General features: G+C 50.6%; 2 protein-coding genes across 2 annotated transcripts; one reads left to right on the top strand and one right to left on the bottom strand.

The window, feature by feature from the left end:
- The first annotated feature begins 10967 nt into the window (after positions 1–10967).
- On the top strand, positions 10968–47023 carry LAMB3 (laminin subunit beta 3). Its single transcript, XM_063114410.1, has 22 exons — positions 10968–11049; positions 11871–12025; positions 22496–22610; positions 23151–23224; positions 26184–26375; positions 27716–27779; positions 28116–28309; positions 30158–30278; positions 31031–31219; positions 32430–32585; positions 33024–33220; positions 33619–33730; positions 34524–34902; positions 36425–36585; positions 36716–36936; positions 37225–37422; positions 37756–37900; positions 41679–41886; positions 42234–42375; positions 42746–42922; positions 43688–43841; positions 46557–47023. The coding sequence occupies exons 1-22, from the start codon at positions 11022–11024 to the stop codon at positions 46691–46693; spliced, it is 3519 nt and encodes a 1172-aa protein (XP_062970480.1). The 5' UTR covers positions 10968–11021; the 3' UTR covers positions 46694–47023.
- A 1980-nt stretch (positions 47024–49003) lies between these two features.
- On the bottom strand, positions 49004–66031 carry CAMK1G (calcium/calmodulin dependent protein kinase IG). Its single transcript, XM_063114766.1, has 11 exons — positions 65940–66031; positions 61048–61176; positions 58218–58292; positions 56176–56314; positions 55402–55525; positions 53983–54058; positions 52798–52910; positions 51970–52048; positions 50334–50421; positions 49682–50106; positions 49004–49094 (listed from the first exon to the last, which is right to left on the bottom strand). The coding sequence occupies exons 1-11, from the start codon at positions 66029–66031 to the stop codon at positions 49004–49006; spliced, it is 1431 nt and encodes a 476-aa protein (XP_062970836.1).
- Between the last annotated feature and the right edge of the window lie 3967 nt (positions 66032–69998).

The raw sequence follows: 69998 nt of genomic DNA, 5'->3' as shown, positions 1-69998 counted from the left end.
TGGCTGAAGACTCTGGACTTTAACCTGGAGGTAATGAAGTGTGTGCAGGACAAAGTCCATACTAAATCCAACTTGTAGCAAATGGAGCACAAGCCAAAACAAAATGAAATACAAAACAAGGTGAAATACAGCAGGAAAAAGTGCAAAGGTATGTGTGTGCACGTGTGTGTGCCCGTGTGTGTGTGTGTGTGCCCGTGTGTGTGTGTGTGTGTGTGTGTGTGTGTGTATACGCTTGCATATATCCTAAGGATGGCACAGATTCAAGGCAGGGCAACCTGTTTTTAGCAGTATTTGACTTGGGAAAGAGAGTCATTAAGGTATCTAACAGCTCAGCGTGGGTCTGTGGTGTGATCTGGCTGGGAAGAGCCTGCTGTACTTCAGGCTGTGACAGTGGAGTAACGTCTCCAGAACAAATGCTATATTAGCATCCTATTTTCTTCCCCCAAGTCCATGAAGAGGACTGCTTTGCTAAGGTGAACTGATATTTATCTAGGAGCTTCTCCAGCTCTTTCCTGCAGAGAGTTTTCTTCCCATGTGCTGCTTCCATCCAGGTTTTTCGTGGACTCAGAGCCAATGTTACTTACCCAGATCCTGTGCGTCTTCACAGAGTTTACTGAGTCACCTGAGGTGACACTTCCAAAAGTTGTGTGGGAGTTAATTATTGATGTACAACTAGAGTGACCAACTGTTCCAATTTGCCTGGATCTGAAGGGTTTCCTGGAATGTGAAGCTTTCAGAGCTAAAATGGGGAGAGTCCTGGACAAACCAGAATGCTTGATCACCCTGCAACGTAACAGAATCTTCTTGAAGATTTTTTCCCACCCCAGTGGTTTTTCTCTTGAAGACTGAAGTGGCATGTGTGTCTCATAGGTATTTACCCTGTACAGAGGTCTCATCCGTGTTTTTAAGGTTTTCCAGGGGGCAATCTTGTCATGTTCTAGGTTTGGCAAAGCTAGAATATTTATCACAGCTACTTTTCCTACCAGTTTCCTTGGGGTTTTGATTTCTACAAATTATCCCATACGACATCCCCCTTTTGTGAAAAGATCGGTTCCCTCCACCTCGGGAGGCCAAACAGTGTAGTGGAAAGAGCTTACTTAGACTTTGGAAACTTAAAGATCTGCTGTTGATTTCTGGTTTCACTATTTGCTAGTTTGGGTACACAGTGCTATGTGTCCACCAATTCCTACTTTGTTTTGCTCTTCTGGCCACAGAGGAAGATTACCTAGGAGCCCTGCAAGTAGTTCTGGCCAATGGTAGTTGGCCAGTAGTTCTGAAGTGATTGTGTCATGTCAGAGCTGAAGTATGGAGTAAGTGGGGACAGGTGCTCCATGCTCTCTCCAACTTTGCTGCTGTGACCTTTAAGGTCACTTGTCCTGGTTGGTGCAGCTACAAGATGGCAGAAGTCCCTGAGTGATGGTGTGGAACTGAGGATCTTCCTCCACCATTGTCTTACATGTTACTATGTGCGAGCAACAAGTATAATTATGTGTGTTAAGCTGCTGAGATTTTACGGTTAATTTATTACTGTAGCATAGCATGTCCTAGGACACTAGCTCTGTGACTTTGTGCAAGCTATTTAATGATGCTGAAGCTATAACGAGGAGATAATGATATCTCTCTCAAAGGACCATCTTAAAAGGCCGCAGTGATACTTACACGAGATACTGTATGAGAGATATGTGTTGCTTAGAATGGAGCCTGTGCATAGCAAGAGGTGGAAAAATATTTTGTTCACTTCTATATATCTATTTTTTTCTGGAGTGGTACTAAAGTAGTACTTGTACTTACTTATGGAGTAAATGCAAACCTATAATGCCCAAGAAACACAAATGGAGTCTTTAGATGATGGAGGGATAGGTTCATCTCTGCACTGTTGATTCAGTGCTCTGTCCTTGGCCTGGAGTGGCCTTTGACAAAGGGACCCATGCCCAGAGGAAGCCACCATGATGTCAAGGCACCAGAACCCAGGGTGCCTGTGTTCACTTCTAAGCATCATATTTTAAGAAGATTAATGACAGAGGGGGACCTTTTAGACAAGGATGACCAGGTTAGGAGAAATCTGGAAGTCACAGGACTGGTGAATAACCCGGTACAAGTGAGGTTGCCAGATTTAGCAAATAAAAAGACAGGAAGCCCAGTAAAATTTGAACTTCATATAAACAATGAATAATATTTTAGTATAAGTATGTCCCATGCAATATTTGGGGTCTACTTATACTGAAAAAATATTCCCTTGTTTATCTGAGATTCAAGTTTAACTGGGATTTCTGTGTTTTATCTGGCAATCCAGGGAGCTTATGGTCTCCTGTTGAGGCAGTGCACATATATGACACAGAGATGTAACATCACAGTAATGAACATACATGAGCATTTATACTTGAGCCATGTGAGCTGCTGGGTATACAAATTTCTGAATGAGCAATAGGAAAAATAAGAACCAGGTGACATTATCCTGGGAGAACTGCATGGGAGAGGTAAGTTTGGATGAGGGTAGTAATTTTAGTTATCCTCACTTCTTCTTTCTCGTAAAATATACATAAATGAGAACTGATGTACTTCTTGCTTTTGGATTGCCCTAATACATACAAGCGGTTGAGGTACTGGTAGTTACTTACCACGTTTTTTGCCACCCCCTGCCGCTTCCTTCTGACCTCACACATGTATCAGTGCATACCTTCACAGAAGCATAGTGCTAATTGCTCTCCTGATGTAACAAATCTAACAGTCCCTAGATGCCATACTTCTTAGAAATGGGAAACCACATCTTACAAAATCTACAGCAACTTAGAAAACTTACGGAACAAACTCTCAGGCAGTGTGTGGGTTTAGTGCAAAAGCATACAGAGTAGAGGAGGGAGCAGAGAGAGGAAGGACTGATGGAAGATAACCCGCAGTGGACAAAGTCACTCTCCTCACCCTGAATCTTTTTACTTTACTGTTACTGATTATTATGGTAAAATATGCTCATTGTGGAAGATGGGAGCACACAAGAAATATCAAGAGATGGGAAATGTTAATATTTTGGATATTTTTTCTCTGAGTACTTTTTTATTTAGAGTTAAGTAGATTTTATACAAATTTCTTTTTTCCAGTTAACAGTCCCTCATGAACATTTCCTAAAGTTCTAAAAACCTCTTTATTGATACTTTAGATCAAAAGAAGGTTGGTTTTTGTATTAATCCATTTCTGTTGCTCATAACAAAATACTTGGAACTGAAAATGAAATTTATTGCTTACAGTATTGGAGGCGGTAAAAAAGTCCAGGGAACACATTTGGTGAAGGCCTTGGTGCTGGCAACAGTGACCCAGGGGTCTCACATGGCAGAAAATTGTGGAGCAGAGAGAGACTAACCTCTCATGCTCTTCTTTTAAAGCCCTCAGAACCACGCCCCTGAACACCATTATTAATCCATTCACTACACATGGTCCTACAGTCTAATCACCTCTTCAAGGCCCCACCTTTGAATTACCATAATAGGATTTCCTACCCTCAACAGTTACAGTGGGAATTAAGCCTCAATGAGGTTGGGGGAGGCATCCAATATTCAACAGCTTTGAATTCTGTTTTAAGGGGAAAGAATTAGATTATCTAAGGACTTACTGCCCTTGTCTGATGGGAAATGACCAGACTTTCATCTGAAAAAAGAGAGGCCCCAGGAAGAGGAAGAGTTCTTTCTTTACTCTCTGTAGACTTGCTGGGCAATTTGTCCTGAGTTCAGGTGCAAACCTGCTGTCCAGTCTAGCTTTGACTCCTGTCTTTACTACTAGGTACTTCACTAACTCTGGTTTTACCGACTCTGGAAGGCTGTGGAAAACGGTAAGTCTGTCACGCTTACACTTGCTCTCTGCCCTCTGTCCTCTGTGTTTGTAAACATTCCCTCTCCCAGCAGCATTCTCTGTCCTTCCCTGTCCAGGAAGGCTGGAAGCATTCCCCTGCTCCCAGGGAGCTTAGCTCAGCTGGCCCGAGTGCCTTCTCTTTCCTTCTGGTCCAGGTCATGGCTCCTGGGGAATTTGCAGCCCTAAGGAATAGGGTGAAATGCACAAAGCACAGATTCTCAGCTTGGGGTCTAGGGCTTCCCCAGGGGAGGAAGAGGGCAGCAGCCCAAGCCAGCTCACTGCCTGGGTGAGTTTTAAAACATCTGAATAAGAGCCATATTTGCTTTTTGTGAACAACTGCAAAGACTGCCAATCATAGCCCCCAACCCGCACGTGTGACCCACACATGGGGACAGTCATCCTTTGTAGAGCACGCATGTAGCCAGGCACTTTGCTGAGAATTACACATGCATTGTTCCTTTCATCCTCATAGGATCCATGAGGTAGATTTATTATTATTCCCACTGCAGGAATGGGGCTTTGGGAAACTCACTGAGCTGTCCAAAGTCACACAGCTGGTGAGTGCAGACTAGGACTTGAGTCTTCATCGCTCTCATTCCAGTGTCTGGGGTTTAACTACAGGCGATCCTCAACTTATGATGGGGTGAGGTGCTGATAAAAGCCTTTAGATGGTGTTGATTCCAGACAGGGACACACCCACTCCCCCCCTCCCCAAACCACAAGGAGCTTATTTCTTCATACTCAGCCCTCAAATGCCAATTTGAACATTAGGACATTTGGTTTGTCTTTCTGGTTGGATTCTTTCAGGGATCATATTTAGAATTTTGAAGTCCCATAGAACAGCCCGCGATAGCATGGGGAGCTGATCTCGGGAGCGAATGCCACACCTCGCTCTCAGCTGTTCTTTTGTCTCCTCCTTCCCCACATGCTCCCGACCTGCCATGTGGCTACGTGTTGCTGCTTCAGACACGTGAGGCTGGGCCATGGCCAATGGCCAGCTCCACATGGCAAATCTGTGACCAAAGATCACAGAGCCTGGACTTAGGTCCTGAGAACCTAATTTCCAGAGATCCATGGCAGAATAAGAGAGTAGAGGTAGAGGTTGTTGGGGGGAGGAGAGGGGACGTGGTGATGGGGGAACCCATCTGCTGGAGGAAGGTGGGGACTCTGGGAGGGTGTGGAGGTGGCAGGTGTATCGCTTCCTCTTCTCTGGGAAGCATATGGCCCCACCAAGCTGCAGGCTGCACTGGGCTGTGCAATGGCCTCGGGAGGGGCAGCCATTTGGGGGTGCACGTTGGGAGACAGAGCAGAAGGAGCCAAGGCCCCTGAGGTGACCCAGGAAGCCTGACCTCAGGGCAGGGGATCACCTTCCTTTGACGAGGAGGAAGTTGTGTCATCCTCTCATCATGCCCTTTGCTTCATCTTGTCAGATCCCCGTGCTGTTTGCGCAGTCACCTCCTCTGTCTTCCCACCCCTCCTAGCCTGCCCACGTCCTCACTCAGAGCAGCCCCCTGTTGGTATGTGCACCAGAGCCTTTGAAAGGGAGGGACCAGAGGCCAGCACCTTCTCCGTCTGAGCCCACATAAGAGAGTTGTCAATATGGAAAACGAACCAGGAGGCACTTAATGGTGTCTGTTCTGGATGTTTCTACAGCTTCAGTGCTCCAAGGGTTGCACAAAGAGGAGTTTTTAGATATTAGGTCGTGATTAGGTTTGGGAGACTCGGAGTGCAGAGTCTGGTGGACTCTGGCCAAAGATTAGCGAGGGCGGAGACAGGGAGCAGAGGCGACGTGGCACGTCTTCGGCCCCACGTAACGGTTAAGAATATGAGTGCTAGAGCAAGCTGGTCTGGGCTCAAATCACCAGTTACTAGCCTGGATTACGTTATTGAAAACGTGCCTCATTTTCATCTGCAAAGGAAGGATAATTAAGTGTCTACCGCCACAGGGATGTGGTGGGTATTAAATGAGTCAATACACGTAAAGGGCTTAGAGCAGTGCCTGGCACACTGCAAGCCCTCGGTAAATGCTAGCTCTAGTTATTTAGGCTGACTGATTTCTCCCAGACCTCAGGCCCAAGCTGATATGCACGGCTGTCTGCTGGATGAATGCTCAGGTTGGGTAGGTGAGAGTGAGGGGAGAGGGAAGGGTATGGAGTAAAGTCACCCTATGACGGGCAGCTCCTGTCCTGCTTGCTACCTGCCCCTTCCTGAGTCTGGACCCCTGTCTGTACCTCAGTAACATGCCAGGCCCACCTTTTCTCTCTGGTTCCTGGGAGGCACAGAGAAGAGTGACCCCCGTCCAGACAGCTGAGCAGTTGCACTGGAGTGCAGGGCCACGCCAGCTTTAATCACGTAGCAAATCCCCAGGGCCATTCCTGGAGTCCACCCTGTTCCACAGACAAAGACTCAGCCATGACTCACTGTATTCAGGTGGTGCCTGAGCCTTAGTCACCTGGTGCCCTTTCCTACACCTGTGGTTCTCAGCCTGCACCAGGCTCTCTTAGCCTCTCTTAACCTCCTCTCTCCTCTTCTTTCTCCTTTCCTCCTTCCCTTGCTCCACTGATCTCTCCTTGATCAGATTTGGCTGATCTCCTGGACAATTTGGATGGTTTGAGTCTGACAAATGGATAATGGAGACAGAAGCTTCTAATGCTACCCCCACCCCTTGTCAGAGAAAACTCCAAGAATACTGAGAAGCAGGCAAAGAAGGATACTGCCTTTACTGATATGGTGACATTTCTGTGATCTAGGGGCAGATGCCTCAAGGAAGACCTCCCCACATAGTTGTTGGTGCATGACTTTTTACTTAGTCACCCATTCCGATGACCTAGAGCCTGGGCTGGCCCCTCCAGGAATGCAACTGTACCTAAAAGGCAGGGGGGTTCATTAAATTATATCAATTATTTACCACTTCTGTGAATCCACTTATTCCACAAATATTGGGCACCTACTATGTGCCAAGCACTTGGAAGACAGTGAACAAAATAGATAAAAATCTCTTAGACATTATATTCTGGGGAGGAGGGGAGACAGAAAATGCACATGATAAATAAATAAATTATATATTTGATTAGAAGGTAGTATGTGTTGCTGAAATAAATAAATAAATAACCCCCACGAATAATGTAGGATTGGTGGGGCTGGGAGTGCTAGGAGTGGGGACAGGGATGGGGCAGGGAAGCTGGTTGTAATTTTAAATAGGGTGGTCAGAGTAGGCCTTGTTGAAAAGTCAGACTTAAAAAAGGTAAGAGAGTGAGCTTTGGCCCTGAGTGAAAGAGAGAGCTGGGGCCGGGCCTGAGCAGGAGAGGGACGTGACCTGTTGTGTTGGGTCTAGACCTTAGATGGGTGAGGAGACTGTTGCAGAAGTCTGGGAAGAGAAGCTCAGGCCAGGAGGGTGGGGTGGAATCTGGTTACTTTTGGAGGGGGCTCATAGAATTTGCTGACAGGTTGATGTGGCTGGGAAGAAGCAGGAGCCGGCGGGTGACGTTACCAGCCACTTTTCCCGAAGTTCTCATGGGCTGAGGCTCCAGGTGGGTGGAGGGAGAGAGGAAAGGGGTGCATAGAAGGGATGCTGAGGTGCTCAAGCCCCCCTCCTTTGTAGCCCTGGCCACACCTGACCCCAGCCTTGGACTCTCTGAATACATTGGGTTCTGACGTTTCAGAGCCTGTGCTTGGGACCCTGGAATTCTGGGGGTACTGGATCCCCACTTGGGAATGATAAGCGTTCCTGAAGAGTGAGACCCAATAGGCCACCTTGGGGGTCTGCATCAACAGCTTCCTGGACTTTGCTGAGGAGTGCATAGGGAGGCCCAAGAAGAGCAACTGACATTTCCCTGCCTTGAAGCCACACCACTCCAGGACCTGCCCCAGCCTGTGAAGTCTGAGACATCGAAGGCTTATTGACCTGGGCTCCTGGCCTTAGGAAGGGGGAGGAAGAGGATTATAAAGGGCCCAGCCACACCTGGTGAGGCCCACCGCGCACCGCGCTGCCCCGGCGTCTGAGGATCTGGGATTGCGACACCTGCTCTCTTCTGCTGAGTTAATTATTATTGAGCTCTTTGTCACATCCTCTTGTGATGGGCAGAAGGTGAAAACTTCCCAGACACTTTTAATTCAGGGAGATGGGGAAGTGGAGAGAAAGAGACCACTAGGTGGTAGAGCTCAAAACGCAGGGGTATCCACGGTGATCCTTGTCTCTGGGGGACTTGCTAGGGGTCTCTGTGATCTGCAGGAGCCCGTGAAGAAAAGCTGCTTGTGCTGACCCTGACTTGCTGAGTCAAGCCAGATTTCGCCAGAATGCTTCTGGGGGCAAGACGCTAGCACTTACTGCAGCATCAGTTGTGCATCTGATGAACTTGTTGCCCACGTGCTGATTACACTATTTTTCCTGCCCACCTGAACTTGTGCTAAATTAGAACCTGAGGGTTAGAAATGCACTGTTTAATCTACAAAATCCTACATGTTTCCCTTAAGGGTTCACAATCTCTTAAATATAACCCTCCAATGGAAGAGAAAGTTTGGCTGAGGAGACCAGCTGGAATGGGTAGCAAAGAGTCTCCTTTAAATAGCAACTTTGTGGCAATAGCACTCTAAAACCATGTCAGCACACGCTATCCAGGGCCAAGATATGGACTGGATGACCTTCTAGATCTCCCTAAAAGCCCTCTGACACTAACCTGGAGAGAAGAGTGTCCTAGGAAACCAGCCTCTCAATCTGGACCTGTTAGTGCCATTTACAATGGCTCTGAACCCAGGAGCCCTGAGCCAGGAGCCCGCCCAGGGTCCCACAAAGGAGGCTGTGTTCTCAGGCTGGCAGGGCGCCAGGGGCAGTCTGTCTGACTTTGCTAGTCCAGCTATGCTTCAGCCTTTCCTTCCATCCCTTGTGGTCAGGTCTGTTTCCTGGCCCTCCAGGCGGGCATTCCTGCCCAGGGAGGGAGGGAGGGGCGAGGAGACCAACCCTCCCTGCAGCTGGGGGCAGTGACTCACAGGTTGCTACCTGTCTTGGGGCACCCTGCCAGCCCTGCAGAGGGAGCCGGAGGGGAGGCAGTTAGAGTTACTCTGTTCATTCTTCTTAAACTTTCCTTGAATTGAGCTTTGACCCCTTCCTGATGAATCTTAGCCTCTTAAGGATCTTCCAAATCCCCTAAGAAGCAGGGATTTTCCACTTTTCTTTCTCCTTGAGTGGGGTCTGGTGCTTTCCAGGATCCTGTGTGTTTGGGTCTTTTCACCTTCCAGGCCGACAGCATGTCTGGGGCTTTAACACTCTATACACAAGCCCAGATCTTTGTGTCCTCTGCCTGGTCTTCTGTTCAGGGGGGTCTGGGACACAAGAGGAAGCTGACCCCTACTGACCTTGGGAAAGCACCAAGTGTGGTGGCTGGCACAGACACCAGGGTCCTTCCCCACCCCAGGAAACCTGGTCTCTAATGAGCACTCATGTTTGCCTGGTGCTTCCTGTTGGTGGTGCCCCCTGTGGCCCCCAAGGCACCCACAGGCAGGCAGGCACCGGGACTGACCCACTTGCCCAGTCCTGTCCTGGGGGGTGGGGGTGCGGTGACGACAGATGGGCGTGACGGCTGCCAGATTCCTGAGACCCGCCCCGCAGTGGGTGACGCCCAGCAGGGAGTCTCCAGAGGTGAGGCTGTTGTTTAAAAACTTGGAGCCAGGAGCAGAGACCCCCACATTCAAGGGGAGCTCTCAGAGTGGCCATCTGGAGAAAGAACGGCTGCAGCAGGCAGCGAGGTAAGTTACCTGTGGCCTTTACCTGTTGGGGGTGGGGGGGACCTGATGGCAGAGAAGGGACGTATCTCTGGGTGCCTGGCGCCTGGTTGTAGGGCCTGATTCATTCCTCTTCCTGGGAGCTCACCTGAGTGAGCTCTCCTCTAAACACAAGGCCAAAATGTCTGCTACTGTTTGGATTGCTTTTTCACATCTGATAAGCGTCTCAGTGACTTATAAGAAAGCAGGTCAGATGTGAGCTGAGCACAAAAGAGAAGAGGAGGGTGGGCTGGCCTGGCTCAGAATGCCTATTCCAGGGGATTTCTAGCAGAGGGAATGCTGGCTGAAAGTCAGAAGATGGGTCTCCCTCTTAGGCCATCATTAGCCGTGGGACCTCAGGCCACATGTCCCCTGCCTGGGCCCCCAATTCTTTTGGGAGGGATGATTTTGAAGCATTAAGATCTATGATTTAAGGATTCCAAGAATGCCACAGCTCCCCCTCTGCCTCTGCCTTGCTAAGCCCCCATCCCTCCACTACAGCCAGAGGAGTCTGTGGCTGTCACTAGAGCAGAGAGAGTGTACAGTTTGTGGCAGAGGGGGCGCTACATGAGCAAGGATGGGGCATGCCTCGACAAGGCAGGCCTGGCAGCAGCTGGCTTTTGAGAATCCATCCCCAGTCTCCTGCAGAAGCCCTGCTTTGTGGTTTCCCAGCTCCACCCCTGTCATCAAGCTCCAGCCCATAATTGGAGACGTTTTGGGTTGCTTCCAGCTCAGATAAAATTCTCACTCACTTTTTAAAGACCGCCAGTCCACCTCACTCCCCACAGCATCCCAGCTAATTGCTTAGCCCAGAATTGAGGGCCACCACAGCTTCAATATCAGAGTGGCCCTGGGTGGTATTGGAGACCATGCCAATGGCAGGAGAGGGCTTGCCTTCAGGCCCGCAGCCACTTTGACCTTTCATAGCTGGACCCATAAGCTGGGCTGTTGAGGCTGCTGGTCCAGGCCCTAAAAGTTCAGTCCTCTCTTGGGGCAGATACAAGGCCTTGGACCTCCCTATAGCTCTTCTACAAAGTGCTCGGCCCTTTCCTGCTCCCAACGTCGTCCTTATGGCTGTATGGGATAGGGCAGGATCAATCCTCCTTTGCACCCATTTCAGAGGAGGAAGCTGAAGTCTGGGAGGGGATGGTTTTTTTTCCCAGGGCATCCTGTGAGTCATATGCCAGCTGCGACAGGGGTCTAGGGCTCTGGCATTTTCCAAGGTTTTTGGCTATATATAAATGCACCTGCTGCTCAGAAGTGTCCTAGGTCAGTACCCTAGGGAGAGACTTCTGAAAAAACTTGATTCCAGAAACAGAAAAGTAAAGGGGCTCATGTGCCCTGGGGGGTTGAATTGTTTTACTCAGGCTGCTTTGCTGTGTCCCAGGTGAGGTCCTCTCTGGGGATCACCTCATTGGCTAAAGATGAGACCTCTCCTTCTCCTGTGTTTTGGTGAGTATCTCTTCCCCTTCTTCCACGCCCTTTTTATATAGCAGGCGGGTGACAGTCACGGGTTGGAGGAGAGTTTACCAAAGTGTGAGCATCACCCGTCACCTGTAGTCTCCTGGGTTTGGAACACTTGTCTCCTGGGGACACCTGTGAGATTTCCCCAGTCCTCTGGGCCTTTGGGGAGGAGGATTCTCTGCCTCTCTTGAAAGACTCTCAAGCGTCTTCTGTGTCTTCTGTGAGTGTGGTTCATGGTTTCCCGACTGCTCTACACAGCTCATTTCCACCCTTTCACTCTCAAGCTGGATCCAGAGCCATTGTTGCTTGGGTTCTTGATTTTTTCAGTGAATAGTAGATGGGCACTCACGAAGTGTGTCTGGATGAGCTTTGCAGATAAGGAGCAGAGAGAATGCAGGGCTCTCCCAGTGTTCCACAAACGGCTCAGAAATCAGCCCTGCCCTGGGCTGCTGAGAGAGGCCATGCTGCCCGCTGAAAGAGTTGTAGGCCATGTCCTGGTGGCCAAGTGCGTGTCTCTAGCTTGATTCTAAATGCCACATATAGATGCCACATTTCAGGGTCATCTGTGGTTTTTGGTTGCCACTGTTTCTCTTCCTCTCCTATTCAAGTTTGGGGTCATAGAATATGAAATCAGCTTTTAAAAGTCTAACAGTATCAGGACTGCAATCATTACCACCAGCACGAGTGAGAGAGCATGAGTGAGGGCGGGGGTCTGGTCTTGCCGATGTCAGTTTCTCTGAGGGACACTGGGGAGGCCGGCTAGGCCCTCTTTTCTCTGGGCCACACCCCACCACCCTCTATGATTTCAGCCTTGCCCAGCCTCCTGCGTGCCCAGCATGTCTGTTCCCGTGGGGCCTGCTATCCACCTGTTGGGGACCTGCTCATTGGGAGGACCCACTTTCTCCGAGCTTCTTCCACCTGCGGACTGACCAAGCCTGAAACCTACTGCACCCAGTATGGTGAGGTAAGCCCTGCTTTCATGGTCTCCAGGGCTGGAGGAAGGTGGGACGGGATGGGATGGGTGAGCCTGCCAATTGTCCACGGAACATTTAGCGTGTACTTGGTGTGGGCCAAGGCCTATGCACTGTGGGGGTGGGAGCAAGGGAGTGCAAGGAAAGCGTCAGGCTGATCCCTGCCTCTGAGGAATTTTCACATTGGTTGGGCAAGAAAAAATGTACTCGGTATGAACTGAGTAGTTCTCTTCTCTCATCTGCTTGAAAAAGACGGAGTCTTTTCTCAGCCCTTGGGCATGGGCAGGGTAGTTTTGGAATAGGCAAATAGATAACCATTGACACTTTAGGTATGTAGGGTCTGCTGCACCATCTTTGTGAGATAAAAACAGGGCTGGGGGGGCACGGGTGCTGGCTCTGTGACTGAGCTGTGCTCCTGCCATGGCGTGCACTGATCTGTGCTGTGGTCCCTCCATCGCCAGCATCTCTCTGGCCAGTGGTGGAGTACGTGTGGGAGCAGAGCTAGCAGGAGAACATGAAACTGTAAGCTTGAGCTCATCTTCTTAAGTTTGCCACTGTTGTGTGTAAAGAGCTAACTTCCTTATCTCTCAGCCTTGTTGGTCCACCCATGTCACCAACCCAAGCAAGGTGGAAAACATTTGAACCTGTTAAAGGACACAGGCCAGTGAGATAAATGAGAAAGTGACTTGAGGTTGTCAAGGAGAGTCAGAGACTCAACTGAGAAGTTGGAAAACTGAACAAATCCAGGAGTTTGATGCTTTGAGCTATGTCCATTAATGTTACCTGGTAGGCAAGTGGCTTTTCAGAGAGCTGTTTGTACTTTTTCTTCCACGTTGCCTCTTTGCATTTTTTGTAGGAACTTTGGTTTTCTTTTCTGTTCCCGTTAACAAGATGGGATCTTTCCTTGCTCCTCGTGTTTACCAAAGTTGAAATCACTGTGTTTTCTTGTCTCCCAGCTGCCTCCTTGGGCCATAGGCTGCCCTCAAAACATAGGCTTGCACAAGGGAATGGGTGAGGGAGTGGCTTGCCCTGAGTCTCTGCAGCCTTTGGGAAAACAGAGAGAGAGAGAGAGAGAGTGTCGCGATTGAGACTTGGGCTATCTGTGGTTTCCCCTTCCCAGGCTGCTGTGCCCTTGGGGCCATGGAGGGTGGTATCTGACATGGCCTCTGAGCCTCACTTCCCTTCCGGTCCCAGTGTTCTCTTGGCTATTTTTAATCACAGATGGTACTGGGTAGTGAGTGTGGAGGTGCTGAGCAGAGGCAGCTGTGGGTTCTGCATCTCACCCACTTGGACGTGGGGAAGCCCACTTGACAGGGTTGGGTAAGATGGCTGGCGTCAGGCCAGTACTCCCTGTGGACCCAGATTACTCCACAAGCATCAGAGGACCTGGTGGTGTTGCACGTTCTAGGCAACAGTGATTTTGGCTGCCCCCTTCCCACATACCCCCAACATTATATGCCATTGAGCCCATGTCTGAAAATTTCAGCAAGAAATTTTCAGCTGCTGATACCCTTGCTCAGGCTGACTCACTTCTGGGAGGGGCAGCAAGTGAGACCAGAGGCCCTGTCTGGGATGTACCTTTGCTCCCAGCCCTGTCTGGACAGCCTCTCCCCGCTGGTCTGCCCTCTGCCTCTCTCAGATGCCCCAGGCAGCCAACTGCGTTTCCTGCTTGTAAGCAGGCCCCTGAGAGCAAAACAGGATGCTTGCAAAAGAGAAGTTAGACTCTTGCAACCCCAGGAATGGATAAACCTCAGCTCTTTTCTGCTGTGAAAGCTGAGAAGCATTAGCTCTTTTATTCTTGTTCTATAAAGGGGAGTAAATCCATGGAGCCTCTTGGAAAGAGTAGAGGATGGGGACATCTTCCAGGTCTGCCACTAACTTGTGGTGTGACCTTGGGTAAGAGATCTCCCCTGTCTAAGTCCCACTCTCTTCTTCTGTAAATGAGGGGTAAGTGAGATAGTTTTTAGGATTCTTCCTTTGCTCCAGCATCCTTTGGGAATGAGTGCACTCCTGACAACTTGCGTGTCTCTCCCTGCCTTCTACCTGTCTTTTTTTATTTCTCTTTCCCTCTTCCTTACATGCTACCCTTCTTGGGGGCCATGGTTCCAGCAATGAGGACATAAACTACAGACACAGCAGCTTCCTTCTGTCCTTGGTATGGATGTACCTGGACTCTCGCTGGGTATGGTGGAGGCTGCGTGATCGAAGTTAAGAATTCAGAATTTAATTCTGTTGAGTTCCAATTCCAGTTTTTAAGTTTATTTTTGTTATTAAGGGATTCTAATAGCAACTATCATTTATTAAGCACATATTATGTGTCCTAGTCATCATACTAAGAGTTTTATATAAATTATCTCAATTAATTTCTATAATACCCCATGTGGTGGCTCTTGTTATCCCCACGGGCTATTGGGAAGGTTTAGGTGTGTGCTGGGACCTCAGACTTCTGATGGACACACATAAGTGTTGAGTTTTCTGAGGAGTTAGAGACAGGGGGTTGTCCTGGACAGCCACAGCTGGAAATGACATGGCACGATGCAGAGATGCGTTCCCAGTCCCCTCCTTTCCCTTCCCCTTCACCCCCCTCTACCAGCTCCCGCTACCACACACACCTCTGAGTCAAGACCTCTCATCAGCACCATTGCTGCATTTCCATGCAGGGTGAGCCCTGAGCCCAGTACAAAATTACCCGGCAACTTCTACCTGCCTGCTGATGTGGCATGTGTGCAAGTGTGGTGGGGACTTGTGACACTTGGACATGTCTGCCTACTCACTCCAGCCCCCACCCCCAACTATAGCCGACTAATGGAGGGGGGCTCAGCAGAGTGGGAGTTGCAGGAGCAGTGGGGACTCCTTTCAGTTCCAGAATTGCGTCTCCCAGCTCCGAGTGTGGCTTCTTTTTTGTGGGCCAATTTTAGCCTATTTCATGTTACCTCCTCTGCCCAATTCTGTCTCATTGCTAAATCTTATTGGCCTCAAGGGCTTGCTTCTGTGGATTATGGGTCCGTGTTGCAACCCTTACAGTGGACATAGGACTTGGCCAGCTTTGCCTTATGGGACCCCCACCTCACGTCCCCGACTTTGCCCTCCCGGGACCACCTGTCTTGATGGCCCATTAACTGTCTGGGCTTGGACCTAGGCTGTTCTTTACCGAAATGGCCTGAGCCTGCAGTCCCACTCTCTCCCTCTGTTTTCTTTCTTTCAGCTCCTAGAGAGCTTCTGGGCAAACTCATTGCCCCATTATTCCCTCAGTACAAGACATGGATGAAATGATCTGGGATCCCTCCCTACCCTCCTTCATTTCTGTGCTGTCCCTGAGCCTCAGCTGAAAAACGGGAGTAATGATAGCACCACTTCAGTGGGCTGTTGTGAGGACTGTGTAAAAGCAGGTGCAAAGTGATCACCCCCATAGTGCCTGGCAGGTGCTAACGGTTCTGCCTGCTCCCTTTCCTCCTGCCTCCTGGTGGCTGTGTCTGCATGCTCCATCTTCAAATTACACAACTGAGCATGTCTTCCCTGATTGGGACACACTCTCGCACACCTCACTGAGATCAACCTGTTTTTGGGCTGCCCTGCTGTCTGCCTCCCCAGGTGACCACTGCCAGTCTGGTTGTGGTGGGCTGTCAGAGAATTTCCAGGTACCTTGGTTAGCAAAATTGCCCCGGGCTGGGTGTAAAGACTGTCTAGTTCTGGTCCTGTTTCTGACACTTAGAATAGGGATGTAACCTTGTGAAGGTCATTGCTCCTCTGTAGACCACCATGTCCCCATTTACAAAATGAAGTTGGGTTAGTGAAACTTTACAAGCAGGCAGTGACTCTGCTTGCTTCTCAGAGACAGTTGGGCCATGTGTATAATTCTAATGGTCCACCACTGTCTCTCGCAGGGCAAGTGTGGGCAGAGGCCGAGCCATGACCTTTGGTCATCTCTGGGCTGGTGCACACTCCTTAGGAACCAGCGAATTTTGTCTGGAAGCCTTCCAGACCTGACTTCTGCTCCAATGTTGTATCTGCTCCCCTAAATGCTTTATTTATCTCCCATCCCCTCCCTTTCTGGGGGAAAACTTAATTATCCAGTTGCCTTAATAACAGTCTTACACAGTGCATTCCTCAGGTTAATTAACTGTGTAAACTAAACAGCTGTCATTTTTATCCTTGGAAATAAGCTAAGGAGCAGTAGCCAGTTGGAGGTCCCTTCTCCCAACATACACACACACCTCAGTGCTGCCACACTCACATGCACATGCCCCAGCAGCCACTGCCTTTCTTTGCTTGACAAATGTATGTCTTCTTGACTTTTGGGAAGGCTAAAGTGTAGGCAGAGGATGTGTCCATGCGTGTACTGTGATCCCCATCCTCTGTCTACGGAGGACTTTGGGCCTGTCTCTGACCAAAATATCTGCTTTTCGGTTTCCCAGAAGCTCTCAGTGGGTCTAAAACTTCCAAAGCTCCTACCATTGAGGGTTACTCTTTTGGATGAAGCATTGTTCAAAATGAAACATAAAATGATACAGAAAGGCTCCATATCAATCTATGATCAACCATTCATACCTCAGCAAGGGTTTGTCTATCAGAAACTTAGCTGTGACTTTTGCAAAGGGTCCCGAGAGAGTAAGACCCGGGATGAGTCATTTTTGAGGAGACAGAAGAAAATGGAAAGGGGCATGGTGGGGTGGGGGAGAGGGAAGAGTTGCTGTCAGAGAGAAGCAAAACTTGGGTTGATGCAATGTGAGATTCTTGGGTCCTAGTTGTTATGAGCTAGGGAGTGGAGCTTACGGAGCTAAAAGGAGAGAAGAGAGGGCAAAGGTATAATGGGAAGGCCTGGGGACAAAACTGGATGGCCTCACAACTTTGCTGGCCTGGCTTCTCACCCCATTGCTCCTGGGGTTTAAACCCCTAGAAGCCTCTGGACAATGTCTTGTATATCTACCTTGCTTCTTTGCCCAGCCTTCTGTCCTCTGCCTGTAGTCATGTCGGGGGCTGTAGGAAGCTGTTGTTACTGATAGAACCTGAAGAGGTTCCAGGAACAACAGACCAACCCTCTGCACTCAGATCTAGGGAGACAGCTCTGTTTCTGGAGAGGTCTATGCTGGCATTGAGGTAGCCCTTCCTTGGGGTGAAAGGGAGGGAGTGTTTTATTTATTTATTTATTTATTTAATGATCATACTTTATTTTATTTTTATTTTTTTATTTATTATTATTTTTTGATTAGAATTTTATTTTTTTATTTTTTTTATTTTATTTATTTTTAACTTTTATTTTGTCAATATACATTGTGGTTGATTATTGTTGGCCCTGGGAGGGAGTGTTTTAAAAACTAATTCTAGTCCCTGCAATTTCCAATGGTTGCCTTGTGTCCACTCTGTCCCTCGAATCAGAATGACACAGGTAGTGTTAGAGTCAGATAGCCTGGGACAGGAATTGGTGCTTCATCACTTTCTAACTTTATGGACTTGGACACATTTCTTACCTTCCCTAAGACTCACTTTCTTAATCTGTAAAATGGGGATACTCACCACTTGTAAAATGTGATATACCTACCTCAGAGATTTTGGAAGGATAAAATGAGATATTATATGTACAGTGCTCAGGAGAGAGGCTGGAACATTATAATTTTGGGTTGTGTGGTATACATCATCTCTATAATCAGCTTCAGAAAGTCGCCTTTTTGAACATAGTTTGGATGGAGATAAGGGGTGTGCTGAATTAAGACTTTGGTCAAAACTTTACTTCACAATAAGGAAGAAGGTGAAACTGAAATTGCATTAAAATACTGGGGCCCTTCTCCCCTCCAGCACCTGTGGCAGGCCCTGACTTTTGTCCATCAGCAATGTCCATTGACACAGAAATGCTGAGGCTTGTGGATCCCAGTGGGATCTAAAGGGGGCCTTGCTGACCAAAGGCCTTGAGGGTCTCCTCACCCCTACCCTCACTTCTGGGAAGAGTGCTTCCCTAGTACAGCATCTTGCCAATGTCTTATTTTTCTCTTGCTTCCTCTGTATACTTGCTGCGAATGCCTTTAACTTCTGGGCTGATAAGCTGGAGTAGGGGAGAATTCTAACAGCCTGTTGGAGCAAGATGGAGCTTCATTATCTCATCCAATCCCTGCAGTTTACCAATGAGGAAGCCAAAGTGGAGGAAATGTCTTTTCTTGAAGCCAGCTGGGTTTTTTTCTTTTGGTCCTGACTTTCCTTCTTTTGGCCCTGGCTGGTGGCCATGACCCTGACTGTAGCTTCTTAGATGCATACAGTCAGTCCCCTGGCTCACTCATGGGAGGGAGCTGCACCATGTACAACAAGAGCCCATTTTCCTATTTTTCTGCAGAATTAGCTCTGTGTTCTGCAAAGGCACAGAGCTTTTATTGGCATGTGCCTTCCTTTACTGCTCCTCTCCACTGGGATTTAGGTCCCTGCTGGCTCTTTCTAACTCCTTCACCCTCCCCCAGCTCTCTGGGAGGGTTTGTCTTCCGGCCAGACTGTTGAGCTTCTAGAAACATCCAGGATAAGGGAGAGGTCAGCCTTTCCAGCTGGAGAGCAAGTAGGAGCCAAACTGGCTGGAGGCCTGACAGACTGAGTAGATAATGATGCTGTGTCTCTGAGGTAGCGCAGCCAGGAGAATGCTGGCCAAATGACCCCAGAGCAGGAGGCAGCTGCAGCTGACAGCTTCCATCTCTGGGAGAGACGGAGGCACGTAGCACATGTGAGAGGAAGAGCCTACCGTGGAGAATCATGCACATACATATGCACGCTCACACACACTTGCATGTATACACATGCTACATGGATGCATACAAGAATAGAACAGAAAGGGAAACTGAGGCCCAGAGGGAAAGAAAAAATTAGCCGTATGTCTGTCCTCATGTGGGCTCTGACATAAGCCGCTCTATTTCAGGCCTCCATTCTGCTTGCTAGTTGACAAGCAGAGCTGCTTAAAATACCTGTCTCAAGCCTGTTGGCTTAGCCTGTCTCCAAGGATTGCGATACACCCCTCCTTTAGCTATGTTACTATGATGAGCAGCACCTTTTAAGTCCACGAGGCCATCTGATCCCTCTGGCAGTGCCTACACACGTGGAAAGAGAGTGGAGAAGCACGGAGTGCCCCAGACCATCCCTATGAAGACCAAAGGTGGGGGCAGGTCACAAGCCCACGGCTGACCACTCTGGACGTTTCTAGTTTGCTTTGTTTTATAGTGCTATTTTCCTGTGTATAAAAATTAATATATATTCAAGGCATAAAATTTTAAACGCATTGGTGCTGGCACTGGTAATTAAAAAATAACAAAGAAGGAAAAAAGCTACCTATAATCTCATTGCCCAGAGATATTAAGTTGAACTGTTGCTATTTTTATGGGTGAATATCAGCCATTTCATGTGGTTTCACCTAATACATTCGTATATTTCCTTCCAAACATTTTCTATTCCTTTAAAAACATAAGATTATAATGTACATACAAGTTTATGCCCAACTTTTTTTTCATAAAACATTATAATGTAATTACTTCCCCATGCAATTAAAAGTTTTCTCTAAACAGTGCTTTAATTAAATTAATTAATTATTTTTTAAAACAGTGTTTTTGATAGTTACATAATATTCTGTCACTTGGGCGTATCAAGGGCATTTCTACAGTCTCTAGCTTCTTGTCCCATGGCCCAGGGAAAGAAAGAGGCTTGTTTCTGGCATTCTCTTGGCCAGGGGAAGGACTGGGATCAGCTCCCAGAGGAGCTGGGGGCGAGCTCTGGTGACAGGCGCCGGAAGGCAGCTGGCCCTTGTCTCTCCTCAGGACACGTGCTGAGCACAGACAGAGGATGGGGAGTGGAAAAGTTTGTCCCCGAGAGGCTGGGCTGAGTGTGGAGAAGGGCATGCTCCCTGCCAGGCACCAAAATAGGAGGTTCTGGAGGGGAGTCAGACTCCATTAAGACTCTTGCCCAGAAAGGATTATTTTAAGTGCTCAGGTGACACATCTCCAGTCTCTGTGGCAACTGTGCCGGGTTAGCTGGAGCAGCCAGGTTTCTTCCCAAAGTGCTCTCTTAGGCATCCCCCACTACAAGCCTCAGGGTCAGACCAAGCCCTTCTTGGGACCCAGGGGGCAAGACAGAGACTATCACCTTTACCATGCTTCCCATATGTCTGCCACTCGGCTCGTTTCCTGGTGGAAATGAGGGGATGCGAGGGAGGGAGAAGGAAACAAGGCGGAGAGGAAGCTGGCCGAGGGCCCCAGCTGGTGCTAGCACTGGTGACCGGTCAATAGGAAAGTCACGTTGCCTCTTTGAGCCTCCGCTTTCTCAACTGTGAGGTGGGACTAATACTGGTTATCACATCGGCTTGTTGTGAGGCTTAAACGGGTTCCTGTACTGAAACTAACTAGCTCCGATCCTGGCACCCAGCAGGCACCCCATCACTTGGCACTGATCTTTTGCTACCTCCCCACTCCCGCGTCTCTCCTTCTGTGCTCCCTGCGTGCGGGAACGGAGTGTCTGGCAACAGTGTGAAATGAAAATAGTTGTCATTTACTGAGCGTTTACTATTCATTTATTCAACAAGTACAGCGCTAGGCATTTTCCTAAGCACTGAGAATGCAGCAGTGAAAGAAAGCAAGTTCCTGCTCCCAGGGAGTATACATTCTAGAAGGGGGAGGCAAACAATAGACAAATCAATAAAGAGACGATAAATGCACAATGCGTCAAGTGGAGGCACGCACTGTGAAGAAAGACGTAGCAGGGCAAGGGCGTGGGTAGTCACAGATGCAGGGCGAGGGACGCGGGCGCTGGGTGCTGTTTTACACAGGCTCACGTGCCAGCCGTTACATGAGCATTAAACACCCAAACAATCGGCATTTAATAAAGCATTTTTGGACAGGATGAGGACACCTCCAAGCACCAGGAAGGGTGACTGTTCCCCTATTTCATAGATTGGAGGGGAGAGCTGGAAAGTTGGGGGGGAAGCAGAGGCCCAGAGAGCCAGTTCTCCCGGCTCTCCTGCTGCGTGCTCTGCTACTCCTCAGCCGTGGGGAGGAAACGGTGCTGGGAAGGAGTTTCTAGAACTCAAGGCACAGGCCCAGAACATAAACTCTTTGGGACTGAGCTGTCTGGTTAATCTGTTCAGCTCAGCAGATACCCCTATTCTGAGACATTTGCCTAGTTGGCGTATCACCTTCCTTGCATGGGGCAGAGTTGCAGGAGCTGGAAGGCTGTGGAGACGGCCACCAGAGCTTCTGGTTCTGGTGAGTGGAAAGCAGAGGCACGGGGTGTGTGGAGGTACAGTTGTCCCTACCCAGGGGGATCAGCTGGTCGGGGAGGTTCTAGTCCAAGCCTTGCTTCTGCTTGTGAGTGAATTTGGAGCCCTCCGGTCAGTGTTCCTTAGGCTGGGCACAGAGTCTGGGATTATGGTTACTCAGAGAAAACAGATTTTTTGTGTGTTGCCTGGGGCAGCTGGGACAAGGTCATATTATATCTGTGTTGTGTGTGTGTATGTGTGTGTACATGCACACATGCACATAAGCACAGACTAGGAGAACAAGGGACATGTGCCCTCTCTGGCCATGTTCCTTTTCTTGGTGATATCTGCCCTGTCATGGAGCCCATGGGGTTTTCAGTTCTGTCTCCTGTCTCACTGTCTCACTCCAAGGGACAGACATAGGCCAGGGAAGGTGTGGTTTATTGGGGACCTCCCTGATGAGGCTGCATTCTCTCCTGTGGGTACAGAATACTGAACCTGGGAAAGACCCTCAGTCTCAGATACCAGTGCTGAAAGGCTTAGGGATCATCTAAATGTTACTAGAACGTTGGTTCTCTAAGGGCACGGTCTTTTTTTTTGTTTACCATTATAACCCCAGAGCCCAGAACAGTGTCTGGCACATAGTACATGCTCCGTAAATATTTGTTGGATGAATGCATGACTCTAGTCCAACCTACACTCAATTTACAGAGGAGAAAACTGAGCCTTGGTGGTGGGGTAACAGAGCTACGACCGGGACCCCAAATTTCCTTGTCCTTTTTTTTTGCTGTCCTCTCTCCCTGATTTTCAAATACCCAGTGTTCCCCAGGCTGCCAGGATTAAATGAGATAAAATATAAAACTTCCTCACTTGTGTCTTACACATAGTAAGTACTAAACTAATGTGAGTTTCTCCTCTTTTTTTCTGTTTGCCCTTAGTACACTCCTCAAGTTTCTCTCCAAGGCAATGTCATGTCTCCAATTCTTTTTCCCCACCACCTTATACTTCTTCCCCAGCTAGAACATTTATTTATATTCACTTGCTATGTGTTAGGAGAGACACAAACAAATTGAATTAAAAGATGACCAATAGCCCTCTTTTAAGAGATGAATCCTCCCAAGTGTGTTAATGTAATCAATGGATCTCTAAGGGTAGGATTTCCACAGAGGGGATGTGCTGGGATCTCAGGATACGAGGCAAGAAATCTATCAGGACCCTTTCTCTGAGCTTCTGCCGTCTTCCTTTCCCACAGTGGCAGATGAAATGCTGCAAGTGTGACTCCAGGCTGCCACACAATTACAACAGTCACCGCGTGGAGAATGTGGCTTCATCCTCAGGCCCCATGCGCTGGTGGCAGTCACAGAATGGTGAGGACCTGCCACCTGCAGGGGTCCAACCTTGTGGATGGAGGGCCCCTGGGAACCCTTTGGACATGGGTGTTTCTTATGGTGGTGGGACATGGGCGGTTGGTGAGCAGAATATTTCTGCCTGTATATTTGGGGCCTGTTGGATGTTGCAGGTAGAAGAGGCTATGGGAGGCAAGGAAAGGGTGTGTGGAGAGAGTAAAGTTTTTATTCCACTCCACTTAGTCTCAATGGGTGAGCTTGTGGAATGCAAGCACGCTTTGGGAATAGGTCTGTGTCAAGCAGACAAGTTGAAATTCTTTAAAGGATGAGAGGCATCAGGTGATGGTGGGAAGGAAATCTGGCCAAGAATAGATAGGATCTTGAATGGATAATACTGGTGTAAGTAGAAACATACTGGTACCCCTCCTCTCCAAGAGGGAAATCGTAGAATCAAGATTAGAGGCTTTCTGACTTCCCTGAGCTAGTCTAGTCCAGAGCCTGCTTCAGGGATGGGAAGATGGAAAGTCTCTGGCCTAAAGTTTCTACTTTTTGTCCTTCCAGATGTGAACCCTGTCTCTCTGCAGCTGGACCTGGACAGGAGATTCCAGCTTCAGGACATCATGATAGATTTTAAGGTGTGCCCCCTGGGGATAGCAGTGGATAGGAGAGGACCCCTGGGCCATGTGGGCTTGGACCATGGAGGAGCACAGTGTTCTTGTCTCTCTCCAGTCTGGGGGTGATGGCACCACATGCTGGGTGGTCTCCCCTTCCCAAGGCTGGGGCGACACTCACCATGAGCCTACATCATGGTGACAGCAGTGAACTTGCTCCTGGGAGAACAGTGGCAACTCCAGGTTCCCTGTCTTGGTCGTGCAGTGGTTGTATATCCTTCTCCTCTCTGTGTCCCCGACCTTCAACCCATCTAATTCATTCAGCTTTGCCAAGTACCAACTCTACTGGGCCTGGATGCTTATTATTCAGCTGTGTACTATTGGTATACTCTATTTTAATAACTGTGCAGATGACATTGAGTTTAGCAAAGAGCCAAGAACTCGCCTATCCACAAGAAAGATGTACCTTTGGAGTGGCTCTCCTGGTGGGCAGTCCACTCATTCGGGCTGTTACTTCTCAGACCACTTTGGATCCTGCTCTTGGACTAGCCTTCCGAGACATTCCTTTTGGAGGGAACATTTTTATTCATTTCTGACAAGCCATTTTTTTCTTTTCAGAGATTTGATTTTATTCTTTCTGCAGAAATAGTCAAATATTCCAGGATCAAGTTTGGTTAGTAAGATTAGATGATCAGCAAGGGTGAAATAATTTTCAGGCGTTAAAATGAGCTTGAATTAAAAGTAACAGCCTGATTTCTTACATGACTGAGGAAGCTGGCTCTAAGAGCCTCACCCCAAGAAAAGGTCAATAGTATTTGGAGAAATGCCAGTATTGTTTAACCAAATGCCCAGTCTCTAAAGGTGACAACTTTGAAGGGCAACATTCATTTGGATGGAAACTGTTAAATAGTCTCATTGCTTTATTATCATTCACCCATTCACTCATCTGTCAGTTCTTGCCACACACATATCGAACACTGATTGTATGTTAGGTTTGGTGCCAGATATTAGGGACAGAAAGATGAATAAAAGGAAATCATGATCCTCAAGCTGCTTTTACCATATACAGGGAAGACAGACAAAGAACCAGTAGTGGGAAGTGTGCTGGATACTCTGATATTGCTCAGAACAGGTTCTGGGGAGCACAGGAGGGGGCGACTCGCTTGGTCTGTCTTTCGGGGGGTGGCTGTCAGAGAATGCACCCAGGGAGGATGAACCTTCAGAGACCAGTAATAGGCAAAGTTCACTGCAGGCAAAGAGAAGAGCAGGTGCAAAGGCAAGGGGGTAAGAGGCAGGAAGATGTACAATCAGGAAAAGGGAAGGGAATGTGCCCGGGCTCTGGAGGGCAAATGTGTTTGTGATGATAGGAGGTGGGATGTGGTGCAAGATGAGTTTACTGATAGAAATAGGGGGAAGGGAGAGCAGACCTAATATTCACCATTCATTCAACAAATGTGTGCTAGACATCTCTAAGTGCTAGATGCCGGGGCACAGCTGGGAGCAAGACAGACGAGGGGCCTACGGTCTAGTGTACCGGTTCTCTGCCTGGACCACTTTGGCTTCCCCTCTCCCCCAGGGGATATTTGGCAATTTCTGGAGACATTTTTGGTTGTCACAGCTGTGAGTATGCTGTTGACATCTGGTGGGTAGAGGTCAGGGATGCTGTTAACCAGCCTACGATGCGTAGAACAGCCCCTCCAACCAAGAATCATCCAACTTAAAATACGAACAGTTCTAAGGCTGAGAAATCCTGGTCTAGAGGGAGAAGATGAAAAGTGAAAACCAACAAATAAATGATTGGAAATTGTGGTGACATTTCTGAAGGAAACTAACAGGAGGCTGGAATAGGAAATCACGGGGTGGGATGGGCAGGGTGTGGTTAGCAGGTATAAAAAGATCTCTGGGAGGAAGTGACATTTAAGCTGAGAACAAAGGTGAGAAGCAACCCCCCAGGGGGAGGAGCATTCCAAGCAGAAGGAGGGACAGGTGCACTCCAAGCAGAAGGAGGGACAGGTGCACAGGCTCCCATGAGGGAATGAGCCTGGTGTGATTTAGGGTTTGAAGAGCAAGTGGCCTGGAAAGAGGAGAAGTGACAGGGGGTGCCCAGGGGGCACAGGGCCTCTTCACCCATAGTTAGGAGTTCAGATTTTATCCAAGCATAGTAGGTTAGAGGATTTTTATCAGAGAGGTGACTGTGGGGAAATCAGGCGGGGGTCAGGGGGTGGAGAGAGCAGTGCTGAAGCTGGAGAGACAGGCCGGATTTGGGATCTGTTTTGGAGGCTGGGTTTATGAAACCTGTGGTTTGAAGAAGTGGCCTAAGCTGGAGGCTGTCAGCATACAGACCCCATTTAAAGCCACCAGAAATGGAAGAAGTCACCGAGGGAGGGAGCAGGGACGCAATAGTCATGCTAAGGAGGTACACTTTATCTTTAGGCCAATGCAGATCGATTGAAGGGCCTCAGTACCAGATAACAGGTCAGGAAGATCTCTCTGTGCAGAGAGGAGAGTGGTTTGGCAGCCAGGAGCCAGAGCTCCAGGCTGCAGCAGTAATGAAGGACTAGCATGACCCTAGTCTGGACTGTGGCCATGGCAGAAAGAAGGAGAGAGGGAGAGAGGACGGACAGAACCCAGAGCTAGCAGGGATAAAAATGGTTAGCTGTAGGAAATGCAAGAATTTTCTGGCCTGCAAGCCCCGGTGGGTGGGAGGCTGAGCTGGGGATCACACCTTCTGGAATGCAGATCTTGCTTCTATTACCTTCCATGGTTCCCCTGGGGAGAACCCACCATGGCCTGTGGTTTGCCAGGAGGGTTGGACCAGGATGCTCCTGAGCCCACTTGCTCCTGCTGGGCAAAGTGGGCTCAGCAGAGTGTTTATCTGTCTGCCTCATCAGAGGATCCTGTTTCTGTGACTGTGTCTCCAATGGGGCACAGCACCAGTAGCCCCCCAAGTCGCTCAGCACCCCCACCCTGCCTGTCTCCGCAGGGGCCCATGCCCGCTGGCATGTTGATTGAGCGCTCCTCGGACTTCGGCAAGACCTGGCGGGTCTACCAGTACCTGGCTGCTGACTGCACCTCCGTCTTCCCCCGGGTCCGCCAGGGCCAGCCCCAGAGCTGGCAGGATGTTCGCTGCCAGTCCCTGCCCCAGAGGCCTAATGGGCGCCCAAATGGGGGGAAGGTAGGTAGAAGGAACCCTGAAAACTGAAAAAGTAGGCACAGAAAAGTCGCCGACGTCCCACTGTTCACAGTCACACACACTTCTGAGAAGACACGAGAACACACTCGGTCAGCCCCCCTGGCTGTCTTTCTTGAGCTCCCCAATAGTGACCACTCTGGCCACCCTCAAGACATTGGCTGCTTATCCTGCTGCTGCCTGCGAGGGCTGTCTCAGAAACACCTGGGGCTGCTGCATCGCCAGCCCTGCCCCCGGCCACAGCCCTCCCCCGTGGCTCATGGGCACGTCCCTGCAGTGGGGAGGAGGAAACTGACTTTACTCCAGAAGGAGGACTTTGGGATGAAGAGGTGGGTGGACGCAAGTGAGCAAATCACACACCTAATTTCACCTCTGATCTCACCATAGCAGAGTTTAACACAAGAACGAGCTTTTTCAGTTTAACTCTCCCATCTAGCCCAGTCCCAGTCCTTGGTGGGGGGTGGGGGGGAAGAATTCAAGTATAACCCACAGCTCCAGGCCGACCTAGAAGTGAGAATCTACCCCAGAAACATCCAAAATGTTTCTCTCCACATCCTCTAAACTTGGGTCAAGTTCCTTCATTTTTTCCATGATTGCTTTCCCCACCCGCTGGCGGAGGAGGCTGGAGCTTCTCTTCTCCCTTTTCTGAGACGAGATGCTCCCACATGCACCAGTGCTCAGAGGGGGCCCCTCTGTGGGCCGTGCACCTCCTTCCTGCAGGCTTATCAGCTCTTTCTGGTTGAACCCCTAGCCAAATCTGTGTGAGGCCCGTTCTCCAGATCCCAGATCAGAACACAGGACATTTTCCTAATTTATAGAGGCTTGACGTGAAAACTCCTCCTTGGATATGCAGATGAAGTCACAATCTAATGAGTGTTTTTTATTATAAATAAAAAGCATAGTTGAAATTGGGGCTTTCCAGAGTGCTGTGGTCACCATGTCCATGTGACCTTGGGTCTTGGTCCTTCTCATTCACCCTGAGTCATTGAAAAATTAGTGTCTCCTAGACCCTCATATGTAGATGGTATATCTCAACATAAGTTTTGACCCAGGGCAATCAGGAAATTCTTGGGCTATCTGTATTTTCAATTGGAGAGGAGAGATGGTACACACACACACTCACTCACTCATTTGGGGCCCAGTGGTCATCTTGCCTGCCCAGGGCAGTTGGCAGGCGTCATATGCACGGTCTATCTCAGGTTCCAGGTGACAAGGACCTACGGGGAGGAGGAGGGTGGGCACTGAATGGACAGAAAGGCGTCTTCTGAGCTCGGGGCACACTGCGGACCTCTTCTTCAGTTTTTCCCTTTCCCCTCTCTCTTTAGATCCAACTTAACCTTATGGATTTAGCATCTGGGATTCCAGCCCCTCAGAGTCAAAAAATTCAAGGTAAGTGTGACTCCTCCTCTTGCCGAACTGCTGGGTAGGGAGTGAAGCAGGGTTGGAGCCCAGATCATGGAAATTTCCTGGTCTTTTGTATTTTTGCCAACATGGTTGGGGATTTAATACTTGCCCTGCTTACCCCACAGGGGCATTGTGTATAGGACCCTGTGGGCAGGCTGACAGCTGGGGAGAATGGCCCTGGCATGACATCAGGGAGGCAGGAAGAGGGGTGGTGAGATGGGAATTCCTTTCCTTAATTCTCCTACCCCAGGAGACTCTATTTGCCTCTCACTAACTTTCTTTTCTTTTCTTTTCCAACCCTTTGCTACTTGCCCCTCTTAGAGCTGGGGGAGATCACAAACTTGAGAATCAACTTTACCAGGCTGGCCCCTGTGCCCCAGAGGGGCTACCGCCCCCCCAGCGCCTACTATGCAGTGTCCCAGCTGCGTCTGCAGGGGAGCTGCTTCTGCCACGGCCACGCTGACCGCTGCACCCCCAACTCTGGAGCCCCTGCAGGCCCCTCCACCGCTGTGCAGGTGACAGCCCGGGGTGGAAGGGCAGAGGGGAGGGGGCAGGACCATGACAGACTAAGGACACTCTTGGGGCTCCCGTAAAGCAGGGAGTGCACTAAGTTTACGACTTGGGTATTTAATACTTCAGCAATAGCAAAAATGAATCTAAGTGATTCTCATTTCAAAAATCAGAATTTTGTATTACTTCTTTAGGCTGGCTTTATAGTTTAGGATGGTTTTAATTTTGGGGTAACATATATGTGTGGGTATTAAAGGTAGCTTAAGGCAAAAGCATCTCAGCCCTGGCTACATATTATAATGTCCCTGAAAGCTGAAAGAAAAGTGCCTAGATATTCTCTATCCTTAGATATTCTGATTTTATTGCTGGTTTTTAAAACTCCAGGTGATTCTAACATATTGCCAGGGTTGAGAGCTACTGGTTTAGGGATTCTAAAGTCTCATCTGGGGTGAGATCTGGGGCAGAGTGAGAGAAGAGTATTTAGTACAGACATGGTCTACCCCAGGCAGCTGAAGCAGATGCATCTGGGATGGGGTGAGAAGCTCCAGTTCACCAAGCTCCCCAGGGGATTTCACTGTGAGACCAACCTTGAGAACCTCCAGTAGAGGAGATAGAACCTTGGGCAAAGAAGCAGAGAGACCCGTCGTTCTGCTTTTCTTGGGCTTCAGTTCTTCCGTCAACACGTGGGAGCATGTCGGTTGTCCTAGTGACAGAGGGGCAAGAGGAGATCACATCGAATGGCCTGGGAGGGGAATACAGGTGAAATGAGCATTGGTCGGCTTTGTTCTTCCCACTTCTGGGCCAGCTCCTGCCCCAGGCTGCACAGGGGTCCACAGGGAGGACAGCGCAGGGAGTGTGTGATCTATTAGGGCTCATAAGACAAATTACTAGAACCCATGGCTGAATGGGATTGCCGACATGTGAGGACTACAGCGTGTGGGATGCAGAGGGAGAGAGCCACCGGCCCTGCTGCCCAGTGGAATCACCGCTTTTGACAGTTATCAATGCCTGGGCCATGTGCCCCGAGATTCTGATTGAACTGGACGTGGGCAGTAGTATTTTAAAAAATGCTCCCTGGGTCATTCTGAAATGCAGCCAAGGTTGAGATTTTTGGAATTAGGGGGACAAGGGAGGCCTTATGAAGGAGGTGCCTTTCTAGCAGGAGCTTAAGGGGCAGGATTTTGCTGGTGAATATGGCAAGAAGAGAATCCTAAGCAGAAGGAAAAACAGTAAAGGCCAAAAGCTGGGGAAAGTAGGGCCTGTTCAGGCAGCAGTAGGAGGTTAGCCTGCTGCGCTGCTAGCAGGGATGGGAGGGAGACAGAATGGAGCAGGCTGAGGGTGTTGGGCTTAATTTGGAAGGCAATTAGCACACAACAGCTATTCTATTTTTATATCTTAATGAGTCTATTCATCATAACAATCCCATTAGCCAAACAACTGTAGTCATAGACTGTTGGAATATAAATCTCCAGAGGGCCCACCAGCTTCTGGAATCACACAGTTTACCAACAATGGTGCCTGAGCACCTTCCAGGTGCTGTCTTGGGCTGGACATCACGGGGGTGTCCAGGGGCAAGGAGCGAGTTTGTGAAAACCTCCCTAGAGGAGCAGTGCAGGCATGTGCGTGTGCACACGTACACCTGTGCTCACATACAGGGAACAATGGCAGGCAGGCCAGCTGCTGCATGTCACAGGAGCTGGGTGAAGTCTGGAGCATTCAGAGGAGGTGTCCTGGAAGGACTGGGGTCAGAGCCATGCCCTGAGGGACAGGAAAGAAGGTCAGAGAGGGAAGGCAGGTCCATGCCTAGGCCCTCCTTTGCTAATTATTCCTATGAATAATGGTCCCCCTCCCAGGTCCATGACGTCTGTGTCTGCCAGCACAACACTGCCGGCCCCAACTGTGAACGCTGTGCGCCCTTCTACAACAACCAGCCCTGGAGACCCGCGGAGGGCCAGGATCCCCATGAATGCCAACGTATGGGCCTGGGATCGCCCCCTCCCCTGAAGGGACCAGCTTGGGTGCTGGCCTCCCTGGGCCTCAGTGACCTCACCTGGGACATGGGGAGAATCTGTTTTTTATTATTTAAATCTAAACCGAGCTGCACCCCTGTAAGTTCAGCTCCCCCTGCTCTGTGGGGGTGGAGAGAGTATTTGGGTGGCGTCCTCCCACCACCCTGACCCTCCTCCTCAGCCAGGCCCGGAAGGACTGAGGCTTGGTCCATGCTTCTGATTCCACATGGCCTTTATAGATCCCCACAGCCTCCTTCTTCTGGACCCTCCAGTTGCCTTACCCTGTTTAGGACATATCTGGTTCCCTGTTGCTGTTTCCTACTTCAAATGGCCCCCTGGAGTCAGGGACTTTGTGTAAATCAAGGAAACAGGTATTCCCAGCCCAGGGAGAGGCAGTGACCCAGCAGGAGATCCCTGGTGGCAGTGAAGGGTTGGGGATAGACCATTCAAAAGGCTCTTTCTTTGGCCCAACGTGCTGCTATTTTGGGCTCCATCATTACGCTTGGAATCAGGAGGCCTGGGTTCTCATTCTACTCTGCTTTCCTACGGGCCATGTAACCTTAAATTATGCAAGCTTCCCTTGGCCTCAGTTTCTCCATTTTCCTGCCCTGAGCATCTTGTAGAGTTGTTGGAGATGGCCAGGGAGCTACTGTGGAATGTGCTTTGTAGCTGGCAATGGTGCTGGACAGATATCAGCCCTGGGCTTTTCTTTTCCAGGGTGTGACTGCAATGGGCACTCAGAGACCTGTCACTTTGACCCGGCTGTGTTTGCTGCCAGCCAGGGTGCACATGGAGGCGTGTGTGACAACTGCCGGGACCACACTGAGGGCAGGAACTGTGAGCGGTGTCAGCTGCACTATTTCCGAAACAGACGCCCAAATGTTCCCATTCAGGAGACTTGTATTCGTGAGTAGGGGCTCTGGGGACCTGGGTGTCATCTGTCCATTACTCTCCATCTGCTCTGGCCACAAAAGAGTACGTGTTCCTTGGGACACAAAGGCCGTCAGGCAGCACAAAGACTCGGTTGTCATCAGGACTCAGGCTGGTTTTAACTTAGCTGTGCACTGCTAAGCCAGTCACTTACCCTCTCTGGACCATCTATCAATCAATCAGTCAATCAACATATAGCCCTTATTTTGAACATGGGAGAGAGAAAAGTAAATATAAGATACAGTTCCTGCCTCAGGGAACACATACAGTTTAGTAATATAAACCATACACACATGAAAAAGAATGAAAACAAATTGTCCTTATATATGCTACAGCCTTTAGCGTGTTGTGATGTGGTTTGTCATTTATTTTTCTATTTCCCTCAACACTGAGGACTCCTCCATGGCAGGGGTTATGTCTTATATCCTCCGGCCCTTTCACCATGACTGGCAAGTCACTGACGCTCAGGGAATGTCTATTGAATGAATATATGGATGGCATGAAATGAAGCACCTAGAGGCAGCTTAACATGCCCGTGAGGGCCAGTGGGTTCATTTAGGAAAGAGCACATGGGAGGGAAGCAATCTGATTCGGCAGATTTGATCAGGAAAGACTTTCTGGATGAAGGAGTCTTATGTTTTGAAAGACGTGAAAGAAGTCAGAGAGTGGGGGTGGGAGAAAGTGGGCCACTTCCTACTGATATTATTTGTTTATGGAATGAGTGAGAGAGACTTGACCTCTGTTTCCAGCACTTACTTACAATGTGACCTTGAGTAAATTCTTTAACATCCTGAGCCTCAGTTTCCTGTACAATGGGGATAATAATCCCCACCTTGCAACTTGCAGGAGTGCCCAGCTCAGTACTTGGCACACAGCGGCTGCTCAGTAAATAATGACAACAAAAATACTTGTATAGTGTTTAACATGTGCCAAGTACTGTTTTACCTGCTTTGTATTTACTCATTTATTTCTTATAAGATGCCTATGAGGGCCGTATTTTATATATTATCCCCATTTTACAGATGAGGAGACTGAGGCATGAGGGATTGAGTAACTTGACTAAGGGTGTAAGGTTGAAAGCCAGTGGTGGAGCAAGGATTTGAACCAGGCAGTTTGCCTCCTGGAATCTGCTCTGAATTCTCTACTTTTCTTCATTCCTATTGTGGTGGTTGCTTCTGTCTCTCAGCTTGTGAGTGTGATCCTGATGGGGCAGTGCCAGGGGCTCCCTGTGACCCAGTGACCGGGCAGTGCATGTGCAAGGAGCACGTGCAGGGAGAGCGCTGTGATCTGTGCAAGCCGGGCTTCACTGGACTCACCTACACCAACCCACAGGGCTGCCACCGTGAGTAGGGGGCCCAGCCCAGCATGGTGTGGAGCAGGCTGCATGGGACCACCAGACCAAGTCTGCCCTGCTCACTGCACTGTCTTGGAGAAAATCTCACTCCAGGGCAGACAGCAGGGATGTGTGGGGCATTTGCGTGGACACCTGACTTCCCGCCTTCTTCCCCAGCACCAGGTGCTGTGCAACTGGTCTCCAGCAGGTGGCAGCACAGGCCTGGGTTGGAAGGTGGGACTGAGTCAGCCAGAGGGAAGGTGGGAGGTGGGTGGCCACGCTGCCCTGTGGCTGCACTGGTGGGAAAGTGCAGTGAGTCAGCCATGTCATCTACAGAGGACGGCCCCGCCCAGTTCTTTTCCCAGGCTGCCCCCCCAGATGTGTGTCCTCTGGGGGTGAGTTTTCTGTGGGGTGTCGGCCTGAGCTCAGCAGCCCTCCTTTCTGCAGGCTGTGACTGCAGCATCCTGGGGTCTCAGCGGGACATGCCATGTGATGAGGAGAGTGGGCGCTGCCTGTGTCTGCCCAATGTGGTGGGCCCCAAGTGTGACCAGTGTGCTCCCTACCACTGGAAGCTGGCCAGTGGCCGGGGCTGTGAGCCCTGTGCCTGTGACCCCCACGGCTCCCTCAGCCCCCAGTGCAACCAGGTATGAGGTGGGGTGGCACCATGGCCCTTGGAAGGGGAGGTTCTGCCTACCAGCTTCTGTCTTGCCTCCACGCTGCCCTTCTGGGCCTTTCCACAGCCATGCTGGGCTGCTTCCATCCCCACTCCCCTTTGGGGAGGCCACCAGATGTCCCTCCCTCTGTGGCGCTCAGCCTTTGGCAAGCTGTCTTTGCCACACCATCTGCAACGTCCACTCTGGGCCTTGACCTCAAAGCTTCTCTATGAGCAGAAGTCCTTGTTTTGGGGGTGCACTAGCTCTGCAGGCAGCTGGGGAGCCCTGGATTCTGTCTGTGGACTGAGGATCTGGGACACTGTCCCCGGTACCAGGGCAAGGTGGCGCTGTGAGGGAGGGTCCCCTGATGTTGTTCTCCCCCCAACCAGTTCACAGGGCAGTGCCCCTGTCGGGAAGGGTTTGGTGGCCTGACATGCAGTGCCGCAGCCCTCCGCCAGTGTCCAGACAAGACGCATGGAGACATGGCCATGGGATGCCGAGGTGCGTGCTCATCGCATGGGGGGATGAGCATGTGGTGGGCATGGGGTGGAGGCACATGGGTCCGTGGTATGGCAGGACATCCTGTACTGATACTGTGGTGTGGGCTGGGGCAGCCCCATGAGGGCACATGCTCCGTGCGACCGCCATGCCCCAGCCAGTCTTCTTGGTCTCCCAGCCCCCAGGGCAGGCTAGCGTTAGGCTGTTCCTGTCCTCAGGACAGGAGGGCTCCTTTGCTCCCCAATCTCTGAGAGTGAGTACCTCCCAGCAGCCATGTCCAGAGCAGCACAGGGAGAGGACGTTTCTTCTCTCTTCCTGGGTGGGGGAAGTGAGTCCTGCGGGGAGAGGGTGAGAGTTCCCAAAGTCAGTTTGATGTAGCGACAGGAGCACAGGACCTGGGGCATGCAGACCTGGGGCATGCAGACCCGGGGCCTGGTCTCCACTCTGCCCATGCCTGACCGAGGGATCTTGAGCGAGTTGCTTTAGATGCGGTTTCCTCGTCTGGGGGAGGAGGCACGTTTTCCTAACCTCCCTGTATCTCAGCGGCCTCGTGCATGAAAGGGGCAGAAGAGCGTCCCTCACAGGGCGGCGGGGACCACACGGTTAATGCGTGACTGCCTTAGACCCTCTCGTGCTCGGGCCGTGCGCTCGCTCTCCTGCTCTCGGTACCATGGCAGTCTAGCATTCTAAGTCACGTAGAAAGACCCTGGGTCAGACCTCCTCTTCAGGACTCTCCCCACCAGATGCCATCGTTTCCCTGACCCCAGCCACTCACTGTCATTTCTCCCGGCTCTAGCCTGTGACTGTGACTTCCGGGGAACGGAAGGCCCAGGCTGTGACAAGGCCTCTGGCCGCTGCCTCTGCCGCCCTGGCTTGACTGGGCCCCGCTGTGACCAGTGCCAGCGAGGCTACTGCAACCGCTACCCGGTGTGCGTGGCCTGCCACCCTTGCTTCCAGACCTATGATGCGGACCTCCAGGAGCAGGCCCTGCGCCTTGGCAGCCTCCGCAATGCCACCACCAGCCTGTGGTCAGGGCCAGGTCTGGAGGACCTGGGTCTGGCCTCCCGAATCCAGGATGCCAAGAACAAGATTGAGCAGATCCAAGCAATTCTTGGTGGTGCCTCTGTCACAGAGCAGGAGATGGCCCAGGCGGCCAATGCCATCTTCTCCATCAGGTAATCCCTTTCCCTGCCAAGCACTTGGAAGAATCGAGCCACATGGGTCACAGCAGGGGCACAGCCGTCCTTGCTTACATTTGTACAGCCTATTACAGTCTACAAGGCATTTTCACGTGTGCTCTCTCGTGATAGTTAACATCACAACAGTCCTGTGAGGTGGGTGGCATTGCTTCCATTTTGCAGATGAGGAAACAGGCACAGATGGGTGATGTGACAGAGCCATGTGGCCACCGAGGGACAGAGCTGGGACTCGGCGCACAGGCCCGGACTCCGAGCCCAGTGTTCTTTCAGGTGCCCGGTGCTGCCTGTGGGAGAGTCAGCTTGAAATTAGTCACCCTGGCAGAGGGCATCTGAGAGGCGAAGGCTCTAAAAATAACTCTGTTTGCCTTTAGAATGGAAGCAGGCCCACCCACACCCCTCTTGCACCAGCAAAGGCACCTTCTTAGAGAGATTTGGTTCTGGAAGTTTCTATAATTAGTTTGCATTCCCTGAGCACTAGGGCTGTGACTGGCAGCAGGGAAAAGGTGGCCTGGGAAGAAGGAAAACCGAGGCTTTGTTACCTAGGGACGTGCTCCAGCTTCTTTTAGGGGGCTCTAGTGGAAGAGCTAGAGCGAATGTTGGGAATCATTCATTCATTCGTTCACTCCCTATATTTTTAAAAGCATCTATGATGAGCCAAGCATCATGCAGGATGTTGGAGATATTAGTTAACGTGACATAGGCTTCGTCTTCAAGAGACTCACATCGGGGAGACCGACGTGTAAACAGCAAACTATAATGCGGCACGTGCTACGAGAGGGAAAACTCCAGCAGCGGGGTGGTCCTGGCGGGCTTCACAGGGGAGGTGCCGTCTGACCTGAGCCTCTCAATCGGATAGTCTGTCCACAGATGTTCTGCAGGCAGGAAATGCAGGCCTGGAGGGGCGTTCCATGGAAGGGCGTTCTATGCCTGAGCAAAGCCGGGAGGTGGAGGACGGGGTGGTGGGAGGGAGGTGGTTGTTGGAGCTGCAAAGGGCATGGGGAGAGAGGAATCTCTGAGAGCTCAGTGGCCGTGGGCCTGGGTGGGTGAATCCTGAGCCCCCTTCAGGTGGGCTGACCGATGGCTGTGGCATGGGGTCTGGAGCTCAGTGTGGGGTGTGGAGTGCAGATGAGAGATTTGGGAGCCATGCTGTGCAGGTGGTGGTGACGACAGCCTGTGGAGAGCTGAGGAGTGGGGGTCAGGGTCCCTTGTGGAGGCCAGGAGCAAGAAGAGAGCGTGGGAGGGGAGGAGGACCAGGAATGTTAGGGTCACAGACAGCAAGGAAGCAGAGTGTTTTATGGCCGTGCCTGCAAGAGGGTGGCGGGAGGTTGTGCCTGCCCTCCTGGCCTCTGGGCAGCAGGCCCCTTCAGCCTGCGGATTCTCCGTGTTGTTGCCCTCGCTGAAGGCCTCTGTTATTCCTAACTCAGTAACCAAGGGGGTGGCTGCCTCTGGGGAGGCCAACCCCTCCTGTATGTTAGTGAAAGCTCCTTTCTCATTTCAGGCGGACTCTCCAGGGCCTGCAGCCAGATCTGATCCTAGAGGAGGAGACGGCATCCCTCCCAGGAGACCTGGAGAGTCTCAACAGAGGCTTCCATCGCCTCCTTGTTATGTATCAGAACAAGAGGGAGCAGTCTGAAAAAATAAGCAGTGCAGATCCTTCAGGTGAGGAGGGGGGCCTCGGCCCGCATTGCCATGGCCACGGGCACGCCACGGCCCCCTCCCCTCCCGCTCCTCCTCCACCTCCAGGCCTCCGGGTCCAGGAGCAGCTCACTCCCCTCTCCTCTGCCCACAGGAGCCTTCCGCGTGCTGACTGCAGCCCGTGAACGGTCGGCCCAGGCTGCTCGGCAGGTCTCCGACAGCTCCCGCTTGCTGCTCCAGCTCAGGGACAGCCGGAGAGAGGCAGAGGGGCTGGAGAGGCAGGCGGGAGGCGCAGAAGGAGCCAGCGGCCCCCAGCTCGCGGCTCTGAGGCTGGAGATGGCTTCCTTGCCTGACCTGACACCCACCATCAACAAGGTGACTCGTGGCATGGGAGCCCCCCTCCGGGAGCCCCTGTCCCAGCTTGTCACAGACCAAGTGCTGCCATCCGGTGCCCATTAGGACAAACCTGCCCCAGTGAGAGTCTGCCCCTCTCCAACACCCATCCCGACCCTGTGCCCCTCACTGTGTGCTCAGCAGTTGCCAAGGAAACAAGTTTCTGGTGCCTGGTTGTCATGGTGATGCCCGGTTGCTTGCTGGGTGTGGGATGGGAGTGGTTGTTGAGGAGCCTGGGGTAGCCTCTCTGACACCCCCATCTCTCCACAGCTCTGTGGTGGCTCCCGGCAAACGGCCTGTACCCCGGGAGCGTGCCCTGGTGAGCTGTGTCCCCAAGACAACAGGACAGCCTGTGGCTCCCACTGCAGGGGCATCCTCCCCAGGGCTGGTGGGGCCTTCCAGACGGCGGGGCAGGTGGCTGAGCAGCTGCGGGGCTTCAGCTCCCAGCTCCAGCAGACCAGGCAGATGGTAGGTGTGGGGGAGGTGGGGTGAGCACAGGGAGGGGGAGGGGGACAGAAAGGAGCCCCCAGGCCACTCAGAGTTCCCATTTCAAGGCCAGTCATGTTAGGTGACTTGCTCAGTGGCCCACAGCAAGTTTGAGATAGAGTTTGCAAACAATGTTTTGGGCTATTTTTTTTTTTTTACTCAACATCCCCATCATTTCTTCTGGGGCCAAACCAGGCTGGTTACAAACCTCTCCTAGATAGGTCTTGGGTAGAGGATAACCCATAGAATCCTTGGAGGCTGCTGAGAGGGTCCCCTGGGCATAAGCCCCTTCTGACCTCTGGTGTGTGTCAACAGATTAGGGCAGCCGAGGAAGCTGCCTTGCAGGTGCAGTCAGATGCCCAGCGCCTGGAGACGCAGGTGAGCACCAGCCGCTCACAGATGGAGGAAGACGTCAGACGCACGCGGCTCCTCATCCAGCAGGTCCGGGACTTCCTCACAGGTGAGGCTCAGCTGACGTTCTGACTCCTGCCCGATCCTCAGTCCCACGTCCAGTTCATCAGCCCGTGCCCCTCCCTCATCCCCAGGTCTGCTGCCACCCTGGTCCAGGCCATTGCCGGGGCTTTCTTGTTGCTCTCCTGCCTCTGCACCTGCTCCCTTGTGGTCCATTCTCCACAGAACAGCCTGAAACATCCTTCTAAAATGTGCAGATCGGATTACATCTCACTCTTGCTTAATATCCTTCAATGGCTTCACCTTGCTCTTGGAATAAACTCCCAACTCCTATCATGGCCTACACAGTCTGTCCTCTATCCTTCCCTCCAGTGTGACCTTGTGCCCTTCTCCCCTGAGCTCACTGGCCATCCTCGAACACGTCAGGCTCTTACCCGGAATGCTCTTTCCAAGGCTGCTGCTTCTTGTCCTCCAGGTCATCTCCCCAGTGAGGCCTTTCCCAGCCACCCTGTCTGTGGTCATCCCCCTCCTCTCCCATTCCCCTTCGGCATCTTCCCTTCACTGCACTGCTCTGACTCTGTGGTTATTGAATTTGTTTGTCTGCAAGTGGATTATTTGCCTCCCCACTAGACAGTAAACTCCAAGAGGGCAGGGAGGGTTGTCTGTCTCATTCACTGCTTTGTCACTAGCACCTAATGTAAGGCCAGACCCCCTCCCTTGCTGCCCTGGGGAGTGAGAAGGGGCCGAGCAATGGGAAGACCCCTGGGCAGAGCTCAGGCAAGTCACGTGGCTTTGGGCAGGTTGCTTTCGTCTTTGCAGCATCTTTCACTTCTGCCAACGAGGATAGTAGTATTTCACAAGTTTATTCTGAGGATCGAATAATTGATACAAAATGTGTTCTGAAAAATTAAAGGTGCCTCAGGAATGAGAGTTGATATTATTAGATTTCTGGTTCCTGCCAGGGAATTGGCTTGGCGGGGAGCCCAGTTCATATGAGCTGAGGGCTTGGTGTAACCACCACGGCTCTTCTTGCTACTATTGCAGTGTTTTTGCCCCAAATAGGCCAAAGCCCCTCCTGAGTACAGATGGCAGGTCAAAGGAGGCAGGAAGATCCCATGACTTGCTTAAGGCCATGAGACTCACACTTGGGGACAATGTTATCTGGGGATGCAGGGAGATGGAGCCTAGCAAATGTGGATGAAGTGGCAGGCTGAGGCTTGGGGCTCAGACTCATCGATAAGGGAGTCTTGCCCCGAGTTAAGCCCAGTGAGGTTGAATGGCCGGTCATCCTGCACTGACTTTGGCCAGGGCCTTGGCCTCAGGGCTGGGAGGTGGGTTGAAATTTTCTCCTTCTGAGTGCAGTCGAGGCTCATGTGAACAGGTGGGGAGCTGCCAGGCACCTTTTGTCCTCAGCTATATGTGTGTCTCAGGTGAAGTCCTATGTTGGGTCCAGGGGTAGAGAGAAGGAGCAGGGCCTGAAAGAGGCCTGGCCCCAGGGAGGGGCCTGGGAAAATTCTCACAGTCTCCACAGCAGTGGGTTCTAGCCTCTAGAGTCCTGGTGCAGGAGGCACTGGGTGCCAGCTGCGACCCTGTTTGGCAGCCAGGCTCACAGCACAGAGGGGAGAGTGGAGGTCTATGGAAAAAGGAAGAAACAGTGCCTTTCCCAGTTCTTCAAATGGAATTGACGAAATTAATAGCGAAGGTTCATTAAGTTCTTACTAAGTGTTAGGCACTACTCTAAATGCTTTGCAGGTACTACATTATTTAATTCTGATTACATGATAAGTACTATTATTACTTTCACTTTGCACATAAGGAATCTAGGCACAGAGAGGTTAAGTAACCTGCTTAAGAGCATTTTGCTTGGATGTGGTGCAGGAAGGATTCAAGCCCAATGATCTGTCTGTCGTTCACACTCTGCACTATTGCACTATGGGATGGACACACACACACACACAGACACATACACACACACAAGCTCTCTTGCCTCCTTGCCTTTACTAATAGTTTTCCTCTCTCTGGATTGCCTCCCGTCCCCCACCTCTCTTGGCCTGGGAAACTCCTCCTCACCCTCTAAGGATCCTCGTGCGCATGACACCTCCAGAAAGCCCCCTCTGGGCTCATCAGATAAGGTCCAATGCCCCCCGATGGCACCATGCTTCTCCTAGTCACTCAGCGTTGTGCTTCCTTATTTATGGGCCTGTCTCTCTCACTAGATTTCGAGCTTTAAAGGTCAGAGACCTAGTCTAATTTGATTTGCGAACTCCTCATGCTATTGTTCAGAACAGTAGATATTTACTGAGCCCACCCCGAGACTCAGAAGGCCATGAAATTGAGGGTAATGCAGATCACGTCCGTGGATGAGGCTGCAGAGCTGCAGAATACAGGAGGGGCCAGAGCTAGGTGGGGATGTGCTCACCTGGGGACTTCTGCAGAAAGTTTGTGTTAAGCCTTGTTTGAGAATAGGGCTCTGGGCTAGGTGAGAGGTTGGCAGTCTCTCTGGCGAGGCTCCTTGTGAAAGTTTCCAGTTGGGATAAGCCCTCTTAAACTCAACCACAGTTATGCCCTGGGTTTCTGTAGTATGCTGCTGCAGGCTGGCCTTGAGGGACACAGGAGTGAACAGGTATGGCTGTCACCTTCCTTCCGGGAATGTCCTTCCCCCTGGAGTGGCAAGAGATCTGCGGATGGGACCTGGGTAGCCAGCTGGTGAGGAAACCCTCTGGTTGTGGAGTAAGGCTGGGCCCAGGGCCCCAGAGGAGTTCAGGACCCAGGGCAAACCATCTGGGTGGGCGGGTGCCCCCTTTCCTAACACGTCAACACCAGTGAAGTCTGTAAAAGTGAACAAGGAGACATGGGGAGGAGATGTCATCTCTGTACTTCTGACCTTACTCTCTGACCCAGAGTTGGCTTGTAAAAACCCTTGCGAATTGATGTTTCATGCCAGAACTTCAGGATGGAGATCATTATTGTCATTTCACAGGTCAGGAAATTGAGCTCAGAGAAGCCACTGACTTGCCCCAGGTTGCTTGACTAATGACAGGGAGATCTGGGTCTGGAATGCTTTCAGTCATTCATTCATTCCACAAATGCTCCCAGTGCCAAGCACTGTGCTAGAGTCTGGGGATGTAGCTGTGAACAACACCCAGTTCCTGTTCTCATGGAGCTTACATTCTAGTGGGTACAGAGACACAAACCCACATAGAATGAGTTCGGTGTTGGGCAGGTGGGCGGTGCTCAGTGCTAGAGAGAATGACAAGGCGGGAATGGGGGTAAGGAGTGCGGCTCTAGGGCGGAGGTTGCAATTCTGGATTGGATGGCTGGGGCTGGCCTGTCTGAGAAGGTGACATTTGAGCAAAGACCTGATAACTGTTTTCTGCCTTTGCAAAAATGAGCACTCTGGCCTGAAGAGGGGTGTGGGCAATAAAGGGTCTTATTGCCAATGAAGCAGCTCCAGTTCCTGGCCGCTCTCCCCAATTTAGGGCTGCTAATGTATGTGCTGCAGGCACTGCTCAGTACCAGCTGTCTGGCACCACCTCCTTCTCCCCAGTCTGCAGCTTCCTGTGGCACCAGACGCTTAGTTGCCACAGCTGTGCCAACACCCCTCCTCCCCACAGCACGGAACGCAGGACAGTCATCCTTCTCGCAGTCGTGGAAATTCCCAGAGAACTGGCACCTGAGTCTGGTTGAGAGGGAGCAGTAGCTCCTTGGACCTCCAGGGCACAGAGGCCACTGTGGGTGTCTTCTGGGGATGCTGCTCAGCCTGGAGAGGCCTCTGATCTTTGGGGAGGGGAGTGGGCTCCCGCGGCTGATGGCTGGATGTCTTCCAGACCCTGAAACCGATGCAGACACCATCCAGGAAGTCAGTGAGGCCGTGCTGGCCCTGTGGCTTCCCACAGACTCAGCCACGGTCCTGCAGAAGATGAATGAAATCCAGGCCATTGCAGCAAGGCTGCCCAACGTGGACCTGGTGCTGACCCAGACCAAGCAAGACATCGCGAGGGCCCGCAGGCTGCAGGCTGAGGCCGAGCAGGCCAGGTGCGGCCTGGGTCCTGGACTTCTCCCTGCCTAGGAGTGGACTGGTGTTTTAGCCCCAACCCTGTTGCTGGGAGAGGGGTTCAGAGGGCTGGGAGGCAGGAGGGGGTGCTCACTGTGGTGGGGGATGGTTAAGTGACACACAGAGACCTGCCTTCCGTATTGGAAACTGTGCCATAACACTCACGTTTGTCACGTCTGCGTGGTGAGGTCCTGGGATGTCAAAGCTACCGAGTCAGTACTCCTGCTCTTTGTCTTGGCTGGGAAGGCTGGTGCATGAGCCAAACCATGCATCTATCCACTCACTGTCCACTTGCTTCCTCTCCTCTCCTTTCTGATCATTCTCCCAGGAGTCGAGCCCACACAGTGGAGGGCCAGGTCGAGGATGTGGTCGGGAACCTGCGGCAGGGCACGGTGGCGCTGCAGGAAGCTCAGGACACCATGCAAGGCACCAGCCGTTCCCTTCGGCTTATCCAGGACAGAGTTGCTGAGGTGAGGCGTTATGGCTTCCACCCCTCATGTTTGGGAATGAACAGTTGGATTTAGGCCCAGGGCATAGAAGATGCTAGACAGGGACCCAGATGACCCAGGTCTACAAAAGGAGGGTTACAAGCCTTGGGTCTGGCTTTCAGCCTTGGATTTTCTGGTCTCATGGCTGGGATGCAGAAGGCAGGGGTGGGGTTGGCTGAGCTGGAGAAGAGGGATGGGTGTCAGTGGACAGATAGGGGTTTGGAAGGGCAATCATGATGTCCTGGATGGAAAGAGTTTTTACTGCCTGATGAGTTGGAGAAAAATTGGGGATGAAGGCCCCTGCCTGTGAGACACATCACAAACCCCAGGTCCCCTCCCTCTTTCCACAAAGGTTCAGCAGGTACTGGGGCCAGCGGAGAGGCTGGTGATGGGCATGACGAAGCAGCTGGGTGACTTCCGGGCACGGATGGAAGAGCTCCGCCGCCAAGCCCGGCAGCAGCGGGCGCAGGCAGCCGAGGCCCGGCAGCTCGCGGAAGGCGCCAGCGAGCACGCACTCAGTGCCCAGGAGGTACAGACAGGGCAGAGTGAGCCCAGTGACATACAGCCAGTGAAGGGTCCTGTGCAGAAGTGGACTTTGCACACTTTATAAGACCATGAACTCAAAAACACTTAGAATAAAGAACCAGGAGGGGCTTCAGGATAAAACCCAGGCGTCTGAGTTCTGCCTCCTGCTGCCTTTGACGTAGCTGTCTCAGGAACATTGGAGATGATCTAGTTCAATCCCTCTCCTTTTACATATGAGGTGGTGACTTTGTCCACAGGTCCAAAGCTCATCTATAAAGCAGGTGTCTTAGCACCCAATCCAGAGCTTGTCTCCTGAAACCCATCTGGATAGACACTCCTGGCTTAGTCTAACCTCTGTCACTGTCAGAATTAGACCAGAGAAGATCAAAGAGCCATTCTCAGTGTGTCAAGTGGGCCACCTGCCTCCCCCAGGGCCAGGAGCATTGGCACTTCCAATCCTGCCATAGTGACCATGTTGCCAAGTACACTATTATGTGACAGCTTGATATTAACATGCTATTATATGCCGGGCATTGTGCTGGAAGTGAGGTGGGAAGTGAAGGAGCTGGAGATGGAGCAGGGGAAACAGAGAAGTTTAAGACATGGTCTGTGGCCCTGGTGGGATTTCCAAGCAAAACCAAACCATTGGGAAATAGTAGGAGGTGCCTTATCACTGTGTGTTGATTTGGGTGCTGTCAAGTGCTTTCACCACAGTCCTTTAGGACTGCAGGTGATGCTGATGTGATACTGAGACTTTTATCTTTTTCAGGGATTTGAGAGAATAAAGCAAAAGTATGCTGAGCTGAAGGACCGGTTGGGTCGGAGTCCCATGCTGGGTGAGCAGGGCAGCCGGGTCATGAGCATCAAGACAGAGGCAGAGGAGCTTTTTGGGGAGACCATGGAGATGATGGACAAGATGAAAGGTGAGGGAATGGGCCAGGGACTTGGACTGCTGGGCATCCCCGAAGGCTGGTCCCATCCTGGGGCATCTGTGTTCTCCTCTTTTCGGAGCTAGCAGCGCTAAGGGAGTGAGATCACTTGGGATTTCATGAACATCTAGAAAGCAGGATGGAACTGTGGGGAATGCAGAGATGTTCTCATGACCTGGCCTGCCCTCGAGAAGCTTGCAATCCAGATGGGGCCATTTTTCTTCCTGCCTGGAAGATGCATGAAATTATATTTAACAGTACAAGGTGGTCTGTGACAGGGGCCCACAAAATAAGAGCTCTAGGGGTTCAGAGGATAAATAATTTCAGAGAGAGATGTTCAGTGAAGGCCGTGTTCATCCTGGAAGGATGTGTAGGCGTGGGGGAGGCTGTGAGCAGGAGCAGCAGCATCAAGGCTTGGGTGGCGAGAAGGAACAAGGCGTGTCCTGAAGATAGGGACAGGACTCACTCGACAGAGAGCAGGGTTGATGAGGACCAGGGGGCAGAGAAGTAGCACGCAGTCAATGTGGCCGGGTCCACGTGGCTGGCCTCCAGTGCTCGGATAGGGAGGGTGGACTTAGCCCTGGAGGCAGTGGGGAACATCCAAGCATTTTGAATATGCCAGAGACATAATGAAAGTAGATTTTGAAAGCATTCTGAGGTTTCCTCAGAAAGGGAAGTGGGAATTTCCAGGAACCAGAGAGTCAATCTCTAAGATGTGATAATAGGGTCACTGGGCTGGTGTGTCCAGGCAATGCCACAGAGCTTCTATGAATTTCAACAAAAGTGGTTGGCAAGGATCTCTTTGGGAAGCATGTTGTCCACTGTAGAGAAGGTTGGGCTGGCTGGTGATGGGATGCAAGCAAGGGGCTGCAGCTGGCCACAGCTGACGGGCGAGGTGAGAGGAGAGGACCTTGAGGAAGGAGCCAGGCGGGGTCAGGGCTTTTGTGCGAAGATAAAGAACTTGTGCGTCAGATCTGTGAATGACAGACAGCCAGTAGGATAGACAACAGAACCAGTATCCTAAGGCAATATAGCAAAAGTCTGAATGGATGGGCTGAAACTAACAGGATGAAATTAAATAGGGAAAAAAATTACAAGGGCACTTCAAAAAGTTTGTGAAAAAATAGAATTAAAAGATAATATGATTTTTCCCATGTACTTTCTGAAATACTTGTGTACCTCCCACTCTGGCCTTGTTTGGCCCTAAACCCACGAGGACAGCTCAGATGAGGCCTGGCTTCCTAGTGACTAGTTTTACCGAAAATGCTTTCTCACACATAAGTGATACTTATGAGTTGTTGTTACTCACCTGAAAAAGAACCAAGAGTTCTGAGTAACCGAAAGATTGTTATAAGCCAGCAATGTCTTGCTACCACCTAGAGAACAAATAAACACAAAGCAGCCAGAGTATGGGGAGGAGAGCTCAGGGGATATTAATGCTATTTAGCAACAGGTGTGGCACGTGCCCACCAACCAGAAAAGGCTCAGCTTGTAGCACTGGAAAAGGCATTGACTTGCTTGCAGGAAGTTACCTTTAATTGCAGCATAATCAGGAGGACCATGCATGGGGCACATCTGGGGGTGGGGGCCGGAATGAACATGGGGAACAGAACAGCAGCTATTTAAAAGCCACTACGAATGGATCTCAATATTTTATCACTTGTAGGTCCGTCCATATGGGTGCCCACTGGCTGAATGTCAGCCCAGTAATACTCTGGTACACTCTGCTGATAGGATCTCACCTGGGGGTAGTGTCCTCATGACGGCTGCTATATGTTCAGAAGGGATATTGACAGCTCTGCAGACATCAGGGGGAGAGCGACCAGGGTGGGAAGAGAGGGAGGGACCCAGCAGTTACAGCAGATGAGGAATGGATGAAAGACCTAGAGATAAGTAATCTGGAGAAAACAAAGCCTCAGAAATGTTCAGGATTGCCATCTGGGAATAGAGCAAATATTCCTATAACCCCAGGAGACAGGCCTGGGACAATTGAGTGGAAGCAAGAAACAGTCAGATTTTGGTTTCATGAAAAGATGACTTTTTAAACAACAAGAGTGGCCTAAAGCCGGGGCCTTGTGAGGCAGTACATGATCTCTCCCTATTTCTGGAAAAGTCCAGGCTGAGGCTGGGTGCCAGCTCTCATGAATGTGGTAGGGGGACTCCTGCCTAGAGGGACAGGGTCACAGGCTAGGCTAGGTCACTTTGGAGTTCTTTGAATCCTCCATGCACAATCTGGTGGTGGAGTGTAGAATGGACCAGAACAGGAGGGCTAGGTTCATCTGGAGTGGCATTCTGGGGAGGGCAGGTGGGGAGGAATTCTGGTCACCCAGCCAGCCCTTTTGCCAAGGTGCCCACCTGAGGGTTGTTGGTGGGATGGCAGCTGTCTGGGTCCAGCAGCACTGGGCTGCTAATCTTTATGCCAGTGGCCCCCCTCATCAGCTTGGGACAGCTGAGACAGCCTAGAGCAGAGGAGGGGGGCAGGGGCAAGGGGATAATTAGGAATGGGAGCCTCCAGGATCTGGCCCTTGCCAGGTTGCTCTAAGAGTGGAATAGGGGAGGGCAAGGCATGAGGCTGGAGAGAGGCCAGACTCCCCCAGAGGTTATTACGCCTGCATGTGCTGCCTCCAGGGAGGGAGAGGGGAAGGAGGGTTGGGAACTTTTGGGCATCTCATCGGCATTTCCTCCTCTGCCTCTGTTCCATCCGCTCAGACATGGAGTCGGAGCTGCTGCGCGGAAGCCAGGCCATCGTGCTGCGCTCGGCGGACCTGACAGGGCTGGAGAAGCGTGTGGAGCAGATCCGCGACCACATCAACGCCCGCGTGCTCTACTACGCCACCTGCAAGTGATGCTCCAGCTCCCAGCCCCTGCCCCACCCATCTTCCTCCTTTGCTTTTGGCGGGCAGACTGGGCTGAAATGCTTGCCAGCTCCAGGAGACTTCGGTGCAGCCTAAAGCACAGGCCGGACCACCCTTGGTGCGCAGCTGTTAAGACACCCTGGGCTGCAGCTGAGCTTGAGCTGATGGGACGCCTACATTAGAGGGAGGGATGGTAGAGGTGGGCATGTCATCGTGACTCTCAAGGGAGCTGGGCTGGCCAGTTTCCCTGCCCTCCATCTCCCTTTGTCCCTTGTTGTGGCTTAAATACAAAAACTTAATAAAAAATAATGTGCAAGTGAAAAGCCCAATAAAAATCTTTGGAAAGAAGCCTGAAGGCTCAAAGAGAGATAATGGTCTATCTCCCCATCGTCAGGCTTTATTACTTGTTTCTGCCTTCTGTTTGGAGTTCCTGGGTGCTCCTTAAGCCTGGTTGTCCTACTCTGCTCAGTCCATCTTGCTCGTCAAGCATGCTTAGGGAGACAGGGTCCTCTGCCCCCCGACCTGCTAGGTTCCATCCTTGAGAGACCAGAGGAGAAGTTTTCACCTTTAAACAGAGATCCAGCTCCTTGTTTACAGATGAAGAAACAGAAATCCAGAGAAGGAAAGTAACGTGTCCAAATTCACACAACTCCCAGAAGCAGGACTAGGACTAGAATCTATGTCTCTTGGGATCTCAAGGAGAGGTTGTAAATGGATGTGTGTGTGTGTGTGTGTGTGTGTGTGTGTGAGCGAGTGTGTGTGCGTGTGTGCATGTGAAATATAAAATGGTGTGAGCATTTGCATGCTGACGATAGCCCGGGCACTGTGCTGGCATTCTTCTACGTTAACTTCTTGGTTGTTATTAGCCACTTTAATTATTTGCTGAGCACTGTGCTGGGCGCACCCTCTGCATTATCTCATGATGTTGGAGGTGCTGTTATTCCCATTGGGTGAGTGGGGAAACCGAGGCACAAAAGGCTAAGTAACTCACCCAAGGTCACAGATGTGGCAGGTCAGGGCAGAGCAGGCCTACAAACTCAGGATCATCTAGTACAGCCGTTAAGAGAGTGGATGCTGGGGCCAGGCTGCCTGGGCTCCAACAGAACCTGTCCCAAGGCTGCTGCTGTGAATGGCGTCCCTCGGGTCCCTAGGGGCCGGTGTGCTCCTAGTGCTTCCCATTCCACACAGGCTCAGAAGTCCCTGAGGTGCTTCCGACTTGGAAAGAACCAAATGAAGCCTCATAGAGAAAAATATGTCCATTTTATTAAGCACAACACCGAGCGTGAAGCCGGAGGGGATGGGGGCAAGAAAACTGGGGGAGGACGATGTGCCTGACTTCCGTGGAGAGAAAGGGAAACAGAGGCAGGATTCAAATTCCCGGCTGAAATTAAAACAGCCGACGTCCAGCGTTTACTGACTCGGGCATGTGTGTGGAGGGCACGTGGCCGGGATGAGAATTCCTTACTAGCTGTGGATTTCTTTCCTTGGAGGGTGTGGCACTGCTTTTAGCTTGGGACAGGGAGGGAGGGTCAGACATTTGCCAGGGTAGGCTGGCTGGATCTCAGCGTGGCTGGGGCTAATTTTGGAGCTCAGGATTGGGACTCTGAGGGCACCCAGGCAGACCCTGGGAGCTGCCGGTCACTCATGCACATGGGCAGGCAGCTCCATGCACGAGCCCATTCTGGCCGTGAGGATGGAGGCCCGAGAACAGCAGTGACAGTGCGCAGAGTGGGAGTCTGGGCAGATGCTCCATATGGCTTTGCTTGGAGAAGGTGGCACAGCCTGGCCAGCCCATGAAGCTTTTCACAACAAACAACACAGACTCAGGCGAGAGCTAGGTACGGACACTGCACAGAGCCACAGCACACAGGGTGTGGGGCATAGAGCAGGCAGGTCAGAGACCTGGAAGCCAGCGGAGGCCGCTCCCCCTGCCCACAGCTTCCACGAGGCCTCCACGCCCTGGAGCTCCCCGCGGGCCTCCTGTGAGGCTTTGCCCCCGTGGCACAAGCTGGTACCTCTGGCCAGAAACTGCTCCTGCCAAGCTCTGATACCCTTGCTCCCCTTCCTCCTCCTGCCGAGCAGACACCAGGTTTGGAAGGCAGAGAAGAGTTGAACTTCTCTCCTGCAAAGAAGGGGGTTGGAGGTGAGGGTGGGGTTGCCACATCTGGCCCCCTCAGATCCCAGCATTTAGACTCTGGGATGGGACTGTCCTCTGGGACAGAAGCTTGCCCCAAGACCTGGCCCTCCCGCCTCTGGTCCCCTCACCTGAAAAGTACAGTGACACAGCTCAGCCTCCAGGGATCACATAATGAGACAGACTCCAGTCTGTCCTGCCCGGCAGTGGGAGCTGCCACCGGCTTTAACTGGTACCATGACCTCTGATTTGAAATTCCTAGAAAGGAAGTGGAGCAACAGCTTTGAAGTATTTGGGGAAGGAAGAAGAGCCAGCAGGGGCTGGGGGGGGGGGCGGGTAAGTTCTCTGTGCCTGTGGCAGCTGCTCGGCTCTCCCTTCATGGGCTTCAGAAAGTACAAGCTCCTGCAGAAGAGGCAAACAAGACAACCAGGCCCCTCACCCCCTGTCCCCCCAACACAGAGGCCCTGGGAACTCAGGGAATCCAATGCTCACCACTCACGTATACCCAGTTTTCTGTGACCTTTTGTCATCTCTGTTGCTTCGCTAAACTTTTAAAGTGCCTCTGTGAGGCAGGCTGAGTGGGTAAATACAAATCAACCCATTTTACAGATGAGCAGACTAGGAACAGAGATAGTCACTGCCTTGTCAATGGCCTCACAGCTAGTGAGTGGTAGGGAAAAGGCTGCAAGCGTTTCCCCTGACCCCTGCTCTGGGGCTCTTCCTACCCTAGAAGGCTGCCCACGAGTGGGAGTGCCATTCTGTCAGTTTCTTTCAGTCCCGGTGCCCGAGTTCTTTCAGACCAGGCTGAGCAGCTCAGAGCTCTGTCTCTGGCTGAAAGTACGTACTGTTTTCTGTTGCTCTTCTTGAGGAGAGTGGGCTCAGAGCAGTAGGACGACTTCCCTTTGTTCCCAATGCTCAGGCAGCTGGAGCAGCAGCCACAGGGCCCGGTGGCCAGGGGCCCTTGGTGCATGGGCACCAGGCTGCTGCTGATGCGCAGGGAGCCATTGACCAGGCAGTTGAGGGACCTGCCAATGGGGGCAGCGGGCCGGACGCTGTGTAGGCAGGGCAGCCGGGGCAGTGCAGGGAGTGCCACAGTCCGGTCCAGGGTGGAGGCCTCGGTGATGGCGATCTCAGGAGAGCGGGGTCTGGAGGCTTCTGAGGCTTGAGTGACAGGCAGCCTGTTCTCCAGCCCCGGGCGCGAGGCTGGGCTGTGCAGGTTCATGTGCAGCTTCCGCATGTGGTGCACTACAGCTGCTGCGTTGAAGGCTTGCTGAGGGGACACGGGAGCAGCTGCTGGCCTTCTGCAGCCTCAGAGCGCCTTGGCCCCAAGCTTTCCCTTTGCTGTGGCCTCTTGAAACCACTTCTGATTTCACAGAGGGTACAGGGAGCTCCAGGGAGCTGGGATGCCCCAGGGAAAGCCCTTATGCCAGCCTGTGCCCCAGCCTAGCCTCCGGGGGCCCAGAATAGCCTTCCTGCCCCCTGGAGAGGACTGCTTACCCTCCACTTGCTCTTAGCAAAGTTCTTCTGGATCTGGAGGCTGACTGATGGGTAGATGTCCCGGTGGAGGGCTGTGTTTCCGTCAATCCTGTGGATGTAGAAGGGGACACCTGGCTACTGGGTGACTAGGGACACTCAGCCAGGAGGTGGGCAGGGGCTGTGCATGCAGGTCCAGGTTAGAGCTGAGTAGAGTGCCCCAGGAGACTGGTGGCCCACAGTAGGAAAAGCTACAACCAGGACTCCTCTGTCTCCCTGCGCAGGTCATAGTGGGCTTATGCTTTGGCAAAAGCAAACCTTGCTGCAGAGCAGTATTGGCAAACTATGGCCTGTGGGCCCAATCTACCCATTTCCTATGTCTGTAAATAAGGTTTTAGTGGAACACAGCTGTACCCATTTATTCAGGCATTAACTGAGGCTGCTTTTGCATGACACCAGCAGAGTAGAGTAGTTGCCAGTTAGATGGTATGTCTAGCAAAGCCTAAAATATTTACTATCTAGCCCTTTACAGAAAAAGTTAGTTGACCCTTGCATCAAAGGGTACTTGGGTCATCACCAGCCTTTAGCTTAAAATCTTGTTCAGATCCCACCTCCTTCTGGAAGCCCTCCTGAACAAGGCCTTCTGATGTAGGCTGCACCATTCCAGTCCCCTTCCCCTGTTCATCACTCATCTCTAGGAGTTCCTCAGGCACTTGCTGTGTGCACAGTACTGTGACAGCTACTAAGGAACCCAGAGAAGTAGGAGACATGGGTCCTGATCCCTAGGAGCTTACAGCTTACAGTGCAAGTGTGAGGCGCTGTTTCACACCGTGGACTAGAATAATTCATGGTAAGTTGTGCAAACAAGAAAGAGCAGTAAGGAAGTCTGAATGGTCTGCAGGAGTCAGGGGCTTCAGGGCAGTGCAGAGACGGATCTGGATCTTGAAGGATGTTATGTGTAGGACAAGTGGCAGAACTTTCTAGGTGGTGAAAGTGGTATGACCCAAAGTGTAGTTAGGAAAGCTTGGTATATGGCGGGGGTAGGAGAGAGGGAGAGAAGTATAGCTCTTAGGCCTGTATGCAACAGAGAAGGTATGTGGGAATCCTGGGAGAGGAGGCTGAGGATTCCAGAGGTCAGGCCAGATTAGGGAAAACCTGGACATATGAAGGAATGTAGGCTTGCTGTGGCAGGCACTGGGGAGCTATTGTGAATTCTTGAGCAGTGGAATGACATGAAAAAAAAGTTTCAAGACTTTCTTTTCCTATTTTACCAATTGGTTGCTTTGTGATTGTTTTTGAATCACTTCACATGGAAGAGGTTTTGGTTCCAGAGTTAAATGAAGCTCTTAAGAACAGGACAGAGTTGCCAATTCCTGGTGCCTCTCAAAGTGACTGCTTCTGAGTATTGCCCCATCCCGGTGTTGAATGACAGCACCTGCCTGCGTCTGCTTCCTGCACTCGACTGGATAACTCAGCTTTCACCCTTAGGTCAGAATCTGCTCAGTGAAGTGTCATTCACATCTCCACCTGGACCTGAGGCATAGTTGCACGCTCCTTGCATGTTGCAACAGCAAAGAGCTCAGGACAAGCAGATTCCTGGGAATGCATGATTTGGGGCCCCACAACACTAGGGCTAGAGCCTACCCCATTTCTCACTCACCAGGGGTGATTCAAGGCCTTCTCGCAGGTGTACCGCTCATTTGGGTCCTTCTCCAGCAAGTGGCAAATAAAGTCCTTGGCTAAGGGGAGGAAAGACACAACTAAAGACCAGATTTCGTGACTGATGGAAATTCACTTCTAGGCTGGTGGGTGGCAGTGAATGCATCTTTAGCTAATCTCCCAAAGAGGCAATTTTAAGAGTCTTAAAAGAGAAAAGAATTCAAACCATTTAACAACCCACCACAAACCATCAAAGAAGAGAGGCTCTGAGCAGCGTCACCCACACAGCACTGCAGAAGCATCGCTAGTCACGAGGCACGCATGTGCCTGCACGTCACGTGCATGTGCATTTGCACCAAAACATGGGCCAGCACAGGCACACAGCCACACATGTGAGAGCTGGCTTGCTCCAGCTCCAATTTCCACTTAATGGGCCAACAAACATGTGACGATTGTCATCTCACACACACAGAAACGGCATGCTCTGTTCCAGGTATCTAACCCTTGGTTTTGCCACTCCTGCCTGGAGCACTACCCCGCTCCCCCCGGCTGGCTCTGCCTTCCTGGCTTCTCATCTAAACTGACCCACCCCGCCCACCACGAGGCATACTGTGGTTCTGCCTCCAGAAAACAAAAGCATTAACCTTAGACACAAATAATTTCTCTGGCCTTTGAACCAGATGAAGATTTCTTTACTTCCCTTGGCAGCATGTTCCGTAATCCTTGGGGGTCCTGAGGAGCCTGGGCCGTCATCCTGTGTTCAGCACTGTTCTCCTGGCAGCCTCTGCCTGGAGCCTGTTATCTTGTCCATCTCACCCACTGGTCTTACCTGATTCAGAAATGTCATCCCAGAACGGAGACTCAAACTCATAGTAACCCTCCTTAATCTTCTCAAAAAGCTTAGACTCAGTTTCTTCGTAGAAAGGGGGATACCCACACAGCCTGCAGTGGGACAGGAAGAAGGGGCGCTGCTCAACAACCCTGTACTCCCCGGGCCTGCCTCTCTCCTCCCCCAGCCTCCTCCTGTACTCACAGGTGGACAACAAGGGTCCCAGACCAGTGGTGTGACCAGGACATGGGATGGGACAGATCCCACAAAGTGTTTATGCAGGAGCCAAGGCTTGGAACAGGCAGCCCTAGAAGGCCCCTTAGTACACTTTTTCCCTAAACCCTGACCACCTCTCCCTGTACTTCCCCTGGGTCTTGGATGCTGCACAAAGTATCTTTGAGAAGGATGGTAGAATGTCCACTTGGTGTAAGTTTCATGAGGGATTTATTTAGGCCGTTTTGTTCACTACTCTGTTCTTCAGCACCTTGGCCAGGGATTGATGCAGAGTAGACAGTCAGTGAATATTTGTTGCGTAAATGAGTGAATGAGAGTAATTGTTTCATATAAACGGAGGAAGTACAGAGCTGAACTCACACTAGGTTAGGGTAAGTATCTGGTAGCTGGTTACTTTCTGAGAGCAGCGTTTGCTGCAGGGGAGGAGGAAGCTGGGGAAGAGGTGACGAGCGTGTTAGGAAAGGAAGAGGCAGGGGATGTCTGCCGAGGAGTGAAAAGCAGCGGCCCAACCAGACTCATCTAGGCCATTGTTTTGCCTTGGGCTGAGTCACCAGGAGAGAAAACTGGGATGCGGGAACATTAGGTCCATCTGGCTTCCCAGCCCGGCTCTGCCTCTCTCTTTTTCTCTGCTTGCACCACAGTGTGGGACCCACCACACTCACATGCAGTAACAGGGGTGTGGCGCAGGAGCAAGAGTGCCAGGTGGCTGAGCAGCGGGTCACGCTGAGCCCTGATTTTATAACTTGGTGGAGGTCAGGACAGAGGAAGCTTTGGAGCTGCGTGCATAAGTGTGTGTGTGTGTGTGTGTGCGTGTGCGTGTGCGTGTGTCTGTGCTTGCACATGTACACATGCACATGCTTTGGAGGAGGAGCTGAGATGGACAGGGGAGAAGAAAGGGTGAGCAGGCTCTGAGATTTCTCAGGAACCGAGCCCATGCCAGCCTCTACTCACAATATGTAGGTGATGACGCCAATAGACCAGCAGTCCACAGCCTTGCTGTAGGGTTTCTGGGCCAGCACTTCCGGAGCTGCCAAACCAAATGCAGAGTCAGGGCTGGGGGCAAGAGGAGAGGGCTCTGCGGTGGGGGCTGAAGGTCAGGAAGAGGCTTAGAGAAGAGGACTGGGCAAGACCATGGGACAGTGGTGTTTCTATGAGAATGAAAACTCCCCAAGGGCAGGGGGTGTGTCTCCCTTGGGAAGACTAAACCATCCTACAAAGTGAGACTCCGACTTCTCCATCAGACTGGGCATTCCCCATGATAGAGTCTATGAATCCCCCATCAGACTGGGGATCTCCAGGGCCACATCTCCCCCACCAGACTGAGCTCTCTCTGAAGGCAGGGCCTGGGTCTCTTTCTCAGATATTGGATCCCCAGGGCAAGGGCTGTGTCTCTCACTTCAGACTGGGAGATCTTCAGAGTAGAAGCTGTGTCCCTTCCACTAGCATGTGAGCTCCCAGTGGTCAGAGGCTGAGCCTCCGCCATTAGGTTAGGAGCTCCCAGAGGACAGGCAGTAACTCTCCCATCAGACTCTGGGCAGCTTCATACTGAGAGTTCCATGAGGGCATGAGCCACGTCTGTCTCTGATTGGGAGCCCTGGGGCAGTTGGGAGCTGTATTTATGCCAGATACTAGAGCTTTGTACCCAGTGGGACTTGACACCCGGCGGTGAGTGACCACCCTTCCTGAGTCAGGCTTTGCTTCCCACTCCCAACCCGACACAGCTGACGACTGGCCAGGAGGAAAGGGGCAGGAGTCAGTGTTTGAGTTCCCGCTTTCTCCCCCACAGGTACCAGGAATATTCTCACCAGGTACCCTACCTGATTTCACCTTTTTGGGGGTCCTACAGGGCTATTCAGGCAGGAGGCCCCACCTCTGCCAGTGCCCTAGAGTGCTTCCTTGGGTGTACATTTAAGGGCCTATATTTGGGTTCCTCAGGCCCAAACTCAATATCCTGTGCTTCTGGGCTCCCAGCAATTGGGGGAGGGGAAGTTGAGGTCTTCTCCAAGGGGGGTGAAAGGAGAGGGGCTAGTTTTCAACCCCTCAGCTCTCTACTGATCTCTAGGTCTCTACTGATCATAGATCTTACTGCCTCTGGTCTAGCTAAAAAGATAAAACCTGGAAGTCTGTCTGCAGGACTGAGAGCCAAAGTACAGGAAGGCTATGGGCAGGGCTCAGAGGTAGCCTGTCTTTAAAGATATAGAATTTGGGAATTGTAGGGGGTATTTCCAGTGGTAGATGGATTGGCTGGCCCTAAACCTCATCAGTGAATGCTCTACCTGGGTAGTCCATGACACTGAACTCCTTTGTGAATAACATCCACATGGTTAAATAGAGCCAACTGGTCAACCTCCCTTCTGCTCCCAGACTCACCCACATAGCCTGGGGTCCCACAGGCAGTGGACATGATGCCACTCTGTTCCATCTTGGACAGACCAAAGTCTGTGATCATGATCTTGGAATTCTCTTCAGGGGTTAGGTACAGCAAGTTTTCAGGCTGTAGGAGAAGAGAAATATCATGCAGTGTAGGATAAAATCACCTGAAAAGCATGTTCCTTTCCTTCTCCTTGATGTATAATTTCTTAGAAAGCTGAGCTGTGGGCTCCTGTCTTTAAGGCACAGCTCATCTTCCACTGTTTTCCCTCTGTCCTCCTACCTGCACCTCATCCCTCCACCCCAGCACTCTTTATCTTGCTTATGGTCCTGACTTTGCCCAGCCTTACAGCAATTAATGTACCAACCTCCCTCCCCTCAACCCCAACTACCCCAGGACTGTTAGTGTTTTTAGGGAACCAACCCTTGGTTCGTAACCTCTGGTCTCTCCAAAGCCTGGTGCAATGCTGTGCAATGGAGACCTTCGATATGTATGTGTTGCATTTGATTTTGATTGTGGCTGGGTTCAAGAAATTGGATTACTTTGGTATTCTACTAGGGTGAGCATAGTGAAAAGTTTAGGAAAAGACTGAGGTGCAAATCTGCAATGACTGTTCAGCCATCCATGGCTTGTTTAAGAAATATGAGGGCAGAAGTGGCTTGGGAGTCAAGTAGTCCAACCCTCTCACTTTACAGAACTTGGGCTCCCCATGGCCATACAGCTTCCCCAAGGGTCATTATCTGTTTCCCCCCAACAGACTCCCGCCTTGGCACCTTTAAGTCTCTGTGGACGATGCCGTTCTCATGGAGGTATTTCACTGCTGACAGGACCTGCTGGATCACCAGACTGGCATCCTTCTCTGTGTAGACACCCCGCTCCAGGATCCGGTCAAAGAGCTCCCCACCAGAAACGCTGTGGGCACAGGGGTAAGGACAAGAATCTAGTTCTTCTTTCAGGTCAAAGGAATGAGAATGTGTTTGCTCTGTAGCCATGGGGGACACAGTTATGGTGGATAAGGCAGATGCCCATGAACTGTGATTTGAGAAGTGCAGAAAGGACTATGCCAGTCTCAGAACACCCCCTGTGTGTGCTGGGAATGATCTCACTAGGGAGTTATTTCTTCAAGCTAAGCATTGACCTCTTTCTGGAAACTTCCTTTAAAATGCAAATGCTCCTACTTGAGGTTGCACCAACAGCCAAAAACCCCTTAGTGTGGATATATTTCTTAGCTGCCTTTCTTCCTGGCCAACGACATAGGAAGCCATGATGAAAGAGAGAGACAGAGCTGGAACCAGGCAAAGCAGGAAAGAGAGACCAAGCGTGCTGCATCAGGGTTTCTTTCCTCATTCTGGAGAACTGGGCTCCCTGAAGCTGGAATTACACTTAGGGTTGTAGGGGTGTCTTGAGACTCAAATGGAATGGTAGCTCAGGACTCAGGGGAGCGTAAAGATCAGTCCCACCGCATCTTTTGAATACCGTCTACACTGGAATTTCTCCAATCAAAATGCACACCATCCTGCTTCTTCTGTTTCTGTCTTTAGGCTCTGGGCTCTGTGAGAGGAGCTGGAGACCCACAGGAAAGATGTTCTTTGTGCGCAACTATGGGTTCCTGACTCTGAATGGCCTGGATTCTGGAGCTGGGGCTCTTAGGAAGCTTGGTCCTCAGGGACATCTAAACTTGCCACCTCCTGCCTCCCTGTAGCCTTCTGAGTGGCTGTTGAGTTGGCCTCATTAAGGTGCCACATCGTCCATGCTCATTTGTTAGGCCCGCTCTGGGTCCTCCCCACTTCACTCCTTGACTTCTCCTGCCTCGCTTTACTGGGCGTAAAGGAGCCTGGGAATTAATCAGCTGCTTGGATCTGAATTAGCCCATTAATGTTTCTGAGCAATTGTCCTGTCAGTCAAAAACCCACTGCATCCAGCCACACTGAGATTGCAGAGTGGTGTGCGTGTGTGTGTGTGTGTGCATGCATGTGTGCGCATGTGTGTGTGTGTGTGTGTGCATGCACGTGTGTGCATGTGTGTGTGTTTGTGCATGCGTGTGTGTGCATGTATGTGTGTGTGTGCGTGTATGTGTGTGCACATGAGTGTGTGTGTGTTCGCTTTATAAATAGAAGTGTTGCTGAGCCCTCAGGAGCACTGACCAACCCCTACAGCAGTTGCTGTCAGGAGAATTCTTATTTGAAAATGACAATGACATAGAGATCTTTCTAACGAGCTCCGACTTTTGTCCAGCAGGTGGACATGCCCAGTCACAACCTATTTTTAATTTTGGGTGGCTCTCTTTTCAGAAAGTCTTTTCTTATGTTGAATTGAAACCTATCTACATGTGGCTTCTTCCATAATAATTTTAGCCTGGAGTGCTGTCAAAACATTTAATATTCAGGATGATAGACATGGACCGGTCAAAATGGACTCAAGTCATGGCTCCAGAGAAAGGTTCTGGCAGCCTCCTGCTATGCCCAGTGTTACCCCTTCAGTTGCGGGGTTGTGGGCAGGTCCAAAAAGCCCCAAGGGAGGGGCGGGATAGCAGAGGAACGTGGATGGGCTGGGGTCGCAACTACTTGCCAACTGGTAGGAAATATTTGACCAACTGGTAGCTGTGTACCAACTCAATAATCAGCCCTTGTTTTACTCCTTGGCCCACACAGAACATTCCCATGACCAGACATATTGCACCTAAAAGGACTCAGCGCTTCAGAGCCTCTTGAACTAATTCTTGATTTTGTCTTTTAATCACCACCAAGCCACCTCATCTAGGGTCCCCCGGCCCCCACCAGACCTCTGGGGAGGAGGTGGGTCACCTGTCACTTACAGCTGCATGACCAGGTAGTAGTGAGTGGTGCTCTCGTAGATGTCCTCCAGGGTCACAATGTTTTCGTGCTTGATTCTGGGGAAAAGTAAGTGTCACGGTGAAAGGTATATGGTTCATGCTGTCCAGACAAGGAACACAGACCCCATCCAAAAGTCTCTGTTGGGGTCTTTTGATGACAGTTTTAGGAACACCGGGTCCTTGTGAGACCTTCATCATCAGTAGGCTGTCACAACATAATCCCAGAGAAAAGATACCTTGGGTGGTGTTCAATCCTTATCTGTTGGACGAATAATTTATCATCCCGCCTTCAGGGAACACATATTTCATTGTTACTCCAGGAATCTCTTTAAACTTTACCAAAAGAGATAGTTAACTGAGAAAGGCTAAGGGAGTACCGGGTTATTCTACCAAATGGGTACCGGATCTCCCCCAGAAATAGTGCATGAGCAAAGTATACAAGTACTACAGCAGGAGCACTTCGGGTCAGCTGAGTCTTCTCCTGGGTAACCGGGGAAGAAGTGCTGAACAATTACAGTTCCGGGGTATCGTGAGAAGTAAGGCAGATGCTTATTTGGGAGCTCCGTTCAGTGGGATGCCTTAGATCAGTGATTCTTAACCAGGAGCTATTTTGCCTCTCTGAGAATATTTGGCAATATCTAGAGACATTTTTAATTGTCATGACTGGGGCAGGGGAGGTGCTACTGGCATCTCCGTAGTGAGTAGAGGCGGAAATGCTGCTAAACATCCAACAATGCACAGGACAGCCCCCAACACGAAAAAGAATCATCTGGTCCCAAATGCCAATAGCGTCATGGTCGAGAAACCCTGACCTAGGTTACCCCGACTGGGGATAACTCAAGAGACTGAGACAGGGTGATATTAGCTGAGGGGGCTTGGCTTCCCAGGCAGCGATCCCGTGCCTGCCTGGTGAGGAGGAAAGTCTCTAGGAGGTTTTGCTCATGGCTGTGCAGCACAGGGGTTAAGAACTTAGACTCCAAATCAGTTGGGCATGGGTTCAGATCTGACTCAGGCACTTACTAATTGGGTAACTTTAGGTGGCTTATTCAAATTATCTAAGCCTTACTTTTCTTGTCTGAAAAGTATCTCTCTCATACTGTTATATCTTTATTAAAAGAGATAATGCATGACACTTAGCACACTGCCTGGGGAGTAGTAAACACATCATCAGGAGGAGCTATCCTCTTGAAGATATTTTTAAAAATACAGACCTGTTGCAGTGGTTGCTTGATAGATTCAACACGACTCATAAACTGACAATGCTAACATTTAATTTATCAATTATTCACTCACTGAACAAATACTTACTGAGCATCTCTCCTGTTGATGTAACATAACAAGAAAGATCACATAGTCCTTGCTCTCAGTGGGTTTACAGTCTCTCTCTGCCCTAATCTCCCTGGCGCTCAGACCTATATCTCCAGTATTTTACCAGACATGGCCACGTAGAGATAAGTGGATACCTACATTCAATATATTCCAACCAATTTCTTTCTATTTCTTCCAAGCCTACACATCCTTTTTGTTCTCTATCCCAAGCAGTGAGATTATTGTACACTTAATTGATTAATCTCAGGGTCATTTTTAACGCTTTTCTACACACTTACCAGTCAACCCCAATTCCAATCACTTCTCTGAAACATCTCTTGCATGCAGTCTTTTGTCCCCTCATGATCCTGCCACTACCTTTGCCTCATCCCATGCCGAGATTATTGTGAAGGTCTCATCACTGGCCTCCCATCCTCTAGGCTGGTATCCTCTGATCCATTCTCCACCATGCATAAGAGGGATGACTAAATTACGAATCTGATCACATGACTCCTTACTTAAAATTCTTTGATGACTTCTCTTCCCACAGAATAAAGCCAACATTCTTTATCATGGCATCTAACATCTTTTATAATCAGGTCCCATTCCACTATTTTAGTTTTGTCTGCTGTCCCTCGATGCTACTTGCTCGAAGTTCAGGGGCTTCCAATACTCACTCTTCTCCAACACCCCTTGCCCTTTCATGAATCTAAACTCAAGTTTATGCTACTCTCGCCCTGAATTCCTTTTCAGCACTGTCCTTCTTGCCCCCACAAAATTCCACTCATCCAACAAGGTCCTTCTCTGAAAATGCGCCTAATAAGCCATACTCATAAAAGGTCATGTGTGGGCAAAATGTATCCCTATCTCCCCCAAACTCTGTCTTCTAATGTGACTCACACCTGACGGGTGCAGAATTTCCTAGGAGTACCCCTATCTTCACCTGGAAAATGTGAGCTCCTGAGGGTAAGGAATTCTGTCCACCTCAACCTGTGGTCCTGATCCTGTGTTAGGGTGCCCAGCACACTTTTGGCACAGCACAGGGGTTCCACAAGGGTTAGTTGTAAGAGTCTGGCTGTGAACATTTGGTGATTTGTTAGTGTACCCTCCATCGTGACAGTTGGGGTGCTGAACCTACATTTGTTTTGGTACAAATTGGAGCTAATTTTCAAATCTTATGCTGCTTCTGTAATTATTGATTCTTCCTTATGTTGACCCTCAATAGATTTTTGTTCCTCTGAGCTAATTACTCTCTGGCCCATGTACACAAACCTGCTCTGCCACCAGTGGGCTCACTAGCCAACTTGCTGCCAAAAAAGAAAAAGAAAAATCAACCGGGACAGCTGTCTGACTAAGCTGATTGACCAAACTGGCTCAGTCAACTCAGTCACAGGGGGAAAGGCTTTGGGTATGAAAACCCAGCCACGGTCCTTCTGGAAAGTAACATGCAGAGGAAATGCTGTAGTCCCACAGGTGCACGCAGCCAGCCCTAAGGCCCACTCACTTTTTCAGCACCGCGATCTCGTTCTCCAGGCTGCTGTCCCGGAAGGCAGGCGACTTCTTGATGCACTTCAGGGCAAAGAGCTTCCCAGTCACGCGCTGCTTCACCAGGAAAACTTCTGAGAAAGCTCCACTGAGGAGAACATACCAAGAGATACAGCTTAGTGCTGCTGACTAGAGGACTCTGCTAGAGGTGGAATGAAAGGGTAGATGAAGGTGTGACTGGTGTCAGTTTCCACTGTCACATGGGCCCTGATGAGCTGTGTTGACTCAGGGCCTATCTGAAACGCCAGTGTTTTCTCTCGTTCATAGATGACGTGGGGAGGAGAAGGTCCCACAGCAGACTTAGGGACCAGGCAATGCTATTTCCTGTTTCTATAATTTGGGTCTGACTCCTAGAAATTCTGTCGCAGCTATGGAGAAATTTCTCCACTTAGCAAACCCATTAAAGAGAGACCACTGCAGAGTGCATTCACTTCACTTCCAATGTGGCACAGTGTGGCACGCTGGAGTGGCAGTTGGAGGTAGCACTGGGGACAGGGCTCAGACACAGTGAGAGAGAAGAGATGCTTGTATGAGCTCTAGATGGTGATAACCACCCCGAACTATTTATTAGAGGACAAGGGGGTTCAGCATCCTCTCACTCATTCAGTAGGACCTATGAGGATGAAAGACAGAACCCAGCAGCTTCTGGGGCAGGCTCTGTGAAGACGGAGCAGGTGGAACCCAGTGGCAACACAGGGTAGGATTCCAAATTACAGGTTTCTTGGTTTGAAAGGGGTCTTCTGGAAATCAGGCCATCAGAACAGCAGTTAAGCCAGCGGTAGATGCTGGGGCCTGACTGTCCATGTTAGAATCTCAGCTTCTTGGACAAGTCACTTAACTTCTATATACCCAGTTTCCTTATCTGAAGAGTAGGAATATTAAGAGTATCTGATTCATAGGGTTGTTTAGAAGATTAAATGAGTTAATACATGCAAAGTGCTTAAAAGTATTTCTAACATCTGTCAAAACTGTATGTGTTAGATACTAGCACTATTATCATTGTTATTTGAATACCATTAGAGAAAACACCTAGTAGTACAAGAGGAGACAGAATCTGAGTGAGGAAACAGCTGAGCCATCCTCTCCCCTGCCATCTGGGTGTTCTAGAATGAAGGCCTGATAGCAGTCAAGCTTTTGTAAGGACTTTAAAAATTTGCATTAGAAGATACATGGTGTTTCCTGTGTCTGAGTTTCCTGTTTCCCCAGCTGCACTTGGAACTGAGCTAATCAGAGCCTTCAGAACTGGCTCTATTCATCCATTCATTTACTTATCCCTTTGACCAAGACTTATTGAGCACCTACTGAGTCTTAGACACTGGAGATGAAAAGGTGAGTGAGTGTTTTCTTTCTTAAGGAGCCTGCAGACCAGTGAGGAACAGAGACAAGTATGTAATCAGCATTTGATTTGAAAACTGCCGTCATGCATTCAGGCTTGTTGAACTGACAGAACTTCTCTGTGTCTGGCACTGGGATTCGTTTTGGTCTAGCTCAGAATCTAGTGTGTGAGGCAGACACATCTGGATAAGAATGGCTTATCATGAAACCATAGATGATGAAAACTTCGTACAGGGCCTCTGCACATGCCTCTCACCTTGGAGACACTGCACAAGCCCATATGATAATTATTATACCATTTTTTTTTTTTCTTCAGCAGACAGCAGGCTGGAGAAAAGGGCACCTTTTTCCTGATTTGTACAAAGCAACCACTTGAGATAGCTGAGGAGCATGTAATACATGGCCCCTGGACTTACGAATACCCTGAGCTCAGTTTGAAGGGATGAATGAGTTAGCCTGGTAAAATAAGAAAGAGTTGCAAGTGATATTTCAGGTGGGGGTGGGGAGGAAGCATGAGAAAAAGCATGGAGGTGTGGATCAGCAGGCAGGGTGGGCAGCCAGAGAAGCAGCCCTGCACCACTTGTGAAAAGTGAGGCAGGGGACAATGGGAGGCGAACATGGATGGGCACCGGGTCCTGTGCCTGGTGACATGGAAAATACTCAATAAATGTTTGTTTAATGGATGAAGAGATGGATGGATGGATGGGTGAGAAGTTTGGAAAGGATTACTTGTGTGTTCTGCTCATTTTTACACCCCACTTTCCATGTCCATAAAATGAGAGAAGTGGACCACATAGACTTAAAGATTTCTTCCAGTGTGTCAAACTAGGATCCGCCTTCAGAGTTTCTCCTTTCACCTGCACCTTTAGAACCACACATGAACAGTGCCCTGATTTCAAAGCTGAAACCCACCCTAGGTTCTTTGGGAGAATGTGATCAAATGAGAGATCAAATCAGTTTGCACTTCGGGTACCACTTACATTGCACCATGTGTGGCGTGATGCTATGGCAATTTGAAATGCTATCATTCTTATGCCTCAGGCTGCTTTGGTCATGTACTGTGTGTGGAGAGGGGATTAGAGGTTTTAACTGCACCATCTGCCAGGATGGGGAGCAGAGAACTGGTTTTGAGCAGCCAGGGTTGCATGATTTAGATGGCAAGACAGGCAGGGTCTTCAGAGCCAGGACTGCTTGTTGCAATAGAACTTGTTTGCATTTCCTGCCCTGTATAGATCTCCATTCTTGCTGGGAGCAGGACTTGGCGGTGCCTGGTGGTGGTGGTGGGGCGGGGGTGGGGGAGCTAAGGAGAGAAACCTCTTTCTGGGCATGTGAAAGAAGGAGGCCTGGGACTTGGGTGGCACATCCCTTGCTACGGACTAGCTTTGCAGTTTCCCTACAGCTGTCCTGGGACCCTGGAAAGGTGGGTGGTGTCTGGGCCCATTTAACAAAAAGCTGTTCCCCCTGGTACATGTTCCAGAGGAGCTGAAGACCAAAGAGAGGAGGCCTTTGTTGTGGGATTTTGGTGAATCCTGATTCAGGGGGATCTACAGCCTGGAGATACCTGCCTCCCTTCTGAGCACCTCACTTTGGTAACTCTGTAAGGTCCTCAGCCTGGGGATACTGTCTCCCTCCCGGGCACCTCAGAGGCATCTTCTCTTTAGCTTTTGCTCAGCCTTAACTGCCACAACTGCTGGGACTTGCCCCTGCCTTATCCTCTTGTTCTCCTCAAATCACTGCTGGGCTGGACACATTAGAACCACCAGAAGCACTTAAAAAAATATAGATTCACTTCTTGCTGTTGGGTCCTATCTTGCAAAATTATAGTTTAGTGCGTCTGGAGCCAGGGATCTATTTTTCAACCGCTACCTGGGCTAAAATGGTATTAAGAATTATTATTCATTTCCTTGAATGTGAAAATGATATTGTGGATATGTAAGAAAATGCCTTTATTCTTAGTAGATGCAGGCAGAAGATTCAGAGGTGTTGTGCCATGTTACAACTTGTTTACCACTAGTAAAATGTGTGTGTGTGTGTGTGTGTGTGTGTGTGTGTGTGTGTGTAAAATAAATAGAGTGGAATGTTAACACTTGTTGAATTTAGGTGGTGGGCATATTGGTTCATTTTACTGTTATTTCACCTTTTCCTCTTGTTTAAACATTTTTACAGTTAAAAGTTTGATGACTGTGATGTTCCTCTTGGCTTAGATGCTACTGCCGTGGACTTCACTGAGCTCCAAGGGGTCAGGGTGCGTCTGTCTTCTGACAGTCCTATGTCATAAGTCTAGCAGACGGTGAATAAACTCTTGTCAATCTGGGCTTCCTTCTCCCGGCTTCTCTCGATTTGGGGGATGCTTAGCAAATCATTTCTGATTCACTCATGAGCCTTGTCTCTTTCTCCTGCCAAAATCCCTCTCTAGCCACCCCCGCCTTGGCAAGGTCCCTTGATGGAACGCTGAGGCTCCGACGACCAGCACCTCCGCTGAGATGGCCCTGCATGTGTGGAGCCTGACTGGCTGCCTGTGGGAGGGGGTCTGGAGCTCTCCTCCAGGGCCCCACCTGGCTCCTCTCCACCCACAGAGGGAGAGCAGGCAGCCGTCATTGCCCCAGGTCATTGCCTCCTGGGCAAACCAGAGCGGAGCTACACTCAGCCAGAATTGGCTAAAGGGAAAGCTCGCCCAGAAGGACAGCCCACTAACTGCTCTTCACGGCCCAGGCCCAATTAGCCCAGACTAATTAGCTAGCCAGTGGGGTTCAGAGGAGGTGGGGGCTGGCGGCCTGGAACTGCTGCCAGCCTGCGTCAGAGACTGCAGGCTCCCTGGGGAGAGCAGGGCTAAGGGAGAGTCAACTCCACACAAGCTGTCTCTGCTCTGCCAGCCATGTAGTCACCGTCGAGGGGCAGGCACAGACACCCTGCAGACTGGTAGCAGTTTGGACCACAGCACAGCTGCAGCATTTAAATACGGAGAAGAGAGGGCGGCAGAAGCAGCTGATTCAGGCGTGCGTAACCCATCAGCTCTCTGGGCCTCAGAAGCCCCTTCTTTTCCGTCTATAGCAGACAGTGGGGATGGCTTGTTCATCTCCGGGGGAAATGAAGAAGCTGGGTGAGGAGGCCTAGGAAAGTTCTAGAGTCACTTCTGGAGTTCTGGAATCTTCCAGAAGTGCTCCCCAACTCCTCTCTCCTCGACTGGGACAAGATACCACAAGTTGTCACAGATCTGGGGTCACTGGGGGTGGGTTAGAAGAAGGCACAAACTGGTAGAAAGGAGCTGGTGTTTCCTGAGGGCTCCAGTGTATTAAATCATCCCCGGTAATTACTCCAAAGTGCCTTCCCCCACCCCACCCACCACTCCCAGGCCATAAAATTCTCCCTAGGTCCCTTAGAGCTGTTGAGATGAAGTCCCGGCCTTCTCAGTTCAGCTTATCAGTTGCTGCGAGCCCGAGCCCGGAGCAACTCTTCCAACTCCCCCCAGCAGGCAGGCGACCTAGCCCACCCGAATCCGCCAGCACCAGGACTTACGATCCCAGCACTTCCATGAAGATGAAGGTTTTCCGGATGTTGGTAGTCTGCTTCTTCCAGGAACTGCAGTCATCTTCTTCTTTTCGACCCATCGCCTCCAGAGTTGAAGCTTCTGGGGATGCTTTGTTGGACGGAGCGAGGGGAAAAAAGGTCTGATCAGCCGATTTCTCAAATAAGATGAAAAAGTTTGTGAAAGAATCCCAAATACTACTAGCATTTATGTGATAACCAGAAAGAAGGATTAGGAGAAAAATCTGGATAATTGGCAAAAATGGGATTATTGTCTTTTTGAATTACAACAAATTTATTGAACTCTACTATATGCACGTCTGCTTGCTACATGCTCAAGGAGTTCAGAGTCTAGTAGTAGAAACCCTATCTTGTAACATAGGTATTTGTTAAGGGCAATAGTGCACACATGTATAGATTAACATGGAAATATCCGCCTCGAGGGGATCTGAGCTGAGGTGAGGCATTTCCTGTGCTACCCAAACGATGGGCAAGATCGGTGAGATGTTTATTCAGACACAGAGTCAACCTACTTCCTTCTAACATCACAACCTTGCCACCTCCCCCAGGTGTTCTTACTCCTTCCTCTCTCCTCCCTGTTATGGGCTAGATGAATGAATGTTAAATAAACAAGCATCGTGTTTCCTCTGTAATCCCCACAACAGCCAGCACAGTGCTGGGCAAATAGACATTCATTAAAATCTAAGTTGAATTGTGTCCTAACTTGATATCAGAGTTCCCGAGTTACCACATTCGTTAAATAGCCAAAAAGTATTTGCTTAGCACCTACGGTGTGCCAGGTGCTGGCTGTGTACTGATGCGCAATAGGAGCGGTGGCCCTGCCTTCTTGGGGCTGCCAGTCTAGAAGAGACAGGCAGCGAGCAAGTAAACTCACCTGTATACAGTTCCAGGGTGTGGGGAAATCCACGAGAGAACAAAACCTGGCTTGTAACAGGGACAAACAGGGAGGGTCTTCTTTAGAGAAAGATCAAGGAAGGCCTTTTAAACAGGTCACACACAAGCTGAGATGGGAAGTTTGTGAAGCATCCAACCAAGGAGAGAGCACAGGAAGGAGCTTCTAAGCAGAAGGAATAAGATACCAAAGAATGAAGGGAGGGAAGAGCTTGGTGAGCTCCAGACACTGCAGGAGCAGAGTGGCAGGAGCAGAGTGAACTCCAACGACATGGGGTGGACATGGGCAGAGAGCGGCAGGTAGGGGATGGTCATCCAAGGCCTTATAGACTCTGTTCAAGGTATTGGGTCTTCTTCTAAGTGAGATGGGAAGACATGAAGGATCTTTTAGCAGGGGAGTTAAATCACACCACTGATGATTTTTAAGAGCTCACTCTGACCGGTCTGTAGAGAAGGGAGTGCAGGGGTAAGGGGTGCTGCATGCAAACAGGTGGAAGACCAGGATAAGGATGATGTTGGCTTGGACCATGGTGGCGGTGATGGAGAGAATGGATGGACCAGAGATGTATTTGGGGAGTGCAGTTGTCTACAGTACTAGGTGATGTGCTGAGCAGTGGGACAGCAGGAGTCTGGGATGACAGCCACGTTTCTGGCAGGAGCATCTGGGGATGAGGGGCCCCTACTGAGGTCATGAGACTAGAAACATGTTCTTGGGGTGGGGTGCGGTGGGGCAGGTTGGAGGGAATCTCTGTTCCTTTGGACACTCGGCCCTAGCTACCCCCATGACAGCTGGATCGCAGGGCTACTGGGTGTCTGGGAGTGAAGGGTGAGATGCCATTTCTGCCAATACTCTTTCCCCTACCCTCGTTGGACCTGACAGACAAGTGGGAAAATATGTCCAATAGATGCCCCCTTAGGCAGCACCCCTTTTTCCCGCTTTAAAAAACTACCCACAGAATCCATGGGCTTTTCTGATAGCCTCAGAACAAAAAGAAAGGTTGTGCCGCCACAATTTAGCATTAGGTGAAAAACGTAGGTTTGGAGGTCAACCTGAGTTCAAATCCTACCTGTGCTAGTTACTAGTTAAATGGCTTTAGGAAAGTTACTGACCTCTTTGAGTCTATTTCCTCATTTGTAGAGTGGGGACAAAACCCCTTATGATATGGTGAAGGTTAAATGAGAGAGTGCACGTGGAGACGTTGCCCCGCATGTAACAGACAGTGATAACAGAGGTAACATCCTGGAGACATTTGTTGGTGTATTTCATCCCTGGTAATGCCCATCTGGACAACTCATGACATCAAATAGATTCCATGGTACACAAGAGAACCTCTTCTACCATTAAAACACAACTGTGGGGCATAGAGACTCTGGGATTAAGAACAACATGACACAAACAAGGTCCTTGATAGACAGGATAAAGAGGTGGAAAGATGGATATTTTGGGACCCTGGGAAGGAGATGGGGAGGCAGATGGTTGGTTCAGAAGTGTGCATCTTTGCTTTCACCTCTTGGAGTAGAACATCTATCCAGGAAGGGGGTTGGTGACATGGACGGGTAGGCTTCCCAGGACATGGCTGGTGAAAGACTGCAAACCTAGGAGGGGCTCTGACTTCACCCACATCTAACAAGACAGTAAGTGATCATGGGGATGCCTGGAGGGAGGAGATGAGTGGAGACAGTGTCGCATGACTTGCAGGGACTTTAACTGCTCCCCAGGGGCTGCAGCCAGCTTGTTCCAGCTCATGAGAGTCAACTGTGGTCATCTCTTTCCAATCCCATGTTTAGTGGCATCATTTTGGTAGCTTGAAATTGATCATGGCAGGATTTACACCACGGAAAGTGGCAAATGGAACAATCAGGTCTTCTCCCCACTCCACTCCTCCCTGCCCTAAGCACCTGTCATTAAATGTCTGCCAGCTCCCCACTGTCCATGGCCCATGGCGTAGAGCTGCTACAGGGCCATCAGCTGGGATTAGGGCCTCAGTAGAATATGTCAGCATGACCTGCCATGGGCCAGATGGGGTCTGTCACACCTCAGAGGCCACTAGTCAGCTTCTGGTGAGACCCAGAGGACTGTGGGACCTGAGGTCCCTGATGAGTCTGAGGTCCCTTCTCCCATACCACAATGAGGTCAAGTAAGTACCTTATAACATGAAATTCCACCTTGAAAGAGCAGGAGGAGAAAAGGCCATCTCAAGGCAGTGTGTTTTCCTGAGAGACCAGGTTGGCTAAATGAGACTCTTATACCTGACAACATTGATATGCCATAACAGACAAGTTCGAATTTAAAATTCTCTATTTCCCTCTTTGCTGCTTGGTGGGATGGGGAATTTCTAAGAAAGATTTCATAGGAAATTTAAAAAGCTGTATTTTCTTTGATCATTTAGCATAGTATGTAAATCTGCAATCTGGCTATGTAATGACTGGTGGCTATCTACTATCAAAAAATGCGTGTGAGAAACGTGAAGAGTTCCTCAGCACTGGACTCAGCCAGATGCACATCTGGTGGCTCGTGCTTGTGTCTTCAGACCCGTTTGTTGATTTGCTCCTTCAGGCAGGTGGCAGCCCGGAGGGACCACAGCAGTTCAGGATGCAGATACTGACCAGAGGAGGACTCGCCTGCAATGGTGGGCTGACCCTGGACTTCCAGGGCATGGTCAGAGACAAATGGATCCTGACTGGCAGAGAGTGCTTTGAGGAGGATGAAATATTAGAGTAGTGGGGTCTCTTTAGCCAGATGCCATTCTGCAGACTTTGAGTCCCAAATCTAGCAGCTTCCACTTGTCAGGATCCTTGGCATCTGGAATGCATGGACTTCCACTCCACCAGGCAGCAATAAGGGAATAGGGAAAATCAGACCTTGGATTTGAGCTTGTTCATTACAGCATATCTGTCTCTTCAGGTTTAAAGATCAGTCTCCGGGGGCATCAGAAACGCTTCTTACTGTGTAGACACGGTGGCAGGGAAATCTTGAAGAACGCGGGTGAGAAGGGCAAAGCGTTGGATATTTAAAGGCACAACATCGACAGAGTCAGTTTGCGTGTCTCCTTCTCTGTCTCTTCCTCTCCAGTGAACGGCAGGGCTGGCTACTGAGCTGCTTTTCCAGGTAAGGAGCCAAGCAAGAGCCTCTTTTCG

Source organism: Cynocephalus volans, chromosome 11 (assembly GCF_027409185.1).
Source record: "Cynocephalus volans isolate mCynVol1 chromosome 11, mCynVol1.pri, whole genome shotgun sequence".
In the NCBI taxonomy this organism is placed as follows: domain Eukaryota; kingdom Metazoa; phylum Chordata; class Mammalia; order Dermoptera; family Cynocephalidae; genus Cynocephalus; species Cynocephalus volans.
This window is presented reverse-complemented; position numbering and strand designations above follow the sequence as displayed.

Coding starts and splice junctions, on each gene's coding strand:
- LAMB3 (XM_063114410.1), top strand. CDS start 11,022: ATGAGACCTCTCCTTCTCCTGTGTTTTG. Junction 23,225..26,183: donor ACATCATGATAGATTTTAAG/GTGTGCCCCCTG, acceptor CTGTCTCCGCAG/GGGCCCATGCCCGCTGGCAT. Junction 37,901..41,678: donor GGTCCGGGACTTCCTCACAG/GTGAGGCTCAGC, acceptor GATGTCTTCCAG/ACCCTGAAACCGATGCAGAC.
- CAMK1G (XM_063114766.1), bottom strand. CDS start 66,031: ATGGGTCGAAAAGAAGAAGATGACTGCAGTTCCTGGAAGAAGCAGACT. Junction 56,315..58,217: donor TACTACCTGGTCATGCAGCT/GTAAGTGACAGG, acceptor CTGTGCCCACAG/CGTTTCTGGTGGGGAGCTCT. Junction 49,095..49,681: donor AAGAAGAGCAACAGAAAACA/GTACGTACTTTC, acceptor CTTCCTTTCTAG/GAATTTCAAATCAGAGGTCA.